Source organism: Chaetura pelagica, unplaced genomic scaffold (genome assembly GCF_000747805.2).
Source record: "Chaetura pelagica isolate M959 unplaced genomic scaffold, ChaPel_1.0 scaffold48, whole genome shotgun sequence".
In the NCBI taxonomy this organism is placed as follows: Eukaryota; Metazoa; Chordata; class Aves; order Apodiformes; family Apodidae; genus Chaetura; species Chaetura pelagica.
In genome coordinates this window covers 2,993,713-3,058,015 of record NW_009954241.1, presented here as the reverse complement: position 1 = coordinate 3,058,015, position 64,303 = coordinate 2,993,713, and the positions used below count along the sequence as shown (strand labels likewise).

At 39.0% G+C, this 64,303-nt stretch overlaps 2 protein-coding genes across 3 annotated transcripts; one reads left to right on the top strand and one right to left on the bottom strand.

Annotated features, from left to right (window-relative positions):
- Positions 1 to 18,440: 18,440 nt before the first annotated feature.
- On the top strand, positions 18,441 to 48,848 carry BTBD7 (BTB (POZ) domain containing 7). 2 transcript variants are annotated; one of them, XM_010003725.1, is made up of 11 exons: positions 18,441 to 18,522; positions 23,317 to 24,396; positions 35,558 to 35,766; positions 37,105 to 37,180; positions 39,340 to 39,500; positions 39,789 to 39,932; positions 40,167 to 40,280; positions 41,766 to 41,955; positions 45,062 to 45,240; positions 45,950 to 46,378; positions 48,033 to 48,848. In XM_010003725.1, exons 1-11 carry the CDS (start codon positions 18,441 to 18,443, stop codon positions 48,846 to 48,848), a joined length of 3,480 nt encoding a protein of 1,159 aa, XP_010002027.1. The 2 variants fall into 2 exon arrangements, with proteins under 2 accessions (XP_010002027.1, XP_010002028.1); XM_010003726.1 differs by lacking the exon at positions 40,167 to 40,280.
- Positions 48,849 to 55,458: 6,610 nt separating this feature from the next.
- UBR7 (ubiquitin protein ligase E3 component n-recognin 7 (putative)) lies at positions 55,459 to 64,237 on the bottom strand. Its single transcript, XM_010003759.1, has 10 exons — positions 64,059 to 64,237; positions 63,780 to 63,840; positions 62,179 to 62,274; positions 61,328 to 61,381; positions 60,097 to 60,202; positions 58,720 to 58,904; positions 58,019 to 58,150; positions 57,470 to 57,632; positions 56,531 to 56,592; positions 55,459 to 55,741 (listed from the first exon to the last, which is right to left on the bottom strand). The coding sequence occupies exons 1-10, from the start codon at positions 64,235 to 64,237 to the stop codon at positions 55,649 to 55,651; spliced, it is 1,131 nt and encodes a 376-aa protein (XP_010002061.1). The 3' UTR covers positions 55,459 to 55,648.
- Between the last annotated feature and the right edge of the window lie 66 nt (positions 64,238 to 64,303).

The window sequence follows — 64,303 nt, the reverse complement described above, 5'->3', positions numbered from 1 at the left end:
CGCTCGGTGTGGGCTGCGGGGCTCCCGCTTGTGCGCTTCGTTCAGCCCGTCCGGGGGCAGCTCTTGTGGCCTGGAAGCTGCTGCCGCCTTGGGAGTGGGATTCGGTCTTGTTCCTCTCCTCGTAGGTGTTGCCGTGGTGTTCCGAGAGGAACTTGGGGAGCTTCGTGGGTGATGTGTGTGTGTGCCCCTGGAATATGCCTGCTGCCGGTGGGACAGGGCTTTGCTGTGGGTTCGTGTTTCTACTTGTTCTGCCCACCAACCCGTTTGAGGCCCTTGGGTGAAAGATGACACACATGTCGAGTACTAACATAAAATGTGACAGTAACATAATAAAATGTGTTGATAAAATGATACTTCATTTGTGTGAGGATTTAGCCTAGGGTATGGAGCAGTGCTTGAGGCTTTGTTCCAAACCAGTAACATAATACACAAATCTAAAGTGTTTTGCAGATGTACCACTGGGATGTAGTCACCTCAGGTTTTACCACATATTCTATGCTCTGTTTTAATTTAGAAATAAAGAAAACAAAAATAGAAACTCTGATACGAAATGTATAGTGCTCATAACTTTTTCTGAGACAGAGAAGCTTGATGTGTTAAAGCTTTACCCCCTATGTACAAAACCTGTTGGTGAAGAGGGTTAGTCTTCTGAGCTTCTTCATTGTTTCAGATACAAACTGTGGACCACTTCTGTCCAAATTCTCAATTAGTATGCTTCTTTATGTAAGGATGTGCAGGGATGGTAATTCCTTTTTAGGTGCAGTGAGTTTAGATCCCTCTATTTGAACTTTTTGCTTAAGAAATCAACTAATATATTTCTTCCTACTTTCTCCCCTCCTCCCCTTGTCTGCTAAGAGTCCACTGTCAATGTAACAAAATTAATTCTATAGAGATTATTTTTGAGGATGTGGAGCAAGTGTCTTTTATTTAGTAATGTGCAGTCTTCATGAACTGTGGTGTTTAGAAAGAAATGTCTGAGTGCTTATTTTATATAATATCTAGATGAAGATAATGTATTGGAAGGGTATGACTTGTGATGTTTTCTCCGTTCTTGGAATAACTTAATTCTAACTAGTCTTAGTTGATGGACCAAAACATAATTTAGTCATTTAAGAGCTTTCTACTATGCTGCATCAAATAATGTTTTGTAAACATTACTATCTGTTCACGCTTATATGTAAACCTCTGATTACTGTCTTAGCCAGTAAAGCTTGTATTTTAAGCTACAACATGAACCTGCCAAATTTTCTCTCGTTTTTATTCAGATTTAAAGTTAGGCTTGCATAGTTGGACTACATACAGGTAATCTTGGAAACAGAGTTAAGTGTTTTGTATAGAATGTACAAGCTAGTGTTTGTTTCTGTTAATTGGAGATGAAAAAAGCTATTGAGTCCTTTGTGTTTTAGCTCAGCTGCACTAAGCATTGTTTTACTTGCTTTCAAACTTTAGCCAATATATTAATTAATGGGTTTGACATTTTAATCTAATTTTGTATATTTAAACATAAATGAACACAGACACAAGTAATCACTTTCTATAGTGGTGTTGCAATTGTTGGCTTTTTAAAATCCTTGCCTCTTACTAATACAAGTGAATTTTCTTCATATGTCCAGATTCCTTTGCTGAGTCATAGATCGAGTAGTGGTGTAACACTTATAGCTGGCATTGACTGATTTGCAAAGAGTCATACATGAAAGAACAGAGTTATTTTTATAAGCTCTTTTGTAAGACTTGCATGGACTTGTCATAGTGATTTTAAGTTTTTTTTTCTCTTTGTTTTCAAGCTTGTCTGAGAAGCTCAAAACTTTGTGTTGTGAAGGTATGTTGCTCATTCTTAAATTATAGTAGAATGTGCTGTCTTTACAGCCAGCTGTTCAAATTTAATTCAGTAGGACTGTCAGAGCTTGATGAATAGACCAACAAAATATTGAGTCTTCATTGTGAAAGCGGCCTTTCAAGTTGCTGCATACTTGATGTCAGGTTTACAGCTGTCACTGATGACAATTAACCTAGAGGCTTGTAGGGGATGAATTCTAGGCTTGGACAGTCTTCCTTTGTTCTGCTTTTTAGGCTGCGTTGGTGGTGTGCTATCCTGTGGTCTTGCACATGGCAGTAGAAGGAGGTGAGATGCTAGCCCTGTCCCTCCTGCCACCCTGATGCTAGTTGGGGTTTGATATACCAGACCACATGCAAGAAAAGGGGAGTTTATTCTGATGTCTTGGCTGCACTAGGGTGACCAAGACAGTTATAACTGGCTGCCTTTCAGAAACAAGAAGTAAGATGCATCAAAACAGCCTATGAGCATCTCACATGGACTGCATGTGGTTCACGGTAATCAAACAAAAGATCTATAGATAAAATGTGCGATTCCTCTTGATTATTAAGAACATGGTTATTTCTTCTAATAAGAATCTGACTGCTCTTACGGCAAATGCTGTTATAAAACTACTAGTTTCAGTCTTAACTCTACATTTATTTTTATGAGCATACTTATGAGTTTTGGTTCTATTGCCAGATCAATGGCTTGTACCATTTATTTTTTTTTCACACAAGTCTGGAAAACTGATGCCCAAACTTCGTTGCGCATGTAGTGAAGACTGGGGGTCCTAGTGCAGATGTGAGTGTTAGATGAGCTTCCAGTGAGTCATGTAGTTACTGATCTGTTTCATTACCCAAGTTCCTTGAAGAATAAGGCTTGTCAGTGTGTCTTTCAATGTTTGGACAGAAGCTTTTGTTGATTTTTAGAATGCTCTTTCACAAGTTGGCTTAACAGTATGTCTGAACTGTAACAAGGAGGGAACACAGATGCAGAGTTTGGTGCTAGTCTTGCATTTTATGTGTATCCAGTCTGTCTCTCATGTCTCCCAGAAAGGACGCCAATTGTAGTGGTGCCTTCTGTGTAATGAATGAATGCAAGGAAGTCTGAAATCTTTGTGTTTTACATAGAAATGGTAAGAATTGTCTGTTGCAGAGAAATGGCATCATGTCAGATGTTTGCCTGGAACTGAAAGGGATCTGAATTTCTCTGTCCTTGGGACTATAGCAGATAGCTTTCTTGCTTTGTAAGGATGCTCATGAGATTCTTGATAGATGCTTCGTGACAAAATTGGCTTTAACACTTGCAGTCAACAGTTGCTTTTTCCTGCTCTCTGCACAGTCCCCTCAGCTGCGCTGGTAGAGCTGTTTACAGGGCTTCACTTTGAAGCATTGCAGGAAACCAATTTGTCTAAAACATAAATCACTAAAACACAAAATAACTTCAGATCACGTCTCTGATCTGGGTCATCACGTTGTTATGGAAAGCTTGTTTGCTGGCACATAGTAGAGGCAAGGTCAGGTAGGTGAAGGGTATCTGGGGGTGGGACTGTGTTGACTAAAGTATGTTGGATTGAAGTACCTATGTAACTATATACTTAGTTAAATTTAAATCTGGTTTGATTACTCCACTGGATGTTAAGTGTTGTGCAAGGTTACACCAAGCACTACTGAATGTGTACTTAAAACAACTGGTAACCTTGCGGACTAGTGTTCAGCTTGTTGAGGATTTTCTTTCATCAGTGGGTTTAACTATTTCTCTAAATGAAAATAGGAATTACCATGTTATACCAGAATGATAAAAAAATGCCAAAAAAAATTAACAGCAGTTAAAATTGATTAAGAAGAAACTCTCAGTAAGATGTGAAGGTATAACATTTGAGTGCAACATCTTCCTAAATCGGTTTCTAAGTTTCAAAAGTATCTTCTGGAGATGTTGCTTTATTTTTTTTAACTTGACTTTCTAGCACTAGCCATTATCTGTATAAATGTCTGATCATTTTGTAAATCCTATTTGATCTCTGTCCTCAAATCTTACCTGAATTCAGTGGTCATACTATATGCTCTGTATGACACTGAAACTTCATTGAATGTTTACTTCTTCTGATATCAGACTAGAATTTTTTTCTGTCCATCTTTGTGTTTCTTACCTACTATATCCTGTTTCCAGTCTCTTCCAGTTTTTTACTATAGTAAATTGAAAAGGGTAGGATTTAATTTTTTTTAATCTCTCAAGAATCTTTCTCATGCTGCTGTTACTGCCATTCCCCATCTTCTTAAAGAGCCTTTTTATTTTTCTCTGTTCTCTTTGATATAGGATTAGGTCAGTATGCTAGCTTGCTGCTTTTAAGAGGAATTTCTTCCTGAAATTCTTAATCGCTTCAAATCTTCAGTGTTACCTAATGGGAAGTGTTTTAGAGATAGATCAAACTAGGTAATAGCATGCAAGATTGCTCTAATTTAGAAGCCTGTTAAAACTGTTTCAGGATAATTGTCAAGCCATTTTACACTTCTGCTGATAGTAACAGTGGCTAAACTCAAAGGGGTGAAACATCAATGTAATAAAAAGACTACTGCTTGGTCTTTCTAGTTTGGTGTGTTATTTTAGACTTGGTACTTGCAGAAGCTTTGTGATCAGTAGAGCTGCAGTATGTGTCTGTGTGTGCTCACGTGTTTGTTAGACTTTAGTTTGTGTCAAAGAAGACTGTTTTTTCTTACAGTCCAGCATGGAGATTTGTTTCAAGGTTCGGAGTACAAAGAGCAAGAATACTGCAGTCTTCTGAAGGCATCAAATCTTAGTAAAATTATACCTATTTATATGCAAATTGAAGTAAATTTTGAGTGACCAGGTATATCATATTCCCTTAGTGAGAAATTAGAGTTCTGCTTTGCTTATCTGCTACCTCAGATCTCTGTACTGCCATAAAGTATGTCAAACACTTCTGTGATGGGTGAATTATTCTAATTGCTTTAAAAATAATGAGTGACAAAAGTTGTTTTTCATAGTCTTCTCACCCCAATATTGGAAATGCTGCTTAAGATCTAAAAAGCTTTCTGAAATAGTAAGTCCCATCAGAATGCAATGAGACAATACATTTTTGACTGGTGCTGTCTGATTTTTTCAGCTTTTTTGATCTCTTCCTGCTTTAGCTATTTCTCGTGATGACTTGATGTAAAGGAAGGGAGAAAGTGGCTCCTTGACTGTAGGAACTGAGGAACTGGATTTTATGTGGATTTTGTGACCTTTTACTTTGTCTAGGAAGATACAAGTCTTATTTGATGCCTTTCTGCTGCTGTGGTAATTATAGTGCTCATCCATGTAAATTCTGTGGTGTTTAATATGAGGTTGTGCTGAAGTACTTTGTACAAGTAGAGACATTTTGAGGTTTTATAATATGTACTCAGATGTTGATTTCTTAAAGTACGTGGAAGGTCGACAACCTCTGAAGCTACTCGTGATATTTAACCAGAAAATTTTTTTCTTGGAGAAGAGAGGAGTGTAGGCATGTACATAGTGGAATTTTGTATTATTAATTTTTTTAAAAGGCAGTCACAGACTAATCAATCATGGGAGTGCAGTAAAGGCTGGCGTCCTGTACCTTCACTCATCTTGTAATGGACATCTCCATTTCAGATGTCTTGAGAGGTGAAAAGAAATACATATAAAATCTCTAGAATGTAGGCAGAGGGGATTTCCTTAAAGTCATTCTAGTGGTGATGCAACTCACTAAAATACAACTGAATTACTTGTACTCTTGTTCTAAGTTGAAGTCACCTTTGTCAGTCTGGAATGAGGCACTTCTAGGAAGTTTTTGAAATTAGGCGTTTATTGTACTTAAGGGCAAAAGAATGCTGAGTTGACAAAATGAACACTGGAGATAGGAAGTTTTGTATTATTCAGTGTAGTGATGGCATTGACACTGAACAAGGAAGAATCTAAGCTGTGTCAGTAGTTCTAAGCTCCTAAGAGGCAACAGTTACTACTGGAGTGCTGGATGCACCATAATTCCTACAAAGGAATATGTGTAAGAACATGAAGTGGTGCTGGTAAGTGTCATTGTGAGTCCCCCGCACCCTCTCAAAGTACTGAGTTATCTCCCATCTTCTTTGCAGTTTATTTTCATGAGTGATTCAGGGATTTAGCTTATCTAAATTTTGGATGAGAAAGTGTGTTTACTGCCTCTAATTCTCAAATCCCAACCTGGCTAACTTTTTTTTTTTTTTTTTTTTTATAACCAAAGATAATGATTAAGATAATTTTCTGTCTCTTTTTTTTTAAATAAAGTTATATGATTTGGATCAGCAAGTACCTCCTACTTCTTACTTGGTTACTAAAATCTCTGCAGGGTTTAGTCCTCTGTTGAACACTTTTGGAAATACGCATTTGCACGTGAAATGCCAGAGTATCCTCATAGCACACTGAGGTTGTTAAGCAGTATATTTATTCCCTCTCCAATAGTTACTTTGTAGTTCTAGATACAAACCTGTAGACTTAGTAACGCCTGGTAAAGTGTCTTTTGTGTGTATTGCTGTACTGAATCAAAACTGCTTATCTTTAACTACATTTAACCAAGATTTTTGATGCTGTAACCTGAATGTTTACTGTTTGAACTTGGTTTTCAGGCTTAAATTACAAGGCTTCTGAAAATGATGCTGCTCAGAAGTACAACCCTAAAGCAAAGTGCAAAAGATCTGTCCATACTGCTCAGGGCTTTTCTACTTTAAGGAAAATAAAGTGTGTTTTGTCTTAATGTAAGTTTCTTAAGACATTTTAGTTTCTCTGTTGAGAATATATAAAGTAGTTTTGTTACTACCTAGTTCTTCAGTTGATAATTGGCTCAAAATCTGCCAGTTTGTATTAAGTCTTTTGCTGACCTAGGTATTTCCCCACCACCATTTTACAGATCTACTTCCATTTTTTTCCTTCTTTCTATCTCCCTTCATTGTGTCTTTAGCTACTGACTTATTATTCTGGAGAAGTAAATTAGAAAATATCACATTTTTTTGACTGTTACCTCCATCGAGGCTGAATTGTGTTAAGCACTACCTAATGAATGCTTATTTAAGCATCTTGTGAATGTGACTTTCATTATTAAGTTTGGAAGGAAATGGAATTTGACTTTTCTTTTTTCCACATATACAACATGAACTTTTTTCTTTTAAGTTAAAATTAACCTTTTGTTTTGGTTGATCTGAAAACTAATCGAGCTAAAAAACTGTTCACTGAATATGAACGTACAAGGAGATAGATTGGAGAGTTGAGTGGGAATTGTCATCTGGGTAGAGGGAAAGTGAAGTTATTTTTTGGTGGCAATGATGGCATGTGTTCTCTACTTTGAACTTCTCAGATAATAGAAAAATCAAAGGAGGTTTAAGTATAGCACACACTGGCAAAGGCTTCCCTTTCTAACAGTCACAATTCCTTGGAGTGTGAAAGAATAGTAGTATTAAGGACAGTTGTGGGTAAGGGAAGAAGATAAATAAAATTTGGAGTTGCTTTAATGGAGTATCTCCATTGGAAAAATCTGATGGATTATCTCCATCTGTTGAAAAAATCCAGCAGATCTTCCTTCTAAAACTTTTCTTTGATATCTGTGAAAAAATAATTTTTTTTCAGATGCTCTGGGGCAGCTGGAAAGCTTCAGATCTTATGGAGGGAGAGGGAAAAGTTAAGGCATATCATCATTCTGCTCAAAGGGTAGGTTTGCTTTAGCAAATAGTTACACAAAAAAACACCCCACAAACTCTCATAACTGCAATCTTAAAAAATCTGCTGGTGTGAGGTATGTGTAGCTATTGCTGAATTAAAGTAAATGCATAAATGATTGGTTAATCCATTTTTTGGAATAAAATGTGATGTCAACATGTGTGACCCTCTTTTGATTGTTCTTCAATCAATCTTCTTTGTGTGTTCATGTTACAGGACAAAAAGTAAGGTTTTAGAAGTGCCGAGAGAGCTTGTTTCAGGAAATCTGGAAGACATAACTTCCTTTTCTTGCCAAGGGGAAAATGTAAACAAAGCTCCAACTCAATTGTAGACTAACTACTAGGCTGGTTTTCTGACTAAGCCTTTCCTGCCTTAATTGATTGTTTTTGTCATTGAGGAACTGTATTTCTGTTTAATTTGAAAAGGATTTCTATATTTTTGGGGAGGACACACCTGGAAGTTTGTGAGCATTTAGTTCTTGCTACACTTGCATGGACTGTAAAGGTTACTGTTATTGAAGCTAAAGTTCCTGGTGTAAATTCGAGGGTTCTAATAGTCTGTGGAAGCATCTGAAGCTTGCTTGTGAGGGGAAGCATTGCGACATTGGTGTATATTGTTACTCTGCATGCTCCCGTGTGCATGTACTAAAATATCCATCTTCATAATGGCTGAGATCTTTAAAGTGTATGGCATAGAAAGATTATTTTTTTTTTGGCATCAGGTGTTGTGATGTAAATGTTACTTATTGAAGTTAGTACAGCTCTTAAAATTTTCCGCTTAAGTTGATGAATTTAAATTGACCATATAGAAAAGCCCAACCAAAGGAGAAATCTTTTAAATGTGCAAGCTTTTAAATAACTGTTAAAATCTTTGTATATACAGAGACAACTGATTTATACAAACAGGCACAAGATCAATGTGTTAGTTTTGGTTTTTCTATGTTAAAAGCATCTAAACAAAATTCTGTGGGTTTGACCAGGAATTTCAGACTAGCTCAGCATGGCAGCGGTCCATAGCCAGTTTACAAACTCTAGAATGAGTCAACTGTGTAAGTACTGTGCACAATGAATTTTCCACTTTGTTTTTTGTATTGCAGCCTGCTTTGGTGAGCAGAGTAGATCTGGGAGTGACTGGATGTTAGGAGACAAGGGGAAAGGTAGAGCTTCAGCACTGAAACCTGAGCCTCAGGAGCAGCAGCTGCAAAGCGGGACTCTGCCTATGTGCCTGGGGCCAGGCTAGAGTGACTTGTTGAGTCTGAGCTGGAGCTCAGAGAGAACGAAAAGGGTAACTGGAAAGGTAAGGTTTTGTGGAGTTGAGGCAGTTTAATAGCAGTAGTCTACTATCTTCATACTGACAGCTGTGGGTTCCTGTTCCAGTTGTAGCTGACTGTCAGACCAACCTGAAATAGTTCCCTTTTTCCTGTCTGTTACCTGTCACACTCTCCTGCAATGGGATGATGGATCAGCCATCTGAAATTACTTGTTCTGTGATGATAGAATCTCTGTATGTAGTGTGAGGGGGAGGAGGACAACCCCCTGGCTGGAGCAGGAGAGTAAGGGGAAGGTGCAGCTCCCGGTTTGACATCATCCCTGTGAAGAACTGACAGGCAGGGAATCATGCATACACTGTTAAACTTCTCCCCACAATTTGCTGGATTGAGGGGAATGTATTAAAATGTGCATAGGCTTGGCTGTGTATTTTTTCCCCCATATGACTAATACCTAGGTGCATGTATTCTGTGACTGCAAATTTTAAATCTTCCAAGCCTTCAAAAAAGCAACAAGCACCATGGACCTTCTGAGTTGTAGTGGCAGCTATCTGAAGGGCTGTTAGCCAAGACCTAGTTAAAGGGAAGAACAAAATACATGAATAAAAAGCAAAAGAAATACAGGCCAAAGACAACAGAGCAGTTCAGTTAGCACTACTGTGGTGAATCCTAGTTATAGTTAGTGCTATGTGAATCACCTGTTTCTGCTAGGACCTATCTTTGGTCTGCAGACAATCTGAATATAGTATTTTTTTTACTGTTAATTTTAATAGGTATGTAGGAGAAAAAGTGTATTTCAAGAGTGATCTTATGATTACTGACTTACATTAAGATGTTTACATTGAAAGTAGTAGTTGGCTGAATTAAGGTAGAGACAATGCTGTACTTAAGGGCAGAAGTTGTTGCAGCCATACAAGATGATCAGCTGAAAACAGACAAGCCAGTTGAGTCCCTGATAGGACTTAATTGGCTTCCCAGATGTCTGCTGGAATGAAAGGTGACAGCTCTGCTGTAGGAATGAATTAATAGGACTGGAGAATGTTTATTTTTTTGAAGGCTGTGCCAACTAAGTATTAGTCAAACTGCATGTTGCTTTTGACTGTGGGAAGCAGGCAGGCTTTTCTTTCTGTTCTTCCCTCCTCTGGTGACATTTCTTGGGTCATTTAATAAACTAGTGCAGGGACCTAATTACACTGGAGAAAAAAATCCTGCAGAAAATAATACCCTGATTTGGTTGCTGATGTGATGAAGGAGCTTTGGGGAGAGATGGTGGTGGTTGTAGCTGCGGTGAGCACTGCTGCTGAAGAAGCATTGCATAGAACCACAGTGACAGAGAACCAGCTTGTTTTTGGATACACCAAATAATGCATTTTGAATCCAGATTGGAACTGTGTTTTGGTTGATCCAAAATTTGTCATGGCTTTTGACTATTAGTGTAGAGACCATTTAAACTGTAGCTGAAATGTGTCTGTTTTATGGCTGTGATTGATGCTTTCTTGAATGAGGAAAATCAATGTTTCTTTAATAAAATACCTGATATATCTCATGAAATGAGCTAGACTAGATTACCTTTTGAGTTCTTTGTCATGCCTTTCCGTGTTCTGCCTTCCAGTTTTTCCTGTTGTAAATAGATTAATCCATTAAACTTAAATATATTACATGATGCTAGCAGCTGATACTTCAAACTGTTATAGTTAAAAGAAAAAGTTGCACGACTGAAGTGTTGTGTGTTGCATGATGACAGAAGGAGCTATGGAAAGGATGATGTACAGAACAAAAATAATCATGGTATATTAAGGAGAGGGATGTGCAGAAAATTGTTTTGAATAGATGGCAATGTTGATAATAGCTATTTAACACAGGCAGGGGTTTTCAGTGGAAGTAGATGAAATGTGTATTTTTCTGTCACCAGGCATCTTGGAAGCTTGTGCAAAAAGGAAGAGGATTATGCAGAAACACTGAAGTAATGAGGAAAGATGTTTGGTAATGGTTCCAGGCAACAGAAATACCACAAGATGATGCTGGCTGGCAGAATGAGGAGTTGATTGCAGTCAAAATAAGGTAGAGGTAATCAGTAAACTGATTTATGAACAGAGTTCACCCATGTGGGAAGGTTGATCAGCACATGGGTCCAAGATTTTTAGTCTGCTTCAAAATTGGGATGCTGGAGCTCTTGCTGGGAAAATCCCAAGCAGTGTCATCACCAGAGATTACTACTGTTCCTCTTAAGGCTGTGGAAGTTGATAAGGAAATTAAAACTGTGAGATCAAAAGGATGCTTTTTTGAATTGAAAAAATAAGTCATGAGAGAGGATAGGTGCTGCTTACTTAGTGTGGGTGCAGAGCATAGTGTCTGGGATTGCCTTACTAGTAATTTTAATATACTCTCAAAGGAAATGTGTTCTGAGAGGAAGTGTGGTCAATGTAACTGTGCAGTGAATTTGGAAGCGCTGTGGTGTACACAAGCTCCCAAATCCTCAGAGTAAAAAGGCTTTCTGTGAAGTAACTGAGCTCAAGAAAAGGAAAAATGTCTCCAGTACAAGGATACTGTAGGGTATACCCACTGAGGTGGTGCTTCATGTGAGAAGGCAGCAGCACTAAAATCCAGAGACGGATCTTCCATATGGTTGGGGTTTGAGCCAAGATTTCACAGTCTTTCATAGACTTGCTAATTGAAAACAGCATCTTGTGGATGGTTGGGTCACAGCTCAAGCGAGAGGAGGAATTCCCTTTCTTGATGAAGCAAGGATCTTTAGGGGCATTCTCAAAGAAGAAAAAAGGAAATCACATGAATTGTGAACACGGCAGAGAGGAAGGACTGCCTGTCCAGCTGCACAAAAAGCAACGTTCCTGATGGCAGATAAGTTGTATTTGAATAAGAAGCACATGAAATATGCTCTCTAAGAGCGGGACAGATTCATCTGGAGAATTCTTACTTTTGCTCCACTTCAGAATTTTCCATGGAGGAAGAAAGGAGCATATGACTGAGGATACTGCCGCAATAAAGGGCAGACAGTAGGTGAGACAGAGAGGAGGACAGTGGTCTTACCAGGCTGGTATTCAGTCCCAGTATCTGAAGCTGAATTTAGCTGAAATTTGATTTAAGTTGGTGCCTGAAAAGACAGTTGAGTGTTGGCCAGAACTTTGACAGAGAGACAAAAGCAGACTACTTTTTTAAAAGGTGCGATTCTTTTATGGAGGCGCTTTTCATGTAATTTGGGGGTTCCGTTTTCTGTCTTAATGAGCTGATGTGTTCATGTAGTTATTACACCAAAGAGGATTTGCCTTTCTTAAAAAATAAAAGCATAATTTTATTTGCTCAGAAGAAGCCTTTTGAAAAGCCTTTAGGCTTCTCAAAAAATATCACAATATGTCAGAGTATCTTGCTTACTCGAGATTGGCTAAAATGAGTTGTTCCCATTTTCCTTGTAAATGCATGTGTTCATTCCTAATTGCTCTATTCAGTGATGCTGATAATGATTTGGTGGAGAGCATTGCTCTGATTGCCTTACAAAGTAGATTAAATGACATTTGTGTCTGAATCAGATAACATTCCTTTCAAGTGAACTTCTAAAAAATGGAAGGAAGAAGAATACACAGTGTCATTTCACTTCAAGAGAGTCCTAGAGGGCAGTCAGCGAGCTCTTGCCAATTCTTCTAAAATAACCGTTTTGAATTCAACATCAGGAATGTTAGTGAAGTCCTTTATGTGAGTATCATCAGTCAGAATAGACTTCTGGTAAATAAGCAGGTGCTTGCAAGCAGCTGGAGACACCAGTGATGTTCAGAGATGGAGTCATTTGCCAGTATATGAAAACATTTAAGTTTCTTGGAAGGAATTTCCTGTTCTGTGTAGGTTTGTAGTCTGCATGTGCTTTGTGTATTTGGCTTTTTTAGGTGCTGGAACTTTTTTGTATTTAGAGTACTATAAAATATGGTCATGTCCTATGCCTCTGTAGTGCTGTCAGTGATTTGACCTGTTGCTTTCTGCTGACCACGTTGAATTGATTCTAGGATGTGACACAATCACATTGTACTCTGAATTGCTCTGCTGATCGCCAAAAATCCTGCATTGACAGCATTGAAAAGAGGTTTTTTTCCTATACATTCTGTCTCTTTTCAACTGCCAGAATGCTTCTGAATTTTTTCACTTATACTATATTTGAATAAATTTCTTTTAACTTTCATTCTTATTCCTCAGAGGACATGCTGAAAATTGGTACAGGTTTTTTGGTTTGGTTTCTTTCCTTCAGTCTTACGGTTCTCAACAAATCTAGAAATAAAAAGCCAGGACTACTGGGAGGTTTTTGCTGCCTCCATCTTAAAAGATCTGTACAATTTCATGAAAAACAAAGTGCTTTAAAATTCCTGCTTAACTTTAAGAAAGGATTCTTTGTGATAGCTGGAACACATGATTCTCAGCAAAGTACTAAGCAGTGCAGTCACTTTTGTAATCTAGTTGTCTGCTTTTTCCTGCTCTCCTCTGTTTGTAGCCACTGATGTGGCTTAAGTTCTGGTATTATGCATATTGGATTTTCTTCTTCCTAGTGCAGTAAATCATGAAATAAGATTGATAAGCCTAAATCATGGAGAATATTATCCTTGTTTTTTGTACAGTACTAATCCAAATCAGAACCTTTCAGCTGTATCAGCTACGTATTACTGTTTTGTCATCCAGATAATTTTAAACAATGGTAAAGGTTGATTGCTTGACTGGATTTTTAAAAAAATAATCAAAATAGGCTCTGCATGGCTTTTTGTATACATCAAACAATATATTCAGCTGGTCCTTCAAAATTCCAGTTGTTTCCTTTGAACAATGAATTACATAGCAGTTTCACAATTTCTTCAAGATGCACTGTCCCATAAGCATTCAGTCCTTTAGCATCTATGCTCTTGAGATTGGAGACATCTAGCCTTGGCAAGATCTGTGTGCCGGTACCTTTCTTGAGTGCCCCATTCATGGAATGAGGAGGAGGTCAGGACAGGTAGTACTCAGTTCCTGTCAGCTCCTTTTCTTTGCAGAACCCCCTTGCACACACCCACCCAATAGGATAGTAAGAACATGAGGTAAGATAGTAAATGCATATCTGAGCAAACAGTTGAACTCTGACCATAATCAACTTTCTCTTCATTTCAAAGTGCTTGTCCCTCTGGATGATACTGGCTGGTAATTCCAATATTGATACAGTGTAAAAACCAGCAAGCTCAGGATTTGCTGTGGAGATTCCTCACTGGATGGGAGCTGCGGAACAATTCTGCTGAAGTTTGGTTTGTTCCTGAATTCTGTTTTGATGGCTCAAAACTCTCTATTGGTCACCAGAAAATCACTGCTCAGCTGGGAACAAGTTCAGGTTGTTAAGGCAGGCTGGTGGGATATACCTTGGGGACAATGACAGGAGTCTGTTCTTACAAGTTCTTTTTCATTTAGTTACTTATCTGCCTAATCCCTTTGAAAATTGGTTTGTCCTGGCTAAGATTTAAAGTATTTCCTTACTGGAGTTACCACTTTTAAAAGTTGATAATTTTTTCTAGGGTTTTTGTTTTCCCATAAGTGTACCAATTTGATGGATGTTGTCATTGCATATAACAGTTCTGCTTCCTTGTTACTTGAAAGGAACTGTTGAGGCAAAATATCATAGCGTTTTTGGTCTAGATAAAAATATAAGTAAATACCAGTAAGGATTTACTTGTGATACTTGTGTTGTCATTTACTTGTAGTAAATTTAAAATGTGTTAGGTAAAATGAAAAACCTGAAAAATCTTGTTGGCACAAGTATGTGCATGTACTTGATATGATTTCCTAATTTGGTCTTATAGCTATTTCATAATCCTATGGCAGCAGCTCCCAAAGAAATACAAAAAAGCTCTTCAAATTTTAAATGGGAAAAAGTAAAATGTTTTTTTGTTTAAAACATGTAACACTCTCTGCCTTGCCCTTTATATTAATTGGATCCCAGTGGACTACAGAAAATTTTATGAAACCTTTGTATTGAATGATGACTAAACAAAGTGCCACTGTTACCCAAAGTCCATTCAGTGCACAGACTTTGTTAAATTAAAATTCCCAATCCAGGAAATCCTGACTATCAGCCCAGACACCTCAGATGAAAGTCATCTTAGGTTCTTAGGGTTTTAGGTTCAGTGTGACAAGTACTGAGATGACGGAGGAACTTGTTTCAGGTACCAAAACTTTTAATTCAATTTGTGTTTAATTTAATTTCATTCTGCACTAAGTATCAGTATAATTGGAAAGTAACTTATGTGATTTTTGTATCTTTTGGGGTAGTAATTTTGGCTTCTGAAGCTTCTTGGTTTCATATAACACATTCATCCTGGTTCAGGGAATATTTGGGCCAGAACAAGGCAGGGAAAATGGATATGTCTTCCTCCAGAACAGGGCTTTTTGTTACTGTCAACTTAAATTGTTTAGGAAATGCAACATGGGTTATACAATATTATTTTGTAAAATTCAGTGAAAAAATAAAAAATACAAAGACTGCACTTTCAGTTGATACAGGATGTTAAGGACAGTGGTGGGACTAAAGCCATGATCAATTTTGAGTCATGAGGCACAATATACTCTTATTATGAACTACAGTGTGTTTGAATTAATAGAAAATACTCTTATGAAGTCAGCCAACATACATGTGATTAAGCATTGCATGGATAAATTTGAAAGGAGGCACGGGAAGCTTTGTATCTTAAATGGCTGACCACAGTGCCTAATCTGCTGAAGTGCATTGAATTCCTCCTTAGCTGAAACCTTTTTGTGTTTGGGTTTACTTATATGAATATATGAATTTACATAATATCCATATATAGTTTATATAAATGAATATATTTATGTATACAGCTTCAATATGATACTTTTTTACCCTGTTCCATATTACTTAAGTTACATATTTTAAATTTAGTGAGTAGATTAATTTTGCATGATGCTCACTTGGGCTTTAAGTGTAACAGTGTTCTTGTGGTAAGGCTCTGAATAAAATTATATACTGATTATTTTAGGAACTTTTTCTAGTGTTTGCATTTTTCAGTTAACTTAAATTCTGTTGTTTTGCAAATCCAAGCACTGAATAAAATGTATTGAACTGTTGTAAATATTCTTTGATCATGTTCATTCCGTCTTCTCGGGCATGCTAACTTCAGGCCTGTATATTTAGTACTTGCTAGCAAAAAAAGCCAACAGCAAACAAAACCGCACACTTCCCTCCCTCCCCTTGCCCTCTCCCCTCTTTTACTTAGATCCTGGACTTCCTGCCATGTCAGGAAGAATTGAAAAGTATTAGTAGACATCTCACAGACCAGTTACCACACCAGAGCTGAACACAGAAGAGGAAAGTGCAATAGCAGTGGCATTATTCCAGGACTCTGTCCAAATGAGCCAAGTCCAATTTTAGCTGAGAAAAGGGAAGTTGTTGGGATATCTACTCAGGATGCTGACCTTTATTTGCAAGGGAGTTGGCATTCAGACTGAAAGGTGACTCCACAAAGCTTGTACTGAATGGAACTAATTCCATCTGGAAATGGACACCACATTTAGGCGATATATTCTGTGTGGGTACCGAAATAATTTGAAGTGTCACTGCTTTAATGAAGTTATTTTCAAAGTGTTTTTTCTTAAATCAGCTGAGTTTTTCATGTATGGAGAAGAGGTTTGCATCCATATGGACTTGATTATCTTAGAATAGCTAGCTTATTTCTGCACAAGGAAGAAAATGAGTATATGCATTGGCTAAGACTCAACTGGTCCAACAGCTTATGTTTGCTGAGATTTACTGGTGTTTGCTGGTGTGATGCTGCCTATTTTGCATGTACTCTTGTTATAACTGTGTCCAGAGCAGGCTTGCTATTCACATAGAAAGGTGTTCTATTTTTCTGTAAGCAAAATCTGCATAGAGACAATTTCAAGAAAAGCATCAGGTTATATGCCATTGAGGAGGCATTGCCACCTAGCTAGTGAGGGCAGGCATGGAAGCAACCTCTTCCTGCATGTGCAAGCCTGTGAATTGTCTCCAATTGACTGGTATAATACAAGCAAAGCTGCTGTGTTATAGTTGTGTCTTCTGCCTTAGCAGAATTCAGCTAGTGATCTGCAGATTGCAGCTGTGTGAGGCAGACCTGGGCTATGCACTCTCTAGAGCAGCGATTCTGTCTGTCTAGTGTGAGGTGTTCTGGTTTCTTTTTGAAAACATCTAATGTCATAGACCACAAATTCCAAAAGGCCTAATTTTAGGAATCTTGTTCTAAGGCATCAGATGGTTGGAAATTATGCACCCTCTTCTACTTCCGTAATGCTACAGTTCTATGCCTGTCTCTCGCCTTTTCATGTATCCATGTCTCTAAGTCAGGTTTTCAAACCCTCCTTTACTCCTTCTCATTAAGCCATCTCTTGAATTCTGGGATTCTTGTTCCCCATTGCCTTCATCAGTTTGCGGCCTTCTCCTTCCTGGATGTGTCTCACTTTCTGCTCCCCAGGATCTGCTTTGCATACTGCTTTTTTGGCTAGGAGGCCAGGTGTGCCTCCCCAGTGTTGCAGTAACTTGCTCTTCTGAACTCTTCATGCTAGAAATAAACAGGTTATTATAGCAGGGAGAAGACTGGATCAATGCTGCAGCCTTCTGGAAACAGGCTCTTGTATGGCATGCACTTGTCTGATTTAACATGCCAGAGGTGTACTGAGAAAGGAGATAAAGTTGAGAGCATATAGCAAATATAAGTACACATGTGTCAACATGGTAGAATTTATCTTCATGTTCACAATACTGGATAGAGTAAAAAATTCTTACTATTGATTTTACCTTTGCATCACTTTCTATCTGCGTGTTTTGTTTTGGATGTAGGCAAGTATGTGCAGTTAACAATAGATGTGGTAATTAAATTTTGCAGGATTAGTATTTTAACACTGCTAATATAGGAATTAATTAGAATGTACTTGATGTATGTTTAGCAACTAATCCACGTTCAAATTTCCTCAGATTGACTTCCTAAAATGTTTTCAAATGCCCAATAAAGCTCTATATGAATGCTTAAATACCTTTTTTCTATTATAAACCTACTTCTAGGTACTAGTCTAAACTTGAAAAGTAGGACTGAACAAGAACTACATAAATGTTATGAAATCAAAATACAGCTAAAAGCAGTGATGATGGTATAACCTCCAAGTTGACTGTTTTATTCTGCTTTCTCAGTATAATTTAATTTGGGATTTTTTTAACACCATGTAAACATATCACTGTGCATGAAAAGTATTTGGTATAGTTAAAGAAGCATATCTAGTCTAGACCAACTCCTACTTGAAGATTTCTTAACCAGAAGTTTGATAGTCATCTTGTTCCTTGTTGCAGTTTGTCATACTGACATGTGAATGTTTTGGAAAATTACAAGTTATTTTGAGCTTGGTTTTATCCTTTAAATAAAAAGCAATCTTGGAAATGTTTGAGGGTTTAATTTACAAAAATGCTATGTACAGGAGGCTGAGTTTATTTTACTTAAATCACGTAATACCTACTGAAAAAGTAACTTCTGTTTTTTTTCTTCAGAAATGGAGGAACAGAATGCTGGACCTGGGATTGAAGATTTATTAAGGATTATGGGATTATACATTGAAGAGCCAACAGGCGGGATGCCTGAGTGACTGAAGAAAATGGGTGCTAATGCATCTAGCTACCCTCACTCATCTTCCCCAAGGGTAGGGGGAAATTCACAGGCACAACAAACATTCATAGGTAACTCTTTTAAGTTATCTTGTCACTTACATAAATGACTTGCTGTATTGCATATATACTGGATTTCATTTGCTTGCAGGATTGTTACGCAGAGTTTTTGTTTTCTAGGTCACCAGTTTGAATCCATTCAAGCTCAATCGTGCATGAAATTCAGTACTGTGCAGTATCTGTTTGGCCTAGGTAGGCAATAAGTTGATCTGCCATTTGCTAGTAAACAGTTGCCAGGTTGTTTAATTATCAAAAAAACATCTCTTTATTTAAACTATGCATGCAAATTCTCCCAGTCCAAGAGCAGTTGCTGCTGTTAATACTACCTACTATTTTCTGCTCTTCCTCAAATTTTCTGTGAAATTGTCAGAGCAAATAAAACTCTTGATTATCAGTATTAGTTGTAGTATTGGCATTGTGTTGAACCTGAGTGAATTATTTTCTGATTGCTAAAAGGCGTATCTGATTATAAGCCTGCTAAGGTAACAAGCAGTCTTGAAGACAACTTTTTCTCTTGTCCTTTTCCTGTAAATGGGGTTGTTACTATCCTAACAATATTGTTTACAAGTAAGGACCTTGCTTAACTGGAAATGTGAATTGAAGAGCTCTTAAGAAATTGCCTTCTTATCCAAATCATAACTGGAGCAGGTATTACCTTTAGGTGCTTTTCAGTCTGGTGCAAAAAGCCCTCAGAGTACATCTAAGTACTGTCACACTGTAAATATTAAATAGCTATGTGTTTAAAATAAGGCAGTTTTTGAGAAGATAAATCTTCCTTAAAACAACCCTGACAGCCTGAAGAATGATCTTAACAGTAAATGACAGGTAGTCTTTAAACATTTTTCTTCCTTATGCCTTGGTTTGCAATGCTGTAAATGTAGTTATTGATATTGAAGTGTTACTTCTAAATCACCACTGAAAGCACAGTGATATCCTTAGAAGAGGAAAAATGTACTTGTTTTTCTCTTTTATCTTCAATTTTATGACAATCCTAACTTTTGGTGGTCTGAGTAGAGGACAACCCACAAACTGTTACATATAAAAAACTAAGCTCTGGGGTAAATATTCTGCATGTGCTTTCATAGCATGTCAAGGAAAAACTTTTAGTATTACCTTGGATATCCGTGCTGTAAAATCCCCCATAAAGCTTTATGTATTTTCATTGTATCATAACTAACAGTAGTGATTTGCCCCAGTTTATATTTTCTAAAATCACAGCCAAAACATTTTTATTACATGTTTTGATCTATCTGAGAATAGGCAGATCTGCATGCTGAAACCCCTGAGCAGATTTGAAGAGGGGAGAGTTCCAAAAGCTTCATTAATTATCTCAGAAACTTTCTGCTGGCTATGTGGAAGGTTTTGTTGATTATTAAATTCAAAACAGAAACCTATTCTGTAGTATGTAATGATAATTTTACTTATCCCCATAACCTATTGATGGATTTTGGAGAAAGGTCTAAAAGCATTCTACTGCCTCATCTTAGGCAAGACAAATAAGTGGTCTGGTTAAAATTTTTCCTGAAATCTTCTGATGTTATTCTGGCATTTATGAGTGAGCTAGTATTGTACTATCTAGAACACAGATGTTCAGCTCTTCTTCCCACTTCGTGGAGTTTGGCTCTTTCTCATCTTGACACTTGATTGGATGATTGATTTGTATAGGTGTCTCAGTAGAAAGTAGGTCTATGCTAAATCATAGCTGAGGTTTTCATCACTTGTCAGAATAATGATGTTTTAACGTTAAATCAACATTTACAGGTATGTTGTTTGGGTTTTTTTTAATGTGAGAGGCATTAGTTCTATTTCCTGCCCCAAAGCAGAACTGGAAATATGGGGACTGGAGTTGTAATAGCTGTGTAATATGTATTACTTGCATTGTTCCTGGAATCTGGTTTCAGGCCTGGGGGTTGGTTTAGACATGCTGCTTTACCATTAAAGCGCTCGGCCATGTTAAATTGTAAATGTAGGATGAATATTAAAAGCTGAGAACTGATCTACCAAAGCACAATAATTTCATAGGATGAGCTCCTGTTGTTACTTGTCTTAATGCTGCGTTTGCTTAAAATTCACAAAGAGGAGATCAGTTAAAATAATGCAGTGCTCTTACTGTAACAATTACTTTCGTTTTAGCAAAGGCTTAACTAGTCATCTCCTTGCTGTTTTGTCTGCAGCATTCAGGAGGAGAATTTCACACCATTTTCTAGGGTGTTACATCTGTTCAAGATGTTTGTTTTTAAATAGAGCTCTATAATTAGATTCTAAACTGTGTAGGCATGCAGAGGACTAGACAGAGCCCATTATTCATTGTCAAGTGCCCGAGTGGTTTCTCTTAGCAGTCATCTGTTTCTTGTAAATATTTGTCTGTTCAAAGCTAGATATAGTCTACAGGCACCAAATAGCTATTGCTTTTTAACAGCATTTAATAGGTTGGTGCTTTTTACTGTAAAAGTGGGAAATGAATTTCTGTTTCCTGCTTCTAATGCTTGCTGCCTTATGAAGGAATACAGGGACTCTTCAGCATTCTTTCTTTGAGGGATATGGAGCCACTAGCTGTTGTGAGCCCAAGGAGGCTATGCTGGTGCATCTCTACTTCCATCTCTGGCAAAAAGCAGTTGTGTGGCAGCACTTTTATATAGCAGTGTTTAATCTGTTTGTAGGATTAATTTCTGCACTGTTTGCAGTACTTCTCAAGGTAAGTCTTTTAAGTAGCTCGAGGTACACAAAGGTTTGAATGGTATTTTAGTATCTGGTGTTGATTCATGTGCAAGTAATAGCTCCTGGCAGCCTTTAGGGAAAAAAGCGATTGAGACTGGTGGTGTCCTAGATTTTCTTTAGCAGAATGCAAGAGAATGTTTTTCATACTCAAATTTGTCATTATAACCCAAAATACTTCAATTAGAAGTAAGCTGGCATGTTCTAGTGGAGCAGAATCTATCATTATAGAGTCACCAAAGTGTAGTTGTACTTCTATTGTGAATTGTAACTGATACTTTTTAAATGAAGCAGAAATTCTAGGCTTGTCTCTATCAGCAGGAGACTGAATACCTACTTCTCTATTACAATACCTAGTATAGCATGTGGAAGGAATTTTAATGGTGGATTTTGTAGCACAGCATCTTTGTTAAAATTGTCTTGAGTTACTGCTGTTCTCTTCATTTAGCTTGATTTTTTTTAATATCTTGAAATTTCAATATGATTGATGACGCATTACCTCATCAAGCAAAATTTAATGTAGCATGGATAAGATGGTTAGAGCCCCTTCCTCAAAGAAAGCAAAATTCCTTCCCAAAGTTTTCACTAATAGAGGAATTGTAAAACCATTGCGCTGTATGATTTGGAGGAGTTTTAATTAGCTTGGCATAAGAGCAAATATATAAGGTTACTTAGAATTGTTGAGGCTTAAATAAAACAATTTACAGATATCTTAGATTGTTACATTTGCCATGCTTTCAAATGCAACTGTGAATTGCTCCTTTGTCTCTCTAAGTCAAGAAATACTTATCTATAATTATGTAGTAACTAAAGAAGTGTTTGAGAGACTGGCCATCATTGTTAAAATAACATAGCAAAACTGCATCACATCTACCTGAAACATGGAACTGTAAGACAACAATGATAGAAGAAGTTATAAAAGGCCATGGTGTTTGGTGTGCTTTGAACTTAAAATCCAAAATGAGCAACCTACACAAGTGTACTGATGGAAACATGTTAACTATTCCAAACAGATTATCTTAGTAGAAGATCCTAGTGAGTACTGTTTCAGGTGAAACTGCAATTGTAATTAACCTGTATACCAGTTGCAAATGTTTTCATCTGGGTTTCTCCTTTTCTCTGGAAGAAGTCATTGAGTTTATGAACAATTTTTTCTTGTTACATCTGAGGTTTTTCACCATCTGGCTTAGAGTGAAAATTCTGTAAACACCACAGATAATGTTGAGGAGAATCAACTTTTCATTTCATTACATGTTTGGATCATAACATAACTTCCCTATAAATTATTTTTAGGGGAAAAATAATTATATATATACTTCAGTTTTATAGTGCTCTGTATTATCTTTGATAATACAATACAATTTACATTCTCTGTTCTTTTAAATGGGATATAGGCACAGATTAGCATCTGTGGTTCTGTGGAAAGGCACTCATTTTATGTGTTTGTCTTTTGGCATGTCTTGATATGTCATATAATAGATAGGATTTTTACTTTCTTGTTAAATTTATGTTGAAAATTAATTCCTTGTCCTCAGTTTTCCAGAGTATTTTAGTAGTCTTCTCTCTGTTCCTATTTTCTTATGACTATAGCAACTGTGATGCCAGGTATGTTTTCTTTTTGAAACAATACTTAATTCCAGAGGAACAGAATTTGAAAAACACTTTGAAAAGGGAGGCAGGTGCTACCATTTCACTGAGAGCATACAAAGTTTTTAAAAGGCTGTATTTTTCAGCTGCTATAGTTAATATGATGAGACCTGTACGGTTATGACCACAGTGTTCTCTTCCTCCTTAGATAAGTGAGTCATGCTACAGAGCTACATTGACTGGCACTGCTTGGTTCTTAAAATTGAGTACGTGTAAAAAAGTGAACAAACTTTAGAGTTGGGAGGGGAGGGGAGTGAATCTTTGTTCTTAATGGCCAGAAAATAAATACTTCAATCAAGTTTCCAACTTGTTAAATTACTGATCTGACGAGAAGGAAAAACTGTGTAACTTGCAGAGACACTGATGAACTGTTTGAGTGTTATGGAACTTTCTTTTAAATATAAAGAATAAATGTGTGTGTTCAATTTTCCTTTTTGCCTTCAGGGACATCATCCTACTCTCATCAAGGTTACGGCTGTGAATCGAAGCTGTATAGCCTTGACCACGGCCATGAGAAACCTCAAGACAAGAAAAAGAAAACCTCTGGCCTTGCCACCCTCAAAAAGAAATTCATTAAGCGTCGGAAATCTAGCAGATCTGCTGATCATGCCAAGCAGATGCGCGAACTCCTCTCAGGCTGGGATGTCAGAGATGTTAACGCATTAGTAGAAGAATATGAAGGGACATCAGCCTTAAAGGAACTTTATCTACAAGCTAATTTGGCGAGGCCAGAAGCCAGGACGCTACAAAAAGACATGGCTGAACTTTATCAGTACAAATATTGTACTGATGTAGACTTAATATTTCAAGAAACTTGTTTCCCTGTGCACCGTGCGATATTGGCAGCAAGGTGTCCGTTTTTTAAGACACTGCTTTCTTCCTCACCAGAGTATGGGGCAGAAATAATAATGGATATTAACACAGCTGGCATAGATATGCCCATGTTTTCTGCTTTGTTACACTACCTTTATACAGGCGAGTTTGGAATGGAAGATTCAAGATTCCAAAATGTTGATATCCTTGTGCAGCTTAGTGAAGAATTTGGAACACCAAATTCCTTAGATGTTGACATGCGCGCCCTGTTTGATTACATGTGCTACTATGATGTGGTTCTTAGCTTTTCATCCAACTCTGACTTAGTTGAAACTTTTGGTGGAAGTCAGAACTGTCTAGATGAAGAGCTCAGAGCTCACAAAGCTATTATTTCATCACGATCTCCATTTTTTCGTCACTTGCTGCAGAGGAGGATACGAACCGGTGAAGAAATCACAGACCGAACTCTACGAACTCCAACTAGAATTATACTGGATGAATCTATCATACCAAAAAAATATGCTAAGGTCATTTTGAACTGTATGTATACGGATGTGGTGGACCTTTCTGTTTTGCACTCTAGCCCTTCAGTGGGCAGTTTAAGTGAAGTTCAAGCTCTTGTAGCAGGAAAACTAAACATGACTAGGGCTGAAGAAGCTATGGAGCTTTATCACATAGCACTGTTCTTGGAGTTTAACATGCTTGCACAAGGTATGTAATACTGCCCCTGCTGTAGAACATAAGAGTGTGTTAGAACAGTTTTTTTGGTGTTCTGCAATATAAGTATCCCTATTAGTGACTGACAAGTCCTTTAAGAAAATAAATTTATTTTCCATCTCTAAGTTGTAGACAATGCATCTATGTTTTCTAGGGATAGAAAAAATGCCATTTAAGTGTATTGCATGTCATTTTTGAAGCATGCTATTTATGTCAAATATTACATATATTTAATCTTTAATCCTTTTTTGGATTGTAAACAACAGGGAGAGGACGCAGGAGATCCTTGTTGTGATGAGAAAATATTTAGATTTGTTTTGAAGTATCCCTATGTGTTAACAAGGATGTAAGTGACGATTTCTGTAGTTTATGTCAAAGAGGGTACACCAAACCTGTAATGTTGCTATTGGAAGGTTAATTTTAACTGCTTAATGGCATTAGTCCTAGGTCTTTGGAATCTACTGGTTGATGTACAGAATTGAAGGCAGGGGTAGTCAGTATTTTCAGACTTAAAGTTTAGAAAGTTCCACTTATATTGATTGTTCTTGAAGATCATTCAGGTCTTGATAACAGACTCTCTGCACATGGAGGCTGGACAGGGTTATTTGCAATCTCTGGTGAGCTCTTACAGCACTGACCAACCAACTAATAATTCCTCCTTTGGTAGCAGGAGCTTTGCTTGCTATTTAATCTGTTGGTGTTTGAACTACTAAGTGGCCATGTTATACTTAATGGCATATTGCTATTGCTTCAGGCCTTATTGGTGAGAGATAAGAGTTTTACTTCTGAGCTGAGAAATGGACAATGGAATTCCCTGTTACATCAGCAACATGGTTTGTTTATGATAGTTTAATTTTTTTAGGACAACATTTTACAGTAGATCTGTACTTCTGTAACTTCTAGCTATCAAATGTAATTTGACAAGAGTCAAATCTTTATAATATAAATTATCAAGTAGACTTAAATAGAGAACTTCTTAAGGACTGGGTAGGAAAGAGCAAATATAAGCACTGCAGGAAAAGAAGATACTCGTAATGACTTCTCCTAATAGTTATATCAAACTATCAGGGATAAAGATATGGGAAACTAATTAGAACTATTGTATCTTTTGTAGAAATTTGTATTAGGAAGCCGATTTTCAGATGCTGAAAGCTGAATAATCCTGCTGCAATAAAAATGACAGAAAACAAAGGAGATGGGCTTTGTCATATACACTGCCACAAAAACATGAATGAAGGATTCTTAAGGTCAGAATCATTGAATTGTAGAGCACCTCAGGTTGGAAGGGGCCTTGTAAGATCATCTGGTCCAACTTGTTGTGGGAAAGGGAGCCTAAGTGATATTATCTCACACACTGGCTGATCTTATATTGAAAACCTGCAGTGATGGGGACTAAATCATGTCCCTGGGAAGGTTATTCTGGTAAATCATTGTTCTCACTGTAGAAAAAGTCTTAGATTGAGATATCTCCTGGTGCAATGTGTACCTGTTGCCCCTTGCTCTCTTCATGGTGCTCCTTGTGAGGAGAGAGCTTCTGTCTTCTTTGTAGCTGTCCATTTGGTACTGGAATACTGTGATGATGCTCCCCCTGAGCCTTCTGTTCTCTAGGGAAAAAAGACCTAACTGCTTCAGTCTTTCCTTGCAGGTTAGGTTCTCCAGCCCTTTGATCACCTTCATGACACTCCTTTGGACTCTCTCTGGTCTGTCTGCATCCTTCTTATTTATGTGGTTGTTCCCCTCTCAGTACACCTAGAAACTATATGTTCAATGGAATATAGAAGCAGTAAAAAGTTTTACTGTAGTTGAACTACAGTGTTAAATTTATTCCTATGCAGTACTTGCAAGTTAATAGTGTTTGAGAACTGGAGAACACAGATGATCAGCTGAAAGCAAGACAGGAAAATGAGTTGAAATTAAGAAGGTGATATAAGTGTACAGTTTCTCAGTTTTGATGCATGCACATACACAAATGCTAAAAGGATGTAGTGTGCTCAAAGAATACTAATGAGGGAATGAAACTCTGAATGAAGCCCTCAGTAAGGCAATGAATAATTATGCACTGTTTCATAAATGAACATGGTGCAATTCTTTCCCTCAGATTGGAAACCTAAAATGGAACAACTATGATTGGGAGGTGCTCTGATGAAGCAGTGTAAGTTACATCAAAGCACATAGCAATGATAGATAGAAGACTTCAAAGAGAAACTCAGGTATACTTATAGGAAAATTGCTTTTATTTTTTAGGTATTAGTAAGTGCTGAGTACCAGAACTGATGCTATATTAGACTCTGAGTTTCATTATTTCTGCTTGCTTTAAATTGAGCATGCTGGGATCAGTGTGTCCGAAATTGGCACTGTGCTACAGACTAGTGCTGCTATGGAATATATATTCTATGAGACAGCTGTAACAGTATCTTAACTTTTCTCTAGAGGTTTTTTCCAACACTACCTCCAGGGAAGGACAAAGAAAGGCAGCAGCAGAAGCTGCACTGGGCTTTGCAGCATCTCAGCAGCATGCTCAGGCCACTGGAACCAGTGAGTGCGGCAGTGAGGGCGTGGTCTTGATGGTCCTCTGGATGAAGCAGAGCTGTAGTGTTTTGGGGGTGGTCACTGGGAGGATATAGAGGGATGCAGTGGCCTTCAGAGGTGGTCTTTTCCTGGTAAATATTTGTCTGACCACAAAAGCGGTGAGTTGCAGGGTGTAGTTATGTTGTTATACATAAGGGAGAAATGCAGTAAAACCAGGCGAAAGTTGAAATTGGTATTATCCAATACTAGAAAATGTAAATTTGGCACCTCTTCAGGTAATCAAATTCTCAATGTTAACTTGAACTAATGAGGGTTTTACAAATTGGTCCTACAGGAGAAAGCAGTGAGCAGTCTGTAGAAAATCTGTATGTGCCAGTGAAGTCAATACCTAATAGTTTCATACTTAATTTGCCAAGTTCACATTTAGGTCATTGGTACTGTGCTGACACTGAATAATTTTTCTGGTATAATGATCAAAATTAAAAGGAAGCTTATTTGATCAGGGAAGACTGTGTGCACTTGACTAACAGATCACAAAGCATGCATTTCAGTAGTGACCACCTTGTTTCAGCACTTGACTGTAGTACCTTGTCCTCCCTAATTGTAATACTTAACATGAGGTAGATGAGAGATCTTCAATGGGAGTAGTGTCCTTCCCATTCCCCAGTTCCACAGCTAGTGTACTTCTGTGCTGGAAGCTGTCACTCAAGCATTTGACTTCTAGATGTTATTTAGAGCGAGGCCACAAGACACAGCATTGTGAAGGTGTTGGAGACCACTGAGCAGGCAGTTCTCATGAAATCTCTTAACTTGGTCCTCTTGACAGCACTTTTCTACTGTGTTGTGCTGCACGTGTTCAGTTTTGCACAAGTTCTGTCTGATCCCATCAGTTGGCTTTTGCAGTAGCTGATGTCTTAAGTTTCTTCATTATTTCCACACCCCCTGGCTCAAGTTTTGTGAGTCAGTTCATTCATGTTAGCCAATTGCAAACTTGCTCAGGCTCGTCTCCCTGGTTTCCTGGAAAATATTTGGGGCTCATTATATGTAAGTCTGGATACTCTTTCCAACTACTTTTGCTCACTTTTACTCAGTTTTGGCTGGGTATTCATAACTGAGTGTCAAGTGAAGTTGATGTATTTTAAAGCTTCTGATCACCTGTTATTATTTTCAGCAGATTTTAGATGAATTTGTCTTCAGGGGCCTTTCTAAGTAACCAGATGTTGTAATTGTTCTTCAGTTTCAGCAGATGATTCAGCTTTGACTTTTTCCATGGAAATCTTCTCATTCCTAACACAGTGATACTCTTTTTTTTCTGACTGTTGTATTTTAATAGATGTTTTCCCTATGATGAAGTCAGTCATAGTATGGATATGTCCTGTGAGTCTTTACTGTCGAAATAGTGCAAGACTACTTGATTTAGAATTTCCTCTGACTTAAGCTTGATTTTTTTTCAACTGATGATTGTCACTTATCTTCTAAGATGAACTGTATTGGATCTCTGAATGGACTAATTTGAATAAATGAACTAATCAGCAGCATACCTCATCTATAGAGCTGATCATACTGAAACCCATTTGTACCTAATAGGACAGAGACAGCTATTAGGGAGGCTTCAGTGTTTTTTAACTTGCAAAAAGTGAAATTCTTGACTGTTTTCACAGAGGCTGTGAGGATTAAAGCCCTCTCCAGGAGATTTTAACATCCTTTAGTGGAATATTTCTGTGCTCTGTCTGCTTATTTCTGCACTCTGCTCCTGCTTTTGTCTTCATACCAACTTGCAGCTCTCTGTCGACTGTAATGGTGCAATCCTTCTAACACACTGATTCACAAAGATCTGATTTAAAATCACTTATGCCTTTCTCTTCTGTAGCACAGTTATTAAAAGCAGATCAGTTTCCTAGTTGTGTTCATCATGTGTTGTTAAAATAATCCTCCCTTCTAATCCTAGTGTGGTGCCAGATCCACTGCTGTTTCATGCAAGTTTAACTTCAGATATCTTAATTTTATTAGATATCTATATTAGATACATGAATCTTCTTCTGCAGCTTGGCTCTGTTATTTCAGATTTTTTGCTTTCCTTCTATTTTTAGGTGTTAACTTTACCCCTGACAAGAATAAGAAGCAAGAAACTTTACTTTAAAGGCATATTCAGTAGCATAGCCTTTTATCTAGAGGGTAGATATCATCTGACATCAAAAGCACCCTTGATCTCAGCAGGGCTGAAATACTGATATGCCAGGAATCCCACACTAACACTATTAAATATACACTGATGTAATGTGGGAAGATTAGAGCAAGTGTGTCAGTGATAGATCAGTGCAGTTGGAATGCTTGAAGGAACTAGTCTAACACTTAACCTTAAAATAAATTTGGTATGATTAAGTAAATATTAACATAAATCTGACCTATTACCACCTTCAGTGATTCACTTGTAGTCAAGCCTGCATTTACTTCTTAGGTTTTATAGATTGAAGATTTTAGAGATTTTATATTTTACAGATTTTATAGATGGAAGGTGAAGACGAGAAAGCAGAAAATGGAAAGGATCTTCCTTAGAGCAGTTACATTCCAGAGTTATATGCAAGGATAAGGAATTTGAGCGAGTTGTGCAAATGGCCACATAAAATTTGTTTGCAATGTAATAGTTTGTTGAGAAACACACCTGGTTGCTGTTTCCAGGGTTTTCTTTCTGCCTTCTCTGTTCTAGGAAATACACAGCTCTAATGCTGAATATATGGCTTAAACAGTGATGGCTGGTGTGTCAGCTGTTTCTCCCTCAGCCCTTCATTGTTCCCATGTTAAGCTCTTCCCTCTGGTTTGTTATGGTCGAGTTGGCAGCTTTTTGTTTTTCATCCGTGATTCATTTCTGTTTAAGCTAAGCTGGATCAGCCACGTTGCCTGTTGTAGCTACTGAATGTGCTTCTTAAGGAATGCTGAAGCCCAATCAAGGGCCATTATGGAGATGCAGATTTCAGACTTCTTAAATTCATGCGTTTTACATGTGGCAGGAGCAGAAGAGTAAATTAATTTCCATTGTTTGGGAGAGAAGATGTTAAAGAGGTTTTTACCACAAATATTTAATGTTTTAAGCAAGTAACAATTATCTTACATTTTTGGCTTATCTTAGAATTTCAGTAATCTAGCTGTTAATATCTTATTTCTTAACAGCTTTATAACTTGTCATGCTGTAAATGAAAATATCTTTAAATAACACAAGTGGCATTGTTTTCATCTGCTGGATAATATGCTGGATTGGATTCAACATAACTTACTGAGTTTTCTCTGGAAGGATGGTTAACATAACACAAAGTGCTGCCTGACTTAACCTTCACATAATTTATTTTTTTTTCCCTGTAACGGTTAACCTGGAGTGCAATCAAGTTGTCATGTTTGTATTTGAATAAAGAAAAAAAACCCAATGCTGTATACTTTAACAGTGCCATAATAGATGTACTTTGAATTCTCCTTTTCAAGGATGGGAGTATGTGAATGTTTTAAATTTTTGTGCTTAAAAAAAAAATCAGCAGAGATTAAAAACAGCTCAAAAGAGGTACTGAATTTAGCAGTAGACTTCAGTAGGGTTTGACCACTAATGCCCACTGAGTCCTCCTTGATCTCCAGTGCTACCTAGATCTTGATTTCTTTTCTGGAAAACATTCACATAGTTTTGCACCTGCAAGTTACAGGCTTGGCATCAGTTAACTGTTAATTTAATCTCATTGTAATGATTTTTTTAAAAAACAATTTGAGGAGGCGATGGAAAAGAAAACTCTAAAACTTAAAGAAGCTAGAAATCTGTAGCATTCGTTTAAGACAGACAATATGGTGCTTCCAGGAGGCAATAATTAAATGTTAATAAACTGGGAAAGTTAGCCTGCATCCAGAATACGGATGCTGAACCAGATCCTTTGTTCCCAATACAGTCAAAGAAAAGTAGATGAAGTTGCAGTTGCTGCTTATTTGATAACCAGTTAAAATGGTGTCATTTCCTATTTGTACTGTGTAAGTCTTCTGACTTACTCTTAATGTTTTTATAACTGATGTTTGGTTACTGCTGTGGAGAACCCTAGATCTTACTGCCAGGTCTCCTAAGTTGCATGAGGTCACTGGAATCCAACACTTTGGCTGTCAAAAGTGGTATTGCTGTGCTGGCTCCTGCATTAGTCTCCTTGTTTCTGTTCTCTATGCTGGCAGTAGGGTTTGTGCTATTGGGGATCTAATGGTCCTTGAAGCAAGATTGACAGAAATTAGTTGACTAGCTTATTGGGTGGCCACTGAAGCACCAGTGTGACAGAAAAGCAGGAGATGCAGAGTATAAAACGACTGTACAAGGGAGTTGGCTTCCTTGACTGCTTCCACAACCTGTGAGTGTCAGCTGCCTTCTAAAGAACCCTTAGCAAGTACAGGACGTGTTTGATTCTTTGGGTCTGTAAGACATGGGAAAGAGGCTGAATAAATGTTGTTCCTTTTTTCCTTTGTGTTTCTGTCAGAAGTTTGGTGCGAGCAGCAAGGGTGCTCATGGATGCATGAGACAAGTATCTCTGGAACTTCCTTACATGTTGCAATCCAGACTAGCTACAGGTCATGCCTCTGAACTGTTCACTACATACCAGCAAATTCAAAAAGTATGGTTCCTGGTTGCCAGCATGGCCTCTCCTAATGCTTGAATAACTTCTAGACTCCAGTGTCAAAGTGAATTCTTATTACTTTTTTTTTTCTTGGCTCTGCAGGTTTGCATAAATTTAGGGGAAAGGTCTCCACCACAGTATGAGTTAAATGAAGATAACAATTTTGTAGTAAAAACTTTGCTTAATTCCACTTTTGGTAACTGTTAAAGGCACTTAATTTGTCTTTAGTAGGTCTGTCAACTGTCTTGATAAGATTCCAAGCTACTAGTTAGCATGCTAAATGTGGGCTCAAGCTATTTCTGTTTGGAAGGGCTGTGGCACTGCATTTAAGAGAGAACTGGGGAAGCAGAAAGGACTTGTTTGTATGCAGGACGTATTGGTATCCAGCAAAAGGAGTGCATGGAATAGCCTTGTTTGCCTGAAATGTGATAGTCCTCTTTCATTTCTTTAGACTCCAGGTTGAATCTCTGAAAGATACTAATGATCATAGAAGTGCTGGATGCAGCACTTTGGGAGGCTACAAATGAGTCTTGGAAAGGCTTTTGCTGCCTGAATATTATAAACTAGGACTCATAAGATAAAAATGCCATATTCCACTGTGAAGAACAATATTGTGGCTATTAGATGACTGCTTTTTTTTTTGCCAAGTGGCTGATTGCTAAAGCAAAAAATTCTTCTGCCAAAGAAGAAAATAAGTTGGATTCCTTCCCTAGCTAGAACTAGGTTGCCCCAAATTATTCAAATTTTCAGAAAACACTAATTATTACCTCACACTTACTTTGGAAGAAATGCTTTTAATAATCCTGCAGTTCTGAGATTTTGCTAAAAATATTTGGGAAAAGCACTGTTTTGTTTGCTAGGCATTCTAAATGAGCATTTCACCTGATGATGTCATAATTGGTAGTTGAGCAAGAATTGAGACTGAGCTGATGCTTTGTTTCTGTCAATTGGTGTTCCTCAGATTTTTGCAACTTCATTGCTTGCAGAACTAGTTTTCTGTCTTTGCAGGGCGCAGGTATCTTTATTGTTTAAAAAATAAAAGTCAGATGAAATACAGTGAATGGCATTCACTTTGAGATAAGTATATTTGCTCTTGCAGTTGGTGTTTCCTTGTGACTGATTTCAGTGGGAGGGTTTAGGTACCACCATTGGGACAGAGCAGTCTTCACACGTAGTCTGTAATCTTCAGGGGTATGTCATCATCTGCTGAGTCAGCTTGCATGCAAACAGAATAATTGCATGCAAAAACTTGTGTTAGGATTTAGCAGTGCAACACACAGATTACCCTGAAGAATTGTTTCAAACAGCTGTGTTTCTATTTCAAGGAAGTAAAGTCCTCTTAAGCATATTGCAGCTAGTCACGGTTAACTTTCATTGGCCATGTCAGGTTTGCTACTAACTTAACATTTTCCTTTTTGAGCCCCAAAAGGGAAGAGGAACTTGCTTTACAGTGTCAGCCATTTAAACCATTAATAAAAATGTGAGGAAAATTGTAGGTAAAAATGGATCCTGAAATGGAAAGCTTCAAATTTAATTTACTCCTATTTCTGACATATTCTGAGGTTTTTTTAAGGTAGGTTTTTTAGACATTTTTTTCAGATTCTTGTCCAGAATTTTTGAAGACTTCAGAATGATGTTTATCCTTTAGGCTTCTGGGAAATTCCCCCATCTGGAGAGGACAGTGTTTCTCTAGCCTGTACTAAAAGCCAAGGAGTGTATTTCAGAACTGCTGTTCTTCTCTCTTCTGATCTGTACCAGTGCTGATGAGGCTGACGTTCCAAGTGCCTTCAAGCAACCTTTGGTGCATGTTCACTGTTCACTTTAGGCTAGACCTCACCATGCAGGATAGAGGTCAATATGTATAGAAGTTCGATAGCTCTGAGAAATGTTGCATTACTTCAGTAACGGTAAAGGACAGAGCAGGTGGGCTGAGGCATGACTCAATACTTTTTTTTGTCAAAGGCAAATGGAGAGACTAGCATGGGATGAATAGTATAATTCTGCCTTTCATGCATCATTCAGAAATGTGTGTGCTTGCTAGCCCTTCTATCAGTGGCTGAGTTGAAAATACAATCTTCCTTTTCACAGGTGAATCAGGCATGAAAAAGAAATCATCCGAGTGCTTGTCAAGTAAAGTTTAAGTATGGACTGGTGTAAAAATTGTTAACTGCTGGGGGACAGGGCGTTATTCTCATAAATGTTGTTGCAAAATAAGTAATTCTTTCTAAAACTATACATTCAGACTTTATTCCTGGAATTTGCTGCAAACATTCTCACTGAACATTGTATTTATACATTGTATTTTTTTTTATACTTGAGTTTAGGCAATTTTAAGGGCAGAATATTGTTCCCATAATTAACATGCTGGCAGTAACATGTATTAAGTAGAAATAATTGTGTTTAATAGGACAGGTAAATTTATAACCTGCCTCAAGTCTCAACTATTGCTTCCTAGTACCTTCTTTACCTTACTGTTTAACTCTCCCTTTTCCTATTACTTTGCTTCTAAGGAGTAGTTCCTTTGACAGGTACCTTTCTACTTGAAGTAGCCTGTTCACTTGTTACTACTTACTCCTTCATAACTTATCCTTCATATTAGTTGCAACAGAAATGGTGTCAACACTTATATTCTGTATGCTGGCCTGTGCAGAAAAGTAAGATTTTCTTTTAATTCTGTTAATTTCTTCTAGTATGCCTAACATATATGTAATCAGTTCAAACACATGTAGCACAACCTCTTTCATCTTTGTCTTGCCAAACATTAAGATTACTGCGCTGAAGACTTTCTTACTCAGCTTAGTCCAAGAGCTCAGTTTAGGTTTTAAATATCCTTGAAACTGAGAGAAATGCTGATGTATAAAAAGAAAAATAACTGCAGCATAAGCATGCTGCTCTGAACTATGTAGGGACCTCTCATGGGCATAAGTACAGCTGTAATTTTGTGGCTGCAGTGGCTTGAAACTGGAATGTATCATTCTAGAATAGGATTTTTTTCTTTATATTGCTGCCTTTATAGTACAAAAAGAAATAGTATTCTGTGTATGTGTAAACCAGATGTACGAATGAAATTGGGAATGTGCTATTGGAGACCTAAAGTTGTCAATATTGAGGTATCATCTGTCTTAACTCAGTACCCCAAGTACCCCTGTTTTCAGCCCTCCCATGGTACATCTCCATTACTTCCAAATCTGCTTCATCTGCATATAGGAGATTTAAATATCCCCTGTGTCTTCTTCAGAAGACATGTACTCTGTGTAAGAGTAAATTCTAATGCAGCAGTGGGTACAACGAAACTGTACCAAACTTGCCAGGAGCCAGAATACCTGCCTCTTGGATGCTTCACAATCTGCTTCCCTGTCAGGGGAGCTGCTCCCTGTCCTGGCACCCTCTGTACCTTTTTTGACAGGGAGGCTAGGGTGGTGGCCTGGAGCAGCCACTCATTGCTTTGTTGCTTCCTGCCTTCTCTGTGAATCAGAAAATGATCCTTTGCTGCCCTCATCTTGTGCTGAGTTGCTGACTACCTACAGTATGTCACAGCTTCTGTTTCTGCTCCTCTCCATAGTCTGTCTCAGGACAGTCCACATGCAAAGTGACACATTAAAATCCCACCTCTGTTACAGTTCATAGGCTTCTGCAGATTTGCTCTAAACCTTGGTGACTCAAATTCAAGTCTGCAACTTTAAAATGTGTTAAACAGTCAGATAACACATTAACCAGAGGGCATTCTAATTGAGCTGAACTAGCTTTCTGGTTTTTCATCTAGGCATGATAGCAGACATGATGCTTCATGCGCCTTTAAAAGGTAAAGGACTGTACAGTTGGAATGCTAAACCAAAATTAAAATTACTATAATTTTAGTCAGAATTTAGTGCTGTTTGCAACCTTGGTCTGTAGGGCACTTCTGTCTTTACTGTCACTTTATATTACAGATTTAGCTGTGTTTTATTCCTTCAAGCTCAAAATGCCTCTGTAACAACATTTTGGCTTTTGTTTCCTAGGCTGTGAAGACATAATTGCTGAGAGCATCTCACTAGACACCTTAATTGCCATTCTGAAGTGGAGCTCTCAGCCATACGGTTCCAAGTGGGTCCATCGTCAAGCACTGCATTTCCTCTGTGAGGAGTTTACCCAGGTCATGACTTCAGATGTCTTCTATGAACTCAGCAAGGATCACTTGCTCACAGCTATTCAGTCTGACTATTTACAGGTAACCTGCATTGCAGAATACAGCTGGTCCTGCATGAAGCAGGAGAAGTGATACCATTACTAGAAACATTCGGGAGTAGCTCTTTTTAAATTGCAGGCAAGAATGGGTTTTTATGCACAATAAGCATCTCTTTTATAATATGTAAAAAATTACATTGAAGTAGTGATTAAGAAAACTGTTTTGTTCTAGGCTTGTAACACAAACCAAACTGGTGTTATATTCTGTAGCTTAGGAGCCTAATAATAGTTTAAAAACAGCTGCAAATTATTTTCAACCAAGCATTTTTGAACCTCACATTTACCTTGCACGTTTAAGCATTACAGAATTATGTGGTGGTAGTAGTTTTGCTGTAACAAAAGTACACCCTAGTTGTGGGCAGTGGGAGCTAATAAACTAGTAATAGTTCAGAAGACTTAATTTACTTGGGTGGGGGGAGACAAAAATACCTTTTTTTGACAAGTATTGCAGAATTTATTTTTTGTTACTTTCTTCAGTGATTGTGTGGTTGTAGGGAGAGGAAACCATACTGACAGAAAGCTTGTGCATTTTCGTTGCTATTTCTCTCAGAGGAGATACCTTTGTAAGGATGACTGGAATTTATTTTTTTTTACAATTCTATCAGTCCCCATTTTACCTTTTATTTTTAAAGTATAAAGTGTTAGAGGTTATTTAGTATATTTGTATTAAAAGTCTTGGTTACTCTAAATGTTTCAGGGATTACAGGAGCAGAACTGATCTTCCTTTAAAGTGTGTATTATGACTAAATTTCTTCCCCTAGTAGACAAATTTAAATATTTCAGGACATTATTTTTTTCCTCTTAAAAAGTTGAGTGATTATCATATGTATATAGTTATGAACAAAGCAAAGTTGTTTCATTTATAGTGTTACTGAAAATCGCTTTTCACCTAAATTATAATTCAGTTTATTATTTTTGTAGCTTTCCAGGCTGCACAGATGCTGAATTTGTAATATTAAACAAGACAGCCAAACGCCCAAGTGTTAAAACTGCTCCTTTTATTTAACTTTAATAATTCAGATTTAATTCCAGTAAGTTTTCATGCTAGACAAAATTTTTCTTTTCTTTTTTTTCCCTCTTCCTAGAGATTCAATAAGTGACATGAATCTAGAAATCATAGTGTTAATATACCAGTAGTACTACCTTAAAATACTTTGGGGAAGTGATACAACAGATCATAAAGTACAAAAACCCACTTCAGTCTTCGTACAGTAGTGTTTCTTTGTAATGGTGAAAGACCTGTATATGTGATTTTTAATGTCACACAAAAAAATCCAAATTCCTAAGCGTATACACATTGCTGATTTTCTTTTTCTACCAGGCAAGTGAACAAGATATTCTTAAATATCTCATTAAATGGGGAGAACACCAGTTGATGAAGAGAATAGCAGATAGAGGTAAGGATCCTTTAAACCACACAATACTAAACCAAATAAACTGAAATATATGGACGTTTCTTTTTCTGGGCAATCTGTAAATTAAGGAAATGTGATCTAGTTCACCGTATAGTCAAAACTGAACAACTGCACCTTTTTTCTTCAAGCTTTTGTTCTATAAAGAATGAGAATGCAGATATTGAATGAGCTGGGATTGTTTAGCCTCAAGTAAAAGCTTAGGCAGGATCTTAGCAAAGTCTATAAATACCTAAGGGCGGGAAGCAAAGAAAATAGAGCCACACTCTTCTCCAGGTCAGGATGAGAGTCAATAAGGCATTAACTTGATGTACATGAAATTCTGTTCAAACACAAGAAACTGTTAAGATGGTCAGACACTGGAACAGGTTGCACAGAGTAGTTATGGGGTCTCCATCCTTGGAAGTGTCCAAAACCAAGCTGGAAATAGTTGTGGGCAACCTGCTCTGACCTGCCTGTGAAGGTGTGGGGGAGAGGGTAGAGGATTTGGTCAGAACAAACTTCTAGAGGTCCTTTCAACCTCTGTAGTTGTCTGATTTCTGTCTGGTTGATTCCCTGTTGCCTCAGAATTATTTTTCTTGCAACTAATTCATCAGCTAAAAAAAACAAACCCTGAGTATCTTTCACTTTTCTGTGCTCATGCAGGCTTCTCACAGTAGTCTTATTTTTAGGTTACTGTCTCAACCTTTCACTTCTGTGTATGTTTCTCCACAGAAATCTGTGGTAGTGAGAAACAAGCCATCAAGTGGCATCAGGGTTTTTTCTTAAAGTAGTTGCGAATGTATTTTTGTTAGCTGACATACATTATTGCTACAGTGGTAGCAATCTCACATGTGTTGGAAATGGAGTTCATCCCCACCACAAAGTGTCGATCAGATAGTACAACAAGGGGAATAGAAAGGGAAGAACCTGCCTGTGTGAAGACATGAAATGCTGGTGTGGCTACTGTCTTTAAAGGGCTGGCCATGTTTTTTAAATCCACTGTTATTGCTTGCGATACAACTGCTTGTCATGGACATATATGAAATGCAACAAAAAGTCAGCTAAAATATGTGCTTTTTGTGACCTGGGAAAGTATTAACCTTCTATTTTCAAAACAAGATTTTCTGAGTTTGTCTTCAGGCACATTGGAATGTAATAGAGTCAGTTAACCTGTAACAGCCCTGGACTAGAGGAGAAGTCCATTTGGAGTAATTGTGCAGCTTCCTGCTCTTTGGTATTCATTTAGTAAATGGATCATTTCTCTTTCCTGGGACCATCAAGTCATGTGATAAGCAAAAGCAGAAGTAAGAGCTATGCCAGGTTCTGTCAGACAAGGGTCAAACTTTGTCTGATTTGGTCTAAATTTCTCTGTGATGCATCTGATCTTGCAGCTCTGAATGTGTGGTGGTGTCAGGCAAATCCCAGAAAGCATTAGAAATTGTAATGGGCTGTGGCTGAAACTTGAGCTACCTGTACTGACGGGAGGTTGAGTATGTTTGGCAGGTTTCCTCAAAGAGTGAAAGTAGTCAAATACAGGCTGGGCACAATACCTAAAATACAGGTGAAGATAGTTAACTGGGGAGGGAGAATGACAAGTGTGTCATATGCAGTCTCTAGGAAGATATGCGCTCTTGGCACAAAGAGGTATCGTGTGACCATGTGAGCAATCTGAATGGTCTTGACACAGCTGTTATTAACGTGGGTACAAGGAGGCTAGAATAATTTATGCCAGTGGACTCTTTAGACCTTAATTTGTAGAAAATAAGTCTCTGAAAACTGTTGGGGAAAGGCAGAGGAGCTGTAGGAGACAGTTCTTGGAGGAACTGCTAGTGGGGAGGTACAGATGTTTTCATAGCATAGCTCTTGGCAGAGTTTTGTAAACATTTACTCCAAACACTACTTTTGGTTTTTCTCCCTGGCTTACACTTTGAAACTGACAGCTGTGCAAATGACCTATGCTCATATAACTGAACCTGCTTTTCAGGGTTCTTCCTATCAGATTTTAAGGCATGAGATAGTTTGTGGAACAATGCTGATAAGCACTGTTGATTTAAAGTTAGAATTTTCTTTCCTTTTCTATAACTTCCTGTAAGCCCTGTAACTCCTGCTTCCCCTTTTCAACTTTTTGACATAAACTTAATATTTTGTGTTCCCTCCCACAGAGCCTAATTTACTCAGTGGTACTGCTCACAGCGTGAACAAAAGAGGTGTGAAGAGGAGAGATCTTGATATTGAGGAGCTGAGAGAGATCCTGTCTCCGCTTTTACCTTTTGTCCGCATTGAGCACATCTTACCCATGAATAGTGAAGTACTGAGCGATGCAGTAAGCCACTAGTCTCATACAAGTATTATCTCTGGGTTTTTTGTACTTCAGATTCTACAGTGTTCAGGGGTTTTATGTATATTTACTTTTTTTAGGGATTAGCTCCTAAAATATTACCACTCAGAGTAATATAACACCTTTTCTGGTTAAATTTTCTGTTCTTTAAGTTTATCAGAAAGCTGAAGAAAAATCAGTGGTGTAAGGATTCAGTGTAAGAAATGCATATCTTGCAAGTTTTTCCCATATTTATATTTAGAAAAACATAAAACTCTTTCTTGATTCTTCAAGATGAAGAGAGGCCTGATTAGTACTCCTCCTTCAGACATGCTGCCAACATCAGAAGGTGGAAAGTCAAATGCCTGGCTGCGGCAAAAGAACGCTGGGATATACGTGCGGCCAAGACTGTTCTCACCGTATGTGGAGGAGGCTAAGGTAATAAACATTAACAGCCCTTGACTGTTGTGACATTTGAGTCATTAAGGGGTTCTGTAAACAAGGAAAGATTTTGGTATGTTTTGTCTTTCTTTGCATGTACTGGCCTAAAATACTAACATTTTCAATTTAACAAGACTTACAAGATTGATCATCAGGCTCAAGTCTCTAGAACTGGTGAGAAAAATTTCAACAAAATTTTTTTTTGTCGAAATTGAAATGTTTGCGAGACAGATCTTGATGAAATTCCACCGGAAACAAAGCAGCGTTCTGAGGGAAACCTCCCTGGTTTCCAGCCAGTTTGCCGGCCCAGCTCCTCGGCAGCCCTCCTGGCAGGCGGATGGCAAGGTGAGAGCCTGAGAGCCCCAGTTTGCAGCTAGTCAGCAGCCTCGGTGCCAGGTCTTTCAGGCTCCCCAGCTCCCACCAGAGCTGGGTGGAGAACGACTGTTCCACTCAGCAGAGGACTCTGATATTTCTTCTTCTTGTTTGAATCAGAATGTATCCAAAATTATTGCAGTCCTCTGCAAAATGGAATAAAAACCCTCTGTTGAATTTGACTGAAGTGCTTTGTGTCCCACTCAACCAGTAGCTTCTCTTATTAAATATCTTGCATGGGGACTATCAAACTGGAGATCTTTTAGTATCTCTTACGGTGGTGTTTGGTGACAGGGTGGCGATGGCTCTGTGTGGGACAGAAACAGGCTATATTCTGTTTGACAGACTGAGAGCCTCGCAGATCACTAACTTAAGGCAATTCTGACTTAAGTCAAGAGGTCCTGAGTCCCAGCAGTGCAGGTCACCACAGAACAGGAGGATTAGGTGAAGTTGTGCACATCCACATCACTTCATAACTGGGACCACTGCTCTGGTGAATTCAGAGCTTCGAACCTGTGCCTGTGAAAGTATTTTTGAAGGGTGTGAGTTGTTGTTGGCATCCTCTTTGAGGGGAGGGACAAAGTAAGACTACTTTGCATTTTGAGCACAAAGGTTAGAGAGTACTATGTGGCACTAAAGCAGCAAAGGAAGACCAGCCAGTTAAAACTTTGTCTTTGTATCTTGCATTCTTAAAATCAACAAAAATATGTTAAAGAATGTGTGATAAAAGCTTTGACTCCCAGTTTTTAGATGTATGGTATGGGAGAGCTTCAGTAGTAATCTTAAAATAAAAAGCGAATTCTAATTTTTTTTTTTTTCCTCTGTCAGGAATCCTGCTTATTTCTATTAGTTTCATATTATTCTGTTAATATTTTTTAAAGCATCATTAGCTGTTTAACCTTAGAGGGAAGGACACTCATTATCTGCTAACTATACTCCTACTCATAGTTTAATTATTGTGAAATGCAAAAAATTGTGGATGAGTGATTTCTGATTATCATTTTGTACCCCTGTTAGCTTTCCATTCTATAAATAGATCTATTTCACATTAAATGAGAATTTTAAAATGGTATGCTTTCTGTTCTTTAAGACATCTGAGGGGAAACCCGTTTCATTTTCAGACCAGTGCCTCCTGCTCAGTTGTCTGGAGAGTTGAGAGCTATAGGCAGTTGAAACCCAAGGCTTTCATGGCCTCAGGGAGGTTACTTCTCATCTGACAGATACAAAATAAACAAAGCAACCTTCCCAGACTTTATTTACCTCTTAGCTCTGAAACCTAACTCTGCTCATAACTGGAAAATGGAATAGAAAATGCTGTGGAAAAGCCAAATACTGTTCGGGACCAGGAAAAGTTATGGTTTAGACGTTTGTAGGCTTGTGACTTGGGACTGCATTTGCAGTACGTGGGTCTATGTGTGCAAGTGCCTTCACAGGGGGCTCTGGTGGCTGTCGTTGCAGTCAGTGCTGGATGAGATGATGGTGGAACAAACTGACCTTGTTCGTTTGCGGATGGTCCGAATGTCCAATGTGCCCGACACCCTGTACATGGTAAACAACGCGGTGCCACAGTGCTGTCATATGATCACCCACCAGCAAGTTAGCACTAACCAGTCCAGTCCTCCTTCAGTTATAGCCAATGAGATCCCAGGTAAGGCTGCGAGATCAGGTGCAGTGCTGATTGCTGTCCTGCAGGTGGATGGGGCCTTGGGGCTGGGGAGGAGGCTTGTGAATTGTTGAGTATTATGATTTCCTTGGAGGGTTGGACTGCACCATTTGGCCTTCTTCCCACCCACCAGTAGTCCTTTTTGCTTTGCCCTGCTCTGAAGACATGAACTATTTTTGGATTGCATAGTAAGTAGTTAGAAAATAAGCTACTCAAAGGGGTAGTATTTTAACCTGCTTCATCTGAGGAATTTGAAAAACCCTGAACTGGTTAAACTTACTGTAGAACGCTTGCTGGAGCCTGACCCTCTGTTCTCAGTGTGATTCTCAGTTTTCTACGACCAGTCATCCAAGATGGATAAGATCCAGAAGGCTGGAAAATGGCAAAATACTGATTTATTTTAAAAACAAGAAGTAGGGGAGCATAGCTTGGAGGACAGTCAGCTTAACTTAGTTTGCCAGAAAAATACTGGAAGTAGGCACTCAAAACACACTTCCAGTTTACCAAATCCACTTTAGCTTTGATGTCAAAACAGCTTAATTCCTTGTGTGGCAGGGTACATTTTTATAGGTTTTTATAGGTGGAAGTAGATGCAGCCTCTCTCGAATTCAGGATACTTAGTGTGACGTGAGCTTATGCAGCCTTGAGTTAAACTTGCGTGAACTCTTAGCATCCATTTTTACATCAAAGCATCACATTTCAGTAAATATGGATCAATTTGGGAGTCTGTAGAAAAGCAGTAAATATGACATGCCAGCAAGGAAACACCCATCTTCCTCCTTCCACCACTCCCCATTCACCATTTTAGAAGATCTTTGTATACCAGTGATGTCTCCATTCAGTCAAGTATGATTAAAGGAAGTAGATGAACTATTCTTACAGATTCTAAAGCCAGGACAAAAATAATAGGTTTAAATTGCTGCAAGAGAATTAAAGTGGAGGTATAGAAAGATTTGAAACACTGTGTAGTTAAACATTGCAGTAAGGTTTCTTTCTACAAAGGTTTGGGGAATGGTTTTGATCTCTTTGAGAAAGGAAACAGGTTCTCACAGATCTCCAATGTTTTATGCAAGTTCTCGTGTTCTGAAAAATTCGCTCTGTTGGCAAACATGAGACATCTTGGCCAGTTTGAAACTCCACTAAAGCTTGATTCTGTACAATTGAATATGTAGGAATTATTGTCAGCCCTTTGATTTGAGCATGGATATGAACTCTTGAGTGTGGCCGGTAGTTGGAGCACAGGTATTGTGTCCTGGTAACTGCCTGCTTTGCTTAGTTCTGTAATTGAGCAAAACAATTTATTGTTTTGCCAATGCCTTTTTCTAGGAAGGATGGATAGAGCACAATTAATTTGGGGAGGTTCAGGCATGTACCAAACCTGTAAACTGTACAGGAATCCATCAAAAGCACAAAGGAACTGCTGGAGGGAGAGCTAGGCACCATCACCTCTGTGCCCCTTAGGCCAGGCTGTTAGAACAGGAAGTTCTTTACAGCTCAGTTATTCTCCATCTGTCACTTGCATCTTCCTTGTGCCCTCTGCCTGTGGACTGTGCTTGCAGAAGTACTGTTGGCAGCGTGTTTTGGTGCTCTTCTTGCCAACAGTATTGTAAGATCAGTTCAACTTAGGCTGAAGACTGTTCTACTTTGAGGTGAGGATTTGCAGGTGATTGAGTTTCCTTGGGTATTTTCCACTTTCAGTTTGAATTAGAAATCCTGTAGCTTATTTGACAGAACTGTATTTTTAATATAAAAATATATGGTTTTATATAAAGATATGTAATTTCTCTTCTATGTGTTTCACATGAATAATCATAAAAAACTAGAAACAAACCTGGGTTTGAGAAGATAGCACTTTTTAATGACAAAATGTAATCATTTTTATGCATACCAGTTTGAAGAACTGCTTCAAACTCTTCTAAAATATTTTTTTCAGTGTTAGAAAAATGCTGGTTGTAGCATAACATCTGGCTGCCAAACCAGGATTTTTTGAGAACAATTGAAGTGTGTGGAGGGTAGTGTGGAGTTTATTTCCAAATCTTGAAGACTGTATAGAATTAATTTATTTTTTCCACCCCCAGTACAGGAACTAAGTTGTGAAGAGAGGGAATATTTTGTGCTACTGACACTTATCCTTCACGTACCAATGTAAATTTTGTGACATTGGGACCAGTTGTAGTTGCATAATGTTGGGTTTTTGCATTCTCTGTAATGCAAATGTCTTTTCACACAGTTTTTCCTGTCTGATCCATCTAATTTTTATGAGCTTTCATTATGGACATCTGGTCATGATAATATATAAGGCTTGTAAAGCTGGTAAAGGATTGGATGCCAGGACTTACGTATTCAGAGATCCGGATTTGTCTTGTCTTATGCACATTTTCCTGAGGAGAGAAAAACCACAGAGAAATACCACTCATTGTCAACAGCAGCAAGAAGTGACATGAGAAAGTTTTGCAACAGGATAAATACCCCAAATTATACATTATTTCCTTTTGGAAACATTTTTTAGAATTATTTCAATATGGCTGCATAAAACAACATAATTTTAACAGGTTTATGTTGGCTTACAGCTTGTGTAATTTTATTTTATATTTTTTTTATAATGCTCTGTATGTACTTACATACTGGTATTATGGTCTTGTGATTATAGAATTCCACTAGAAGTATGAGCTCTATGCCAACAAAAAAAAACAAAACAACAAATTCTTGGCCTGTAGAATTCATGAGGGAACATTCAGTTGTTACTTAATATATCCTGCCTCCACCTCAAATCATGAAATTCCTGCATCCTAAGGAGTTTACAAGAAGGCTGTGTTTGTGGCTCGTTCTAGCAGGAGCTGGAAAAATTGTGTATGTCTTTATGATTTGTATCATATGTGTGCTATCCCATGTGGTTTAATGATGCTCCCAGGAACACATGTAAATCGAACTGTTCTTGGCAGAAGGCTTCTTAACACACAAAAAAAGCCCAGTGAGCCTGATGTTAGATTTTTTCCTTCAGAATTACATGTAACCATTACAATCAAACTTACTGTCTCTCAGTTCAAAAAGTAATCTCTGTTCTCCCCATTCTACTCTGTTGTCCCTCCAGTTCCCAACCTGCTGACAGTGAAGGAGATGATCAGGCGGCTGCAGGAGCTGCGCCACACGGAGCAGGTGCAGCGGGCGTATGCTCTGAACTGCGGGGAAGGCGCCACCGTCAGTTACGAGATTCAGATTCGCGTGCTGCGGGAATTCGGACTTTCTGATGCTGCTGCTGAACTTCTGCAGGTGTGAAAAACTGCTCTCTAAGAGACCACAGATGCTTTGATTCCGTTCTGCTTATGAATTGACCTGCATGTAATTTGCAATAAGATGATGACTTTGTCCACCTGCAGGTGGAAAAATGCTTTGAAATGCCTGCATAACTTTAGAACTGTCTGGGTTCAAATTGCTGTGGGATTGTTGCATTTGATGCATGTGATTTTATAAATGTGTAGGTGCAAGGTATAAATATTTTTCTCAAGAGTTCTTGCCATTCAGGGTGCTCTTAGTGGCATGTATTTCAGGGATAAAAAAGATCTGCTGAAGAGGCAGTTGATGAGAACAGTCAAACCATAAACAGAAGTCAAGGTTCTGATTTATTCTTGAATCAAAGAGGAGGAAAATCTCCTAACTGATACAGTAGATCTGCACAGTACATATCAGGACTGGGAAATCTGAAATCCCACTTCTGTTTGTATGCTGTTCTTAAAGCAAATGCATCTGTTGGTCATGTTAATCAGTGAACCTGATGCTTCTTTTTTTTAAAAAAAAACAAAGTAAGTATCTCAATTCTGTGGTAGCTGTAATTGCCTTGAGAACTGGTGAGGTTTTAGGTGGCACAACTGGCCTGTTACAATACTAGCATATTTCTAGTTCTAGTGCATGTTGGTTAAGGAGACTTTTCTAGATGCCTTCTTACTTTGTTTTGTTATGTGCTGGGTTTTTACCTTTGCAGAATCCTCACAAATTCTTTCCCGATGAGCGATTTGGGGACGAAAGCCCATTGCTGACAGTGAGGCAGTCCGGGCGATGTCGTGTTAACAGCACTCCCGCTGTAGAAACCATGTTTACAGAACTGGACTCTTTTGTGGCCTTCCATCCACCACTGCCCCCTCCTCCACCTCCGTACCACCCACCAGCAACTCCTATTCATAACCAGTTCAAAGTGGGCTGGAAACAAAGGGTGCCAAATCAACATCCCTCCCGTTCCTTCTCTTACCCGTGTAATCACTCACTGTTCCACACCCGAACCGCTCCCAAAGCTGCCCCACCTGTCTACTTGCCCAGTGTTAAAGCAGCACCTCCTGATTGCACTAACACTACAGGTCTGGGGAGGCAAACAGTGGCTGCAGCAGCAGCAGTGATGGCAGCTGAGAAGCAAGTGGTAAGTACTATGATTTCTCCTCCGTCTCTGGCCACTCAGAGTAGCTTATAGAGAGGAGCTGAAGGAAATTCTTAGGACAAAGTAACTTGGCTTTGTTAAATAAGAGAGCATCTTCATAGGTTAGGAGAAGAATTTTCTACCAAAGGGGCTGTCAGTGTTTTGCATCCCAAAGGCATGCCCTTATCCCTGGAAGAATAAGTGTTCCAGGGGCAGGAGCGTTCTGGAGGGGCAAGTGGGTATCACAGATCTTCTGAAGTAATATTCTTTGCTCTACATTAAAAAAAAACACAACATAGATCAACTTCAGTAGTGGACTGCATGCTATAATTCACAGGTAGAAATACTGATGATATTTTGACTATTCACAGGTAAATAGTCCGGAAGTAAACAGGTACTTATTAAAAGGAGCCTTTGGAGAATGTGAAGGCCTCATAGCTGTGAAAAAGATTTTAAAATTAATAGGCAAGCAGAAATTGGTAATTGCAAAGAAAAGAGGTTTGTTACAGCATTTAAAGACAGTCATTAGAGTTGTGGAACTACAATGTGATGCAAGGAAAAGAATGAACTATAACATACCGGGCATAGATTTGTGAAGTACATGAAATGCTAAATAAAGAATTTGGTAATTTATTTCTGCAGTGAGGAAAACTGTTTCAGTGTACAGTTGTATCATACTGAAAGTCTGCTCTTCAGATGCAGATTTAATCTCCAATTCTGGGTGGAAACAGCTCCCCTTCTTATATTTTAGGTTAAAATACTTAAATTCAAAGTAGAACTGCTTGCCATTGTTTGTTCAAGCATGGGTTTTGTAGCATATGTCTCTCTCTTGAGCAAAACTGATTTGACTAAGGAAACCGTATAGTGATCTTTTCCACATTACAAATGTTTCTGCTAGAATGCAAGGAGAAACATAGCCTCCATGTAGGTGACATTTGTGTTCCATATTCTTTCTGTAATTTATGAGTTACTAGCAATCAACAGTTACTAAAATTGCTTTCTTTTGAAATGATAAACACAAGTAGAAATGTCAAGTCTTCTGTCTGGCAGAGTGAAGGTGCTTGTCGCATTGCAGGGCTGCGTGTCGGTGTAGGTGACAGGAATGTTTCTTCCCACTCTGTGGCTTTCGCCAACACTGACTGATGCTTCCCCCCCAAGCCCTGAGGCTGTCGTGCATACACCTATATGTGCTTGCAATTAGCTTTAAAATATGAAATGCAAGCAGAGGCGTTGCATCTGTAGTGACAAACAGATGTTCATGGCTTCTCTGCTCCTCAGCCTTGTGCTGTAACAAACCATTTAAGTTCTACTCACAGTTTCTTGTTTAGTTTGGTAATTGCAAGTGGCTTAAAGCAGACTTACTTCTGAGAATTTAAGAGTACATTGTAATTTACCGCATATTCAAGACAAGACGAGTTTAAGAAGGAGATATTATTATTGTGACACAAGAGCTTCATGAACGGAAGAAGTCACAAGCTAGCAGCAAGGTGAAGGTTGGAGGTTACGTGTGTTCTTTGAACAGTGTAGGAAACATGCAAGCTGAGGTTGGTCTAGGCAAAGGTAGATTGGGAAAATGCCATCTTGAGTTACAGTTCTAAATACAGTTTGTGTTTAGCTTTTGCTTTATTTCCACGGGCAAATTTCTTTTCTCTTCCAGTGTACTCAGCCCTTGCTGAATGAACTGATGCCAGATATCGCAATGGGTGTGTCAGCCATGTCCTTAAAAGACAGAAGGTTACCAGAGCTCACAGTCGACACAGAATTAAGCCAGACAGTTACAGAGGTAGGGCCTGGTCCACCCCAGCACATTTCATGTATTCAGAACAGACACATGCCCACTTCTCGAAAGAAACATGCAATAGAGCAAAAAGTAGATGCTCGAGAAAATCAGCAGGAGTACCCTGACTTCTATGACTTCTCTAATGCTGCATGCAGACCCTCGACTCCAGCACCCAACAGGCACAGTCCTTTGTCTTCACAAGGCATATATTTTGGCCCAGATTTGTATAGCTACAATAAGGCATCACCAAGTGGCTTAAAGTCAGCCTATCTACCTTCCCAGATATCTCCTAAAAAGCAAGAGGACTCTCGGAGGGAATACCTGCTCTCCCAAGATGGGCATCAACACAGACAAAAGAATGAGCCAGTGCACCTCGATGTCTTAGAACAACCTCCCCAGCGACTGGACTTGGCCTTGGCTACCCAGGAAAGTGCTGGTAACGGCCCAGTTCACATCAGGGGAAGAACAAAAATGGAAACTGATCTAACCTATGGGCTAACCTCCAACAGACCTTCGCTCTCTGCCTACACCCCTGAAATGCCAGAAGAGAGACCTGGTAGAAGACTTGCAGAGGATGAGCCATTGGAACACGGAGCGCAGAGAAATGCAGATTTGGAAAGGGAAGATTCAGTAAGCAGAGGAAGGAGGTCTCCAAACAAACCAGACTTCCTGTATAAAAAATCTGCCCTATGAAAGCAACCTCCACTATTTCTCTGTGCCTCTGTAAACATCTCATTCTTGGCAACTTTTGGCCTGACTTCTTGTCAGACAAATTAATTCATGCCAGCAGATGAATTCAGCTTCACTTACTTCTTTTGTACATACATGGCTTTATTAGAGATGGCATGTTACCAGTTCATTTTTAATGCTGCTTCTGGTTTTATTTTGTGGGAAATTTTTTTTCAGCAAATTTAATTAAGCCTTTTAAAAGAAAAAAAAAAAAGCTGGTACCTTTTTTCTACAACCTGGTAGCCTTTTGCACCTGTACATCTATTTTAGTGTATTAGTTTTGTACTAATATGTTGAACTTTATTGTCACATTTAAAGGACTGTATTTTCATACTTTTGCATTTTCCCTGTCACTTGCCAATTCCCTATGTGCATTGGGTTGCACATGATGAAATGTATTTTCTTATGAGATAGTAACAATGTGTTTATTTTTTAATTATAGGAATTCCAAAGAACAGCACATTAAAATACTACATTTTTGTTAAAATTTTTGTTTAGATATAAAATCTTCCTGATTTTTTTTTTTTTATGACTACAGCAAGAACCCAATCTAATGTTTTGTTTGAAAAGTTTTGGCAGCTGGTCTTATCCTTACATAGCAAGCCCACTTCAAGAATTATAGTTGGGTTTTTAATAGTTCAGGGGGATACTTAGGAGTCCAAATTCCAGTGAAATTCACTGGGATCTGACAGTCTGATTCTTTTTGCTTTCTGGTTCAGCTGTGACGATGGAAAACTCCATGATCTCCCAGAAGCACTTATTAGCCAGACTAGAATTGTTTATTTGTCCATGCAGAAATAAATCTAGAAATACTGTAAAAATAATAGTAATAACTTGTTCTTCCAGCTACCCATACATGGGGGCAAGCGAAGACTGGAGTTGAGGATATGTGCTAAATCCTGGAGTATCAGGAAGATGACATTGTATCTTTGCTGTTGCCTCCATGGTGACCTCCCACTTGAGAAGGGTTCTCTCTCCTACAGAGGTGCTGAGGTGACTGCTCATCACCTTCCATTCTGCCTATGATTAAAAAAGGGCTTCACTCTTAGTGGTGTCGTTCAGTGTTCCTGACCTGAAGTGTTGCTGACTTTGTCATTGCAGCTGTTCCATTAACAAAATCAAGGTGAAGAGCATCTGCTCTAGGATCATGAAATGTGTAAAGCTTTAGCACTCTTAAATTCCACTCCCATGTTCTGACTTTGTGTTTTTAAAGCACAGATATGAGATTGATCTGTTCCCATGATGGTGACCTGGGCTGGCTCCCTGCTGCTGGTTGGGGTTTAGCAACGTACCAGCTGTAATGGTTATTATCATTATTAATAAGTGTGCCCTTAATACTCACCATGCAGTTTTTACCACACTTCCATTGCATTTAGGATAGGGATCTGAGGCCACTGCAGTGTAGTGATTACTGGTAAAGGCCTGTTTGAGGTTTTTAATTGTAGTTTCTATAATGAAAAATTTCCTGGTAGTAGAAAACTTTAATCCCAAGTGCGACGTAAGGACTACTGCAAGGTTAGGTTGAGTTATTTTCTGCAGTTCAAAATATTTAATACTATTTAAACAGAAATCCTGCTGCAACTTTACTTTTAGTTGGTGATCTAACCGGCTTCATTAAGGTATGCAAGGCCTGGTAGCAACACCACGATGTTAGTGAAATATATTGAATACTGTATTTCCAAACTACCAAATAGCATCTAGAAAAAATGTGGGTGTTTGAACCAGTAAGTCCTCATGTCTCCTGCATGTAAACCAGGGGGGCCTTCTGCTTCTATGAAAGCTCTGCAGATACTCCTTCTGAGATGCAGCCATGGAAACATAGAATTGGAGGAGAAATTTGGCTAAGCTGCACAAGTGCTGTGTGTTGTGGGTGAGGGAAGATCTTCCTTTTTTCCCCTCTGTCAGCCTTTTTAATCTGTGTTGGTTTTTTTACCACAGACCAGACACTTGATGGTCCTGGCCTCATCACCAATATGTAGTATTTTCATGGGACTGCAGTGTAGAACATCGTTAAATGATAGATGATGTCAATGTGGGGACAGTTGTGCTGCAGGTTAGAGACTGAGGTGCATTGGGTTTCCTCTGAAGATCTGAGCCTAGTGCTGTCTGCCTGCAGGGCTCAAACCAGACACTCAGTTCTCATGCTCACCAGCACTAGAAGCATTAACCTCCATCACACACAAAAACCCCAAAACTCACTGCACTTGTGTCATACATATGTTGGCAGCCTAATTACTAAAACCTCAGAGCTGTCCTCAGAAGTCCTACTGTTCTGAATAATTTATTTTTACCTAAAATCGATTTACTGTGAGAAAACTATTTTAGTTACCATAGTTGGACGTGGCACTGTGTGCCTGGACAGAGGTGGGGCTGAAATGTACAGATGTAACTTTTAAGCTTGAAATTTGTGGGGATGCAGCACATGAAGACTCAGAAATTTTGAGCTTATGACTTGAGGGAAATCATGAAATGCTTTGGCTTTGGAATAAGCTGGTGAGAAATGCCTCTGGGGGGACAGGTCTGCATTTTAGATTACAAAATTGCTTCTGAAGTCTCAGAAGCTGAGCAGTATTAAAAAGATAATAAAGTGTTCAGAAGTAGGTGTGAAATAAAAGACAAGTCCTTCTGAGGCCACAAAGACAATCAGGCCATGTAGACAATCTGCATTTTTACTTATATATTTAGAATTGAGAAGAAGATAGCAGCTAAGAGCAGCTGATTCTGAAGTGGGAAGGAATGATTTGTCAGATTACTGGAACTGCATTTTTTGTACTCCAGTGTAGGATTTACTAAGCTTACTTGGTTGGATATGCAGAGGGAGGGGAGAGAGACCATCTTTGTTCTCCATGGTGGCATTATACAGCAGCTGGCGTTCATACTACATCTCACTCGCAGAACACACATACCTGTGCTACCTGCTAATTCTTGTTCTCTGTCTACTGAAACTTTGGTGCAGAAGCTCCTTGTTTACATGAAGCACTTTCTGATTAGGCTGGAAATTAACATCTTTTCCTCCTGTAAATCTGATGGATATAACAGATTACTGACTGTATTTTGCTTGAGAAATAGAGGTATGAACGTTTTCTTGAATGAGGAAGACTTGCGCTCCTTGTTCTATTAAAGAGAGAGCTCAGATTTTCATTTAGTGAGCAACCATGCAAAAACGTACTCCCTTTCCCCCTCCTCTTTTCCTTAATATATGGATGAATAACTTAATTCCTGAAACATTCTTCCTTTGAAATGTTTTGTTGTTCTACGGAGTTACTGTAGTTGTGTGTTAACTGCTGTGTTGACTGGCAGTTTCTTGATGTATTTTTCCTGTTCTTGAGGAGTGTAATTTCTGAAAGTTGAGGCTGTGGCCCCTTGTAAGCCTTGTTTTTTGGTCATGGTATGTCCCAAATGTTTGTCTTATGGGTTTCTTTGGTTTGGGTTTTGTGGGGTTTTTGGGGGGTTTAGTTTTTGGTTGGTTGGTTTGGCTTTTTGTGGGGTTTTTTTTGAAAGAATACTCATGCTGTTTTGAGGCCCTGTTCTTTCTAATAGTTGTATGCTTCTTTGGTAGAGGTGGTGCTGAGCTCTGCTGAATGCAGGGAACAGCTGGGAGAGAAAACTGTAAAACCATATTTGGGGCTTCTGTAATTATCTGTACTGCCAGAGGTAGCTCTGCCTTTGGCAATGTTACGGTTTTGTTTCTTGTCTTTGTGTTGTTACTGGTATAAAGTCAAGTGCCTTCAATGCTAAAGGCTCAGAAAATTTTCTTAAACTGACTTCGTGTCCTATGCAAGTGTTTTTTCTACAACCTGCATAACCAGTACTTTGTAAAACTTGTTTACGCTTCAATTGTACATAGTGTTTTTTTAAAAAAATAGTATTTTTATTTAGGTACCTCCAGACTTGAATTCTAGTCTTGTGTGATGCATTGTAAAACAATACATTTCTCTTTTGAGTACCATTGCAGTTGTAAAAAGGTTTTCACTGGTTCTATTTTTCTACTGTTGCTGAGAAGCATGTAACACTGACTTTACCCTACGTATAGTTGGCATTTCAAATAAATGGCTTGTATAGAAGGTGCTTGTGTGACTTCTTCCCATTAGCTCTCACCAGCTGACCCACCTGGCTCCAGCCTCACTGGGATGACCAGGGGGAAGGGAGTGGTTTAATGCCACCTGTAAGGTGCCCTTAAACAGTAAAGGCTCTTAAATCTGACAAGGTTTGTTGTTCCCTCTGGAAAACAAAACAAAACAGCACACTAATGCTTTTGAACATCATAGCTGTGATAGAAACCAGTGTAAAAAGAGGAACTGAAAATTAGTGGCACTGTTGGAGCAGCTTATTAAAAAGGAGAAGCACTTCAGTGAAATGTTTCAGTGAGTTCATCTGGCTAGAGCTTAAGGCACTGTGACTATTCACTATTACAGGCAATGGGATTACTCAGTTGGGGCATTGGGGCTTAGCCCTTGATCTAGAAGTGTTTACTTTCCCATCAGAGCATCTAGACAAAGGCACTCATTAAGTTCCCAGCATTCTCGAACTGCTGTTCTCCGTCAGCTGAATATTCATTACATCTCTCTCACTGAAACAAAGTGTTTCCCTACTTCAAAGAGATGACTCAAGTTTAGCAGTGTCCTCCAGTAGCAGAAAGATGTGACTGGTCTCCATGTACAAGCAAAATACTGTGGGTTATGTCCCCACAGAAAGTGGGGGTGGGAAGAGAAGAATACTGTAAGGGCTTAAATGTTAATTATTGACACCATTCCCACACTGAGGAACATGAGCTTTAGGAATAACTTCAACTAGACAAATTTGACACTTAGTGTTGCAGGGATTTTGTTCATTTTTGTTCCAAATCTAAGGGAGGGTGCCTCTTCACTAGGAAAGCTGTTGGGAAGGAAGCACAAATACTTTCAAGCTGGGAAGGGGAATTGTTAGGGGCTGCATCCTCTTCAGGTAAACCCTGCTCCGTGACTGCAGCACAGGCTGATGTCACCAGTGGCCAGTGTGTGTTACCAGCGCTGATCCTGTGCTGTGATATTGTAACGATTCTATTTTGTGGAAATTAGCTTCCTGCAACTAAACCCCTCCCTCTCTACAACATTGAGGTCACTTCTGGATCACAGCCAGCAGTGGGAATGGGCCTGCCTGGCTCTAGAGCACTGACCTGCCTCCTGGAAGCTGTTGCTGATCTTTACATGGAAAACTAGGAAAAGTTGGAAAACTCTGACTCTGCCTTTGAGCTGTCTTGGCCACACGGGTGACAGGCCATCCCTGTGCTGCCCTGGGGTTGTCTGGATCATGGATGAAAACAAAACACTACAGCAGCACTTCAAAATAAACAAGACAGCACAGACTGAAGAGTTCTTTAATTTCTAGATAGTGTAGTTAGCTATGCAGTTACAAATCCTGTAACAGTTGCTACCAAAAAAAAGCACATACAGTACCCAGAGTTAAATTCAAAAGCAACTAGTCATTTTACATGAAACAAACCAATGAACTGAGCCTCTATGCTAGAGCTAGTTTTTGTAAATAAAACAGTGAGAAACAGCAAGGAGAATGATAGGTAAAGGTCTGGTTTTCTTCTCAAAAGTCATGAACGTGGAAGTGGGTAGTACCTCATGGTAAAGAAATCCTCTGACTATATAAAGCAAGAGCTAAAAATTGGAACTCTAGGTATGTTTGGGGGCATATGGGTAAAGAAAACTAAAAACTACATTAGGGTCCAAACTTACGAAAAGTTAATACTTAATTGTAGCTAAGTGTAGGTTCTTAAAAGTCAGTAAAACATCTGTTCCATTCTTATCACAGTGATTATAAAAAGATCGCACATTTTATACTGTAGCAAAAGTGCCAGGATACTAGAGTGTTTTCAGGAACATCTGTGAAGGAGAGTAACTTGCAGTAGGCTAGGTTTTAAAATCAAAGCACATTAGAAATCCTGTAACAACTCCCTCACCCCCTCCCCTGCTTAATTTGTAATTTAGTACCTCCTCCTACATATTGTTTATATTCTAGTGAGTGGGTAAATTCCATGTGAGAATTTTTTTTGCATGTAAAACATCACTGTACAGTTATTAGAAACAAAGTGTTTGAATTTATAAAAATTCTGTTGCATCAAGCCTAACCTCAGATTTCTCATTGTTCACCTGCCTAGGGAGCACTTCCACAGTGAAGAGCAAGTGTGCAGATCAGTGCTGTTTAGTTCACCTGATGTGACCCACAGGTTAGAACGCAACTGCACCCAACAGCCCAGACCACAACACCTGCCTGCTCTACCCTTCCAGGAGCTGTGCCTCCCCCTGTGTAGGAAGTAGATACTTAGTGCAGGGAGCCTTGGCTGTGATCACTACACCCCAGAGGTGGTCCAGAGCCATTTGCAGCAGGCAAGCAAGGCCCTCCAGCCCTGCACAGGAGGGGGGACAGCAGAGCCCGCCTGCTCTGCTCCAGCATCCAGCTGTAGGCACTAACTGGAAAGTGAGTGAAAGGCAAAAGAAATACACAGCAGCACATTTCCTGTGACAAGCCCTCTTCCCCAGGGAGACGACGCCAGCTTTCACAGGCATGTGAGGCCCATCTGTTCTGAAATCCCTACAAATCAAAAGTACCTATTAAGAATGCATTTCAGTCGCTACAAATAAGGAAGCATAAGACAAAATGAAGACGTTTCTTGGACAGTTGCATTTCCATTAGAAGCCAAATAATGAAGATGCCTCCTCAGTTCACCAACCAATACTGTTTTCCTAGTTCTCCTTTCAGACCCAGGCCCTCTCAGTCTAACTACAGTAGTACTGCATCCTGTTTGTCCGCCGTCTTTTCCGTGACTGAAATTCTTCAAAGAAGTGCTGAATGTCTTCTCTTTTAACCACCTAGGGGAAGCAAAACCCAAGTTGTGGTACAAAAATGCAATTAAACAATCCCTTTTTCTTTTTCCTTGCATGCATCCCACATGTAATACACAAAGCACATAAAAGCAGGTATCCCGACACCTTGCTGACACAGCTAGCAAAACATCCTTCCTGTTGCACCCAAAGGAGATGTTTAATGCCCAAATTCTATTTTAAGAGAATACAAACAAGAGTAATGAGCTCCCCAAAGGCAGAACAAGCACATGGAGAAAAGCTCCAAATAGTATTTTTAACAGGTTTGACCACTGGCTTTTATCATCAGAAAAACCTGACACCAAGCAAGATTTTCATTAGCTCACTTCATGTTCATTACAATGTAACCAATAATGGCAATTTAGCAAATCGGCCAACAAAATGCAGACTTGGTTAATAACAGCATGCAAATTCCTCCAGGAAAAGAACAGACAAGACTTTTGCAAATATTTAGTCAGTCCCTCTTAGGGCTTAAATTCAATCTAACAAAAATATAAAGGTTAAGAGCTTTTTACTCTTTTATTTTTAATTTAAGAACTGCTCTCAGTCTTTTACAGACAGATTTCTGTAAGGTCCCCATTATGTTCCAGCAATGTCATTAAGGAAATACAACTTTTACATTCCAATAAAATCAGGGATATCTCATTTCTACTGCAGTACCAGCAACTCCATAAAAAAAAACAAAACTGTAATACAGTAAGACAGTCTTCAACACCAACCCCTCAACAGTACTTTAAAACGTGTTCTGGCAAACAAATTCTCTGAGTTGTGCCTTACCGTTCCCTCATCTGCAAATTTCCTGAGATAGTCTGTCAGTTCTGTCTTTAAATCATTGTATTCTGGATGGAGAAGCAAAGGCAAGGGAAAGAAAAAAAAACAACAAAGAAGATATTTAGCTTTAGTTTAACATTCGCTCAAGAAGACAACTTGTTCCACTCCATCTTGTAATTCGTTAGCTTTACTCGAGACAAACCAAGGTTTGAAGTGCATTATAAATAATAAAAGGAAAGGCAAGCTTAGGTAAACACAAGAAGCCTAATAAGTTAGCAGGGTAGCCTATGCAGTCTCAGTATCTGTTCAAGTGATCCTCAGAGAAATCTGTAGTTCAGCAAGTGAGTTAGTACAACTAATTGAAAGCCCACCCTGCTCTCACCTTCCACTGGGAAAGCACGTGTGGGATCTAGTGGGAAGTCTGCAACTCCGGACTGGGCAAGTGTCCTCACCAGAGTGCAAACCCCTGACTCAGGAGACAGCTCCAGCTACAGAACCCCTCACCACTGCCTTGTCCACTCTGTGGCAGAGCTGCCAGGGAGCTCCCTACACCCCAGCTTCACCCTGGCTGGCACTCCCCCAGACATCAGGCAATTGCTGAAACAACTGAACGGGCTAAGATAAATAAGCTAGACAGCACAAGAGTAAACTAATGTTTTATATTGACTTACCAAAAAATTACCATCAATACAGTATTTAAGATGTCAAACAGGGGAAAAGTTCTGAACATCACCTAGTTCCTTGATTTAAGTTAAAATCGTAACCACAGGCCAGAGAGGACAAACTTCTCTAAAGACTCCTAGCTGAGGTGTGCAACTTGGCAGAGTCTCCTATGTGCTACTTCAAAAGGGGTTTGACACCACACTAGTCCTGATACTGAACTCTCCTGGGGAAACTGTTCACTGAAGGTGCTAAGTCAGATTCTAAAAAAGAAGCAGTATTTACCACAGATAAGTTCCACTTGCTGGACTCTGTCCATGCTGTTAAGGGTGTCCATTAAAGGATCTCTTCTCTCTGTTTCTTGGTCACTGGTACCTTTATTTTCGTAAGCCAAAACAGTGTCACATTCATCTGTCAGGAACTGGACTTCAAGCTCTGAGTACATTTTCTGGAGAACAAAGTAAGATTTAATTTTACATCATAAAACTTCTCAGATGGAGATGCTCTCACCCAATCCTTTTTGTGTTCAATATCACAAATAGAATAAATATTAATAATGTAGATTTTTGTATCCAGCATTTCAGAGATCTCCCCACAATGACTTTTAAAAGCTATACTGAATTTAAGTAGCAAAGAAAATACAAATGTCTCAAAGCTCTTTTGTGCTGTATTAATTGCAAAGGATTCTGTGTTTCCTCACATGGAGTGGAGGGGTTTTTTAGATGTTTATATGCAGAATAAGAACATTTATACTACAAGCTTCCCTTCAAAGAGTCTCTCAGAGCTCCTCCCTGCCTTCCCCAAATCAGTTATGATAATGAAGAGAATACATACCAAACAGTCTCCACAGGTGCATAATTTGCTTCTCCAGTTCGATGGCCAAAAGGTGGCAGTATCTTTTTTTAAATATTGCTTGCTTTGGAGTTCTTTCAGCTTGCAGACTGGCTCCTCACTCTTAGTAACTACCTGAATTCAAACGAGAGTGTTCAGTGCTCTAGAACATCACTGCAAACACACCCTGTTCTTTCCAGCATGTAATTTTCCTCATGCAAGATTCTTCTTTTGTCTCAGACACATTTGTTTGTATAAACAACCTATATTACTGTTGCATCCACAATTCTGATGTGGTTTTAGTCATTTCCAATGGAAATTTTTGTAGAAATTTACTGCAATAGCCATAAACATTTAGAAAAGCACAGCTGGATTATCATGTAAATGCAGCTACAACACGTAATACCGCTCTATGAGAACAAACGCAGAAGTCACCTCACTGTAGACGCCAGGTGGCTGACAAGAAGGGATGGGTCTAACTCATCTGCAAACAGACCTTACACCCTTGTCACCCACTTCTATCAGTGTGTTCCACAGCCTGGGCTGTGCTCCGCTGAGATTGAATGTTGGAAGTGCCAGTGACTGAAGAGGGACACAAAAACAGCCTGAAAGCATTTACCTCTTCACTGAACCTATGCAGAAAGAGGTGGGCTTTGCTTCACAAGTATGAACACATACAGGACAGAAAAGAAGATCCATTTTACCTCTGGACAAGCAGACCCAGAACTAGTGGATGGTTCATTAAACTGTTCCATTTGCTTTTCCTTCTTTGTTTCTTGGTGTTCCACTGCACTTTCTTTTTTAATTTCTTTTTTCTGCTCTTCACTTTCCTCAACGTTCAGGACAATCCCTTCATCTTCGAGAGAGTTCACTTTGGTCAAAGCAGGAACTGGAAGATACGCACCCGTGTAAGTGAAAATACTGTGCCAGACAATGTGCAGGCTAGCCACAGGTGTTCCCTCTGCACCTAGGTGGTGTTGCACACTGCAGGGTCCTGGATATATTCAAAGACAGGGTGACCTAGATATAGAAAGAAACTGCTCCCTCTTTCACCATAGTCTTCTTCCTTCTCATACTCCTAATTCTGAACTACTCTGCTTCCCAAAGTCCAAGCCGTAGGAGAGGGAAAAAGTATCACAATATATTTCTTTACTAAGAGGCTTGTCCTTCACATCCCTTGATAGCTATGGCAGGTTCAATAGCTGTTGGGTACTTTTGTGCTGACTTTGTTTCAGAATCCCTCATTTTCTACACACACACACACACACACAACAAAAACTCTATGACAGATTAACTACACTAACCACTTCCTTATTTAAAACAAGTTTTTCTTTTGATGTCAATTCAAATATGTGCTCTGTGACATTACTGGTTAGGGAGAGAAAAAACAAAAAAACCCATTCTGTACTGTATTTACATTAGAAAGAAGAGAACTTCAGGTAAGCCATTTTGGAATCCTTAAAATTACCACTGACATTCCTGGCATGTAAGGGATCAATCACCTGCTGATATAAGCAACATTTAGGAGACTACAAAAAACAGCTCCTTCCACAGAAATCAAGTCATCTACCCTTCTGATCCCACAGAGACCACACAGCAGACAGAGGCCTGGTGTGACCACAGGGAACATGTGTCCTGAGCACAGCCCCTGCTCTACCCAGGGTAAGATTTTACGCATGCATTTTCACTCACTATCACTCACTCCTTGCTGCTCAGAGCCTCAGTCTCAGCTGTTTGCCTCATTGCTTCCCTTAGCATGGCTCTTCGGTTCTTTGATTCAGTTTAGAAATGACATTCCTTGAGACAAGTATGTAATTGTCATCCATCCTGTGCTAGCACATCTTTGATAACATCAGTAAAACAGTGAGCATCGTAGAATTAAGATTTAGGAGCAAGAAATATTTGTGGGTTTTTTTTCACAGAACAGCTACTGCAGCCCTGCATGTTCTACTGCTGAAGGCAACTGTCCAATATAATGAACATCATCTCTCTAACTATTTGAAGAGTATGATGTCATTAATCAACCAAGGGTGAGAAATACGCTAAGGAAATACTGGCTCAGAGACCTTAATTTTCTTTACCTGCCAATTGTGATGCGTAGGCCCACAGGAAATGGCAGCGGCTCATGCAGGCTTGGCACACCATCTCATGGAAGTCTCCACTGTCAGGGGGAACTGCACCCAGATGCTATCAAAAAGAAACAAGCACACAGGAGCAAAAGGTTTGCTGCAAATTAACGGACTTCTCTCCAGGTTTAGAGGAAGTAAAACATCAACTGCCATCACATTTCCAGCACAAGCACACACTCCTGCTAACTTCCTACAATGATTACAACTTAAAGACTGGAAAGAGCTGATAAAAATTCCAGGGAAAAATTTAATTTTGTCAACAGCCTTTTATGCCCTTTACATATCAGAAATCTCAGTCCTATCTTTTTCTCATTTCTAAATGTTATTCTTCTAAACTGTTCTAAGCACAGGACAAGTGACGATACCTATAGCACACTGCACGTTTAAACTCTTCAGTAACTTATACCTACTTCCTTATATTTTAAGTCTTCATACTGAAGTTTAGAAGAACTAGGTCCAAAAGTTCTCCATGACGTTGTGCGAACTATTTAGGCAATCAAAAGCTTTCTTTTGAAAAGCACTCTTGCAAAGCTTGCAGTATGCAGCATAACATTCTTAATATGTACATTTATACAAAAGAATCCTATAGTTTATCCACAAAACCCATAACTGAAGCCAGCCATCTTTTTTTTTAAACAAAAAAAAAATCTTTGATCCTGCAACTTCAAACATGGAACTTCACTCGTGCCCTTCAAGGCACGAGAGGCTGAATCCTTAATGCATACGATAAGTAGGGCACTCACTGAAGTGCTGAGCTGCTTTTGAAAGATTTTCCCAAAGTTGATAATCAGGAACCAACTACGCTGTTTGTTCCTTGCTATTTAAAGGAATTACAGTTCAAAAAGCATTTTTCTGGATGACAAACTATCCAGGTAGTTGATAATGATATGCCTCAGTAAGAAAATTTTTCTCACTGAGCAGAATTTTCCAATTAAAGAGCCAGCTATAAAGTTATGGTTTTTTGAAGGCTACTGCTGCAGAATAAAGGTAGACCTCTTCCTAGGTTTTTTGGACTGGAGTGGACAGAAGCACAAGATTAAACTTTCAATATTCCTTTGCATAGGACGAAAAGAAACACTTTAGAACTCATATAATAACCTTTTAAGAATGAAAGCAAGCCTCCCCATTTAAGAATAACCACAGAAACTCAACCATCCCATTCTGCTGCTTATAGTTTCCTTACCCTTCCATGGAACCAGTCTTCACAAACTATGCATTGGATCATCTCATCTGGAATCTAGATGAATGGTCATGTTATTAGCATTAACAGCAACCTCCAGAATCTTTCACAAGCCTCAACTTGCAGCATTATGCAAAGCCTGCTCAAGTGAATTGCTTTTCCCCTGCCCCCCACACACAGGGAGCTGCCATTAATAAGTAGTTACTGCTTCACTGGTCAGTTTGCTTCCCTGAAGTTCAACAGCATTTGTCATATTATCAAGACTGGAAATTCCCATTTATTATTACAAAACTACTTTTCCCAGTAAAGCAGGACACTCTCACACAAAAGAGCTGATAAAAGTTAATACACTATTGGTATCTTTCTTGCTGTAAACAGAAATGCAGGCAGCTTAGCAAAGACAGGTACTTGATGCTTGAAACAAAGTGTTCTGACTACTGTAAGGAAAGCTAAGGGCAGTGCTACAGGATAGGCTCTCCCCACCCCAGAAGCCTTGTCAGGGCACTGCTGCAGGCATAAGGAAGCAGATTGTGGTCTCTCCTAACACGTTCAGTATGTTCGTTCTGTGCTTGCCACATTTCCCAGGATAATGAGAAACCCACCCCCTAAGGGAACTCAGTAACTTAAAACAGGAAAGCAGAGAGGACTGTAGCAGCGTTTTGTCCAGATTATGGTTTGTGCTCCTTGTTTGTCATTAAGATATAAATACACTCTACCATTTAAGGAAACCTTGGTAATTATTTTATACAGCATATGACCAAAAGCAAGACTGAACATATGTAAAGCAGCTCAGCGATGACCCTTTGCACAAATACCATCTATATACGAGTACTACTACGTTTTGGGTTTCTTACCTCATCTTCAGGATCTGGATATGGTCTTTTACAAGTACAGTACAATCCGTAGAAATTGTCATTATACTTATTTCCTGAATTCACCTTGCTCTTTTCCTAGGAGGAAAGGAAGAAATGTCTCAGCAGACAATGCAGTGAAAAACAAGACAGAAAATAGGTAAAATCTGCAAAAACCTGTTTCACTTTAATTCCTAAAGCAACCATTATACTCACCAGCTTGCAGATCCAAAAAGAAAGATATTATCCAGACACGTAGGAACACAGTGAACAGCCAATAAGGCATGCAAGGAATACTGAAGTTGAGAAGGAAAGAGGAAAAAGTCTTTCCCTCTTCATAACAAACAGCAACTGTGGTGTTTGTTAAGCTACTGCTAATCTAAAATGATGCAGGAGTTTTGCTCACCAACCATGCCTGCCTGATGATATTAGTAATGTCTGTACATTTATTGGGTACCTCCTCCTTTGTTTTTTTTAAACATCCAGTCTGTGATCCAAACTCAAATTAGTTTAATTTACCACAAAGCTTCCACTAAATTCCCATCATGCAAACCTCACTCTACAGGAAAGGATTATCCAAATTACAAAACATACTGAATGAAACTCAATTACAGGTAATCCAATTTAAAAAAACCCAACAGTTAATACAATTGCAGCCATCAGCCAGAGGGCTTCAGAACTGCACAGTTGCAGCCTGAGGCCACCATCAGCCCCTGCAGAAGCAGCTGTGACCATTTAAGATGTTATTACAAAATGCCATCTACCACCACTCTGACAAAGGAAGAGGTGAGCACCCGGCATCCATGAAGTTCACCAGATTAATGGACAGATGCCAAAGGTCAATTAATCTGCAGAACAAGCCTATGATCCAATATTTTTAATCGATCGAGAAACAGTAACATCTTAAAACTGTCAGAGGTCCCTCTGCAGGGATCACTGGACTGTAGCCCTAGACTTGACTAGCTCTGGATTGGTCCCAACTCTGCTGAAACAAAATGGGCATACACAAAATCACTTGCTGTTTCTTCATGTGTACTGTTATTACCCTGGGAGCAGCACCACAGGCAAACGAAGCTGCTTCCTGTCACCGCTTCCCAGATTGCCAACTACCTGATGAGTCAAAAATATCCGCTGACTATGAAAAGTACAGGGGGCTCAGTACAGTAAAAAACTATCCCATCTGTAGGCTCTAGTGACATCCTATCAAAAAAGAATAGGGCACTAATGCCACTACACAGAAGGGCAGGGAGCTGACCCTTTGACAGCAGCACAACCTTGAATATCCATAACACAACTGCAAAATTGCACTCCAAAAAGTTCTCCTGAAACCAGCTTAAAGCTAATGAGACATCTCGGTGCAGGCACAACATGTTTCTGGCACTACACTGACCACGAATGCAACCCGCTGCATTCATAGAAGCATCTTCCTCCTTGCAGCACTTCCCTTTGGCTCCTCAACAGCTTTATCTCCTGCTGTAATACCCCTACATTGTTTAACTTGCTGGAAAATGCAGAGCTGTGAGTCAGCACTGGCTGAAGCAAGGCACCAGCCTCCCAAGATTGTTACTTTGATTCTATATGTATGAAACCTACTCGGAACTTACTGGGAGTAACTTGCACTGCAGATTTTTGAACTTGCTATTTCCACAGTCACAGCGGAAGTTCCTGGAAAGAACAACATAGCATTTCAGGGCTTTTATTAACTGAAAACACATTAGTTCTTGTGTTCGTAACAATTCCCAGCAGTTTATTAGGAGCCATAAAAATGTTCTTGCAGCTATTTAAACAATAGCAGCCGTCAGAACTGGTGAAAGGGCCCTGCAGGCCCAGGCTCCCATGCGGCGTTCTCAGCAGATCCCAGCCAATACCATCAGCAACAGCACTTGGCTGGGAGGCCGCAGAGGCATGGCGAGCCCAGAGGAGCGTGAATTTGCTTCTGACGGCCGGACCCACCGATGCGATTGAGCTCCTGCCTCCTCCCGAGACACCCAAGCTCGGACTTCGGCAGGGCCGGCGCGCCAGGGAACGCTCCGCTGCCCGCGCAGTCCTGCGGGGGCTGCATCTGGCACCAGCCGGAACGCGGCCCTACCTCACAGAGACGCGCGGCCCAGCGGGGAGGGCCGGGGGA

Excerpts from the sequence above, each read along its gene's own strand:
- BTBD7 (XM_010003725.1), top strand. The coding sequence starts at position 18,441 with ATGGGTGCTAATGCATCTAGCTACCCTCACTCATCTTCCCCAAGGGTA. Across the intron at positions 35,767-37,104 it reads TTCAGTCTGACTATTTACAG|GCAAGTGAACAAGATATTCT; the intron begins GTAACCTGCATT and ends TTTTTCTACCAG. Across the intron at positions 41,956-45,061 it reads TATAGCCAATGAGATCCCAG|TTCCCAACCTGCTGACAGTG; the intron begins GTAAGGCTGCGA and ends TTGTCCCTCCAG.
- UBR7 (XM_010003759.1), bottom strand. The coding sequence starts at position 64,237 with ATGCAGCCCCCGCAGGACTGCGCGGGCAGCGGAGCGTTCCCTGGCGCG. Across the intron at positions 57,633-58,018 it reads GCACCTGTGGAGACTGTTTG|AAAATGTACTCAGAGCTTGA; the intron begins GTATGTATTCTC and ends TTTGTTCTCCAG. Across the intron at positions 55,742-56,530 it reads AATTTGCAGATGAGGGAACG|GTGGTTAAAAGAGAAGACAT; the intron begins GTAAGGCACAAC and ends TGCTTCCCCTAG.